General features: G+C 45.4%; 1 protein-coding gene across 2 annotated transcripts; it reads left to right on the top strand.

Moving 5' to 3' along the window:
* Positions 1 to 21,071: 21,071 nt before the first annotated feature.
* On the top strand, positions 21,072 to 46,029 carry fign (fidgetin). 2 transcript variants are annotated; one of them, XM_076040185.1, is made up of 2 exons: positions 21,072 to 21,326; positions 43,330 to 46,029. In XM_076040185.1, exons 1-2 carry the CDS (start codon positions 21,095 to 21,097, stop codon positions 45,564 to 45,566), a joined length of 2,469 nt encoding a protein of 822 aa, XP_075896300.1. In that variant the 5' UTR covers positions 21,072 to 21,094; the 3' UTR covers positions 45,567 to 46,029. The 2 variants fall into 2 exon arrangements, with proteins under 2 accessions (XP_075896300.1, XP_075896301.1); XM_076040186.1 differs by lacking the exon at positions 21,072 to 21,326 and adding an exon at positions 22,284 to 22,574.
* Positions 46,030 to 72,089: the final 26,060 nt, after the last annotated feature.

Raw genomic sequence — 72,089 nt, 5'->3', positions numbered from 1 at the left:
CGGCAAATGAACCTCGCGAGGATGCCGCGTTTGATACCTAATAATAATAGGTTCACGCACATCTGTCTCATTTCCGTGTGAAAGAATTTCCGGCAGACCGAAGAACAACAAACAAAGCAAAAAAAGTTGTTTTTTTTTCCAGCGGCCAACACAAGTTGCCGTGAATAAACATAAGCGGGCTGTTTATTAAAAGGCAGAGGTTCATTGAATCAAATGTGTTCTCGCGTGTAGAAACCCTGCGCTGAGATCGGCCTGTAATCGTGCATGTCAGAGGTGATTTCACTGCGAGCCAATCACATCGCAGCTCCGCTGCAAAGAAGCTTCTTTCTTCTTTAATTTGCTTATCAAATGCAAGTGTGTGTGTATATATATACATATATATATATATATATATATATATATATATATATATATATATATGGAGAGAGAGAGAGAGACAGAGAGTGTGTGTGTGTAGAGAGTGTGTGTGCGCGAGTGCATGTGTGTAGAGAGAGAGAGAGGGAGAGAAAGTGGGGGGGGGCGTCATATTAGCAGAGCTATGACGTGGAAGAACAAGCAAGGTTAATGAGCAAGAGTAGACAGAGCAGTGCTGACACTGGTGAAAGAAGAAGGCGGAAGGGAAGTTAAAAGGAAAAGCGCCGGTTTCAGATGGTCGAGGGTGGAGGGAAAAGCAGCATGGAAAAAAAAAGGAAAGAAATGAGAAGCAGCCCAGCAACCCCAGGTCATGAGTGTAAGTTCAATGCTGCAACGCGCCGTTGACGAATGCTAAAAATCAGTTTGAGGAATTTGTAATGTGCCTCTGAGATGCGCTCCTCCAAATGGGATTATACAACTGGCGCGAGTGTGGCCGCCGAGTGTCAAACCACATCTTAACCACGACTGGCTAAAAGAAAATAAAAAAAAAAAAAAAAAAAAAAGGGGGTGGAGGGAGGTGCGGGGGGTTGGAGAAGGAAGGGAAAAAAAAAACTGAGTGGAGCTCATCTCCGCTGAGGCAGAACTAAAATCTGGAAATAATCAGCTAGTGGGGGAACAGGAGAAATTCTCCAGAAAACACTTTAACGCCACTGGAGCTCACTGCTCCTCAAGATTGGATTCAGGTACCTAATCCCAGGCGGCAGCTGCCTCCCCCTCCTCACCCCTCCTCCCCCCGCCTTTCTTTCATATGGTGGAGCGAGGCGGCCACAGGGTGTCAGAGAGGGCAGGGAGACTGCTGTGGCTGACACCTGCTGGGCGCTATATATATATATTTTTTTATACACACACATATATATATATATATATATATATATATATATATATATATATGTATCTATCTATCTATCTATCTATATATACATATATATATATATATATATATATATATATATATATCTCTATATATATATATAGATATATATATATATATGTACATATATATACATATGTATGTATGTATGTATGTACACATTAAAAAAAACGGGCTGCCATTGTTAGTTTGTGGTGTAGTTCTCTGTCGGCTGCCCTCTGTCGTGGGCTGATGCCTGCTTTAATGCGGCCTGAAGGCTTCTGCCATGGCTGCACCATTAGATAGGCAAGGCATCCAAATGATGTAACTAATTCCAACCAACAGCAGACTTCGCTCAGGAAGGAAAAGACAGAAAAAAAAAAAAAAAAGCACACACACCACTGCTGCCAGGCCTGGGATTGAGAACCACGTGACCAGTCAGGAGGAGGTCAACATCTCAGCTTTGAATGGAGGTTACCCTGATTGGGTGGGGGAGGGAATTGGATGAAATGATTCAAATGGTTTTATGAGCTCACATACAAAGTACTTTTATCAGTTTATTTCACATTTCCATTTTGGATATATCACATAAAAAAAGAGAAAAGGAAGGAAAAAACTAGGCAGCTGGGAGCTGATTGGACAAACCTTTGGATGGGTGTCGGTTTGGTTACTGAAAGTACGGATTGGTTACGAATCTAAGGCAAACTAAAATGCTCTAGAGTGGAGTTTAGCAAGACGGATCTGCAAGACTTTAAACTTGAACAGTTAGCAGTCGAGCCAAAATGTTAATTTTCCAATTTGGTTTCCATTTGATCAGATAAAAAAAAATGCAGCCAGCAGCTGAGATTATCTGAACCACAAACAATCTTCACATTGGATCCGTTAATTCTAAAAAGAGCAGAGACGCCGCTTGCAGCTCTGTGATGGAATAAACTCATAACCAGGTTGGGTTTTTTTGTCCGAAGACGCCGATGCGATCCTTCTGGAGGAAAGTATTACTTTAATACATGTAGTCAATGGTTGCCTCTGACCGGGTCACATTCCTCCAGGTAATGCAATTTGCTCCACATGTTCTCCTACAGAAAGAAAGAAAGAAAGAAAGAAAAAAAAAAAACGCACAAAAAAAAAATTCACATCCATGCAAGATGTCAAAAAGTGATGGAGGAGTTTTTCCTTGAGAAGTGAGCCGCGCATTCCTGACACACAGCTGAATGGCGGGCCTCATGCCGTTCAGCTCGATGTACCCCTCTAACTCCCCCGTAACTCCCACCCCCCCTCTACCCCCATGTCTTTCAGCAATGCCTCATGGGAAAACAGAGACTCTTTCCCTGTAAAGTTACTGATTGTTTCCTGCCAGAGTGACTGAATCGTTTGCGTTTAGCACAAAGCTGTTCGGTTTCTGGACTTTTCTCTTCGTCTTTGCCCCCCCCCCACCCCGCCCCCCCGACTCAGCTGTATCCTCCTCCTCCTCCTCCTCCTACACCTCCCCCACCTCCTCGGCCTGATGGACGTGATCTTTACAAATGATGTCCTCTGGATTTCCAATTTGCGGTGCTGCGAGTGCTGCGGGCAGCAGCGGCGGCGGTTCAGTCGGGGCCGTCAGAGCTCAGCGGCTCCCCCTGCACAGCGCCGAGCGAGCGGTGACGCCTCCTCTCCACGCTCCCGTCAGTCTCAGGGAGAAGAAGAAGAAGAAGAAGGAAAAAAGAAGAGAGAAAGTGGACAAGCGTCAGCTCGAGTGTAGCTTTGAACATAAAAGTTGTTTGTGTCGAAAAGATAGTTGTGAACAGAGGGGAAGTCGGGGTGGGATCGAGATGTTTGTCGTTTGATTCCAGCTGGTGGGGTCAGTCAGAGTCGGTGGTCGACAACTGAAAACACTGTGCAGCCGTTCGTCCAAACTGGAGCAGCTCGTTTACACAGAGAGGCCTAATTACATGGTAGCAGCATCAGACAGCTAATATCTCTGTTGTTTTAGTCTCTCTCTCTCTCTCTCTCCTCCTCTCTCCCTCTCTCTCTCTGCGTGTGTGTCCTTTTGGACCCTCCCCCTTGGCCTCCCCTCCCCTTCATTTTCCACCAACACCATGCTGAGAGAAGAGAAAGGGCAGCGAGAGGCACAAAAGCATGCTCCCGTCTGGTTCAGGCAACGTCTCAACTAGTCGGCAACATTTCTGAGACAGACCAAAGAAATTTTTTTCCAGAAAGAAGAAAAGGAAAGAAGACCATATTCTTTCCTGTCTTTAAGTAAATGCAGCTTTAACACTTTGTGGGGCTTTTAATCCATACGTTCTGGATTGATGGTTTTGGCGACATTCCTTTCAAATTCATTGAAGATGTTCAGGGGTCACAGTCGAGTTCTTATCAGCAATTATTGTTGCAGATTTTAAGAGGAAGAAAAAACATCTAATGTACTTGTGATTACAGTGGATTACAGTGGATTACAATCGCACTGCAATTAAAAAGGAAAACCTGCAGAGAATAGTACCGGCAGTGGAGATGATGTTTGAAGGGACATTATAGGCTGAAATATGATTAACATGCAGGATACTTGTGAAGTCGACCAGTAGTTAGAAACAAATGTCAAACCACATGACTTTTTACCCTTTCATAATGATGGACTTGTGGCTTTAAAAATAAAATGATCCATCACAATGAATACGCCACACAACATGTCACCAATTGTGTGACCACTGTTGCCGTTGCATTTGTATGAATATATCAAGTTGAATGGCTGCACGAGCCCTGTGAGAAAAGCAGCGGGCCTGGTTTCTTGTTTCAGCTCAAAGGCTGAGGTGCGAACAAATGAATCACTCAGTCGCACTCGGCAGCCAGGCCCCACTCACTAAAAAAAAAAAACCCAAACGAATCACTCACTTGAGAAAGAGAGAGAAATAAACGGGTCCGCTGTGAGAACTGTTGATCTTTCACTCTTATTTTCACAATGACATGGATCATTTTCCCGTTTCAAGCCAGCGCTTTTTAGCTCGGATTTACTGACTCAGTGACTCAGAGGCCCAATTCTCTTTGATGAGTGACTCTTATAAATGTCAGTCGGTAAAAATCAGGCTGTAAAAGATTTAAAAAAAAAAAAAAGACACAGACAAACTAATTAAAAGCATTTAATGGTAAATACAGGTTCACAGGTTCACGATCGTCGCTAACAATTTCTCTTGAAATGCGACGATACCTCCGGTTCTCCCCATTCCAACGAAATAGTGATTTCACATTTGAATCTCGGGAGACTTTGAGAGGATCAAAAGTGGAAATGACTCATATCGGACAGCAGGGGAGGTGAAATGCACCAATAAATATGTATTAGACTGTGCTGCCTCCCCACCAGGTCACATGTAAGATCCTACTCAGTTCCTGGATGAAAACCCTCGCCGGCTAAACGGCCGGTGACTAACAATCTGTATTCATCGGAATTTAAAGAGGCATTTATTAAAAACTGCTGCCAGCAGCATCTGATTTAAGATGATTTCTACCCTCGGACATAAACAACACCCTGCCCCCCGAAACCTCTCCCCATTTTTTTTTTTTTTTTTTTTTTTGGAGTTCTGCCACAATTGCGAGACTGTAAATGGGTGGCTCAACCAGGCACTGCCGTGACCTGTTTGCACCGACACCGGGGTCCCGGAACACACCCACCGTGGCGTGCCTGACCATTAGGGACACATGGGCTGGCTGCAATTATTCCCTTCAGCCTCTTTTTTTCCCCCTGAAATGAGTAAACACCATTAAAAAGCTTCATGCTACAGCCTGAATTTCCAGCTTAAAAAAAAAAAAAATTGCCATTCAAAGCGGACGCCAACCCTCCGTATAACGACCGGCGGGCCGCCGCTGTATGAAACCATTAAAAAGTGGTCCGGTTTAAAGTTGTGACAGTTCAAGGGAAGCAGGGGGAGGGGCTATAACGCATTCAGGTAACGGGCGTGGGCCAAGGTCAGTGTTTTAGTGCCTCCCCACGTCTACGGAGGGGATGCGGCACATTTCATTTGGCGGGACCGCCGGCGAAGACAATGTGGAGCCATGACTTGTCTAGACGCCGGGTGAACGTCCTTAAGCGGCAGCGGCGGCGGCGGCGGAGGCTCCCTAACATGGAAAATAAATCCCTCCCCGCGCGTTTGCATCAATGCACTTCATCTTCCCTTTGTAATGCGCGCGGCTCTACAAGGCGATGTGTAAACGCCGGCCGCCGGCTCGCCTGATTGACCCGCATTCCGGAGTCGGGGCCCCACTCTCCTCCCCCTACCCGCCGCTTGCCACACCTGGGGCCCCCCCGCCGCCGCCACCCCTCCCGCCTGCTGGCGCCTGCCCGCCCGCCCGCGCGCGCGTGGCTGTCAGCGGCCGTCGCCGCGACCACGCGATTGATGACAGCTATTCACAGATGAAGCTGTATTCATCATTCCTGTCCAGGGCTGCACTGACCAGATGGACCCTGACCATCCATCCACTGTCAGGGACACATCTGTTCCCGTTGTTGCTTAGAGTACTAACAAGTCACCTGCTCCCTGAAAGGCTGCTGTCAGCCACAAAGGGATGGATGCTGCTGCAATGCTGCCTGTTAAAAAACAAGATCCTCCCCAAATCCCTCACAGACCCCCTCACCTTCCACCCCTCCCAAAAAAAAGAGAGAAAAAAAAAACTAGCGAGCCTTTGTTTCCCGCGTCCCGCCTTGTTTTAGTTTTATTCAGCCAAGGTCAAATGGTTGCGTTTTACTTTGTTGGAGCTGCAATGAATCTTTTTTTTGTTTGTTTTGGTGGAAATTCCTACTCCGCGCATCTCGGAAACGAAACCTGGGACACGGAGGGAACGCTTCCTAAGGTCTTTGGATGTTTCTGGTGCATCCATATGGAGAAGAGTGCGCATGAAGCGTTTGAAAAGCAGGGAGAATCTGAGAAGGCCGTCAGACAAACCGTGGCTGGACCACGTTCAGGGAGGCCGATCAAATTTCCTGCTGCTCGTTTAGCCAGGAAGTCGCGGCTCAAGGCTTCCGACTCAATAAAATGGTTGGAGAGGCTTTTTTTTTTTTTTTTTTTTTTTAACCTACTCAGCATGGCAAAAATCCTGCAAAAGCCTGTCGCAAAACAATGTTGTCGACCAAGAAAAGTCGATACTGGTGAAACTGCTGCTCCCTCAGATGTCGACACTAACCTCTTTAGCACGGACAGATCTGCACTTGCTTCAACATCCGCCCAGAAAAGTTGCTGTCTGGTTTCGTCTTAGCAAAAAGAATGCTCATTGATTCATGAAATTCAATTGCGTGCAATTTGTTTTGTTATTAATATGTAGTTATACGTTTTTGTTAGAAAACGCCCTTATGAACGACGTTGGAGTTTGGCAAGTGAACCAGCTGGACGACAGCATTATCTGCAACGTGCACAAACAGAATAAATAATAATTTACCAGGTGTCTCTTTGGAGTTGTGTTTATAAGAAGACACATATATTTATCTGATTGACAAGAACCATCCGTTTGACTTTTCAGTGACCCTTGACAGTCTCAATAAATGGATTTAAAGACAGAAACACACATATAAAGACACCATATGCAGTTGTATTTATTAATAAATGCTGTTTTCTATGCATTTTGTTAGCAGAGATGAGAGTTTTGCAGCTTCTAACCCATGTGGGAGTTATTTTATTTATTTCTTTTGCTGCCTGTTGTGCTCACTGCAGTCATGACCAGCGGTGCCAGTCTCACTCACAGGCTCTGTGTTCAAGTACTGCGGGGCCTATTTAGCTGGTTGGACTTCATTAGACTCCCTGTGAGGAAGGGATGAGAGCGCCCGAGGAAGCCCCTCCAAGTTCTTCATTGTCTTAAGACTCAATTGTAATCACCTTAGTCAGTGTGAGTGACATGAGAGCTCTCCGGCCTGATTGAAAGTATTGATCTTTTGGCAGCTCGGCCTCTGCAGACGAATCCGGCACGCAGAATCACAGTTATCGCTTAAAACAAAAGGCAAAAAAAAGAAAGACATCTGCTCATGTGTCTTAATCATTTGATCAATAATCAATTAGAATGGGGACAGCGGGAGCTCGGGCCACGGGCTTCCTGCTGTCTCCTCTGGGTTTCCCACCAGGGGGAGGAGTCTGCTGGGTGATTCTGATCCGGTGGCCAGAGGTCGCAGTGGTAACCCCAAACTGCAGCGACTTTCAGATTCACAAGCTCCGCCCCCTCGACACACACCCCGCCCCCCTCCACAGTCGTGCAAGATCGGCAAGATCCCCGTCACCTTCAGGGATGGCCAACGGCCAAGTGCTCCTGGAACCAAATCTCGCTTTTGCAGCGTCCTGTCGGCAGCAGCGTGAACTTGTTAATCTTCCGATAATTGCGGCTTTTAAAGGAACAGCGCAGCAGCTCGGGTGGCGGCGGGAGCGGCGGGAGCGGCGGGAGCGGTAGGAGCGCTCCATCGCAGCCGGCCCGCGTTTCATCAACATCTTTCACCGTTTAATTGCTGCGACGGCGGCCTCGGCGTGAAAACAATTGATTGTTTTTTGTGCCAGTTGAGAGGCGGCGTTGTGTTTTGTTTCTGAGGGGAGGAGCCTGACAAACAAGCTATCGAGCAGCGCAGCAATCTGGTGGAGTTATTGTGACTCAGTCGATGCCTTGCCAGGCCACGCGGTCCCACGTTTAAAATGCATCTGTGACACATTCTCTCCATAGTGTCGCGCCTCCCTCAAAAGTGGAACGGAGCCAGTTCTTGTTGCGAACTTCACAGCGAAGCCTTCGACATCAAGACGTTTGGGCAGCATCAAATCACATTTGAGATACTTGAACTGTCATATTTATAGTCCGTTGACAAAAATACAAACTTGGGTTGAGCTCAGAAGTTTTTGTTCTGTCTTTTAAAAAAAAAAAAAAAAAAAAGACTTCTGATTAATCAGACTGGCCTGCTAGGAGTCCTGATGAATAAAGAAAAGGAAAGGAAAATCAGACGAAAAGGATGTTCTGATGTTCAGTTTTGTGTTAAATTTCCAAACATATTTCTGTCACACAGTATTCACTTTGACGTGGCATTTGTAAAGGATATATGAATTCTAGGGCTGTCAAACGATTTATTTTTTAAACATCATTAAGATCTGAATTTCCATAGTTAACTGCAACTAATCACATTTTCATTTGCATGTTTAAAATTGAGTTCTTTTTCCTTTTTATGTCCACATTTATGTAAAGCAATCTTTACCAGAGTGTCTTAATTGGGAACCAAATGAACACAAAGAAAAGATTTCCCTTTTGATCTTTTGCATCACTCTAGCAGGATTCTACGACCACGACTTGAGGAGCTGCCTACAGGTGAAAGGCTTGTGATGTTGACACCAATGATTAGTTCCTCATATTCTTTGTATTGTTTTTTTATCTGACGGCCACAAAAAGCATAATCAACAACGATTACAACAGTACTTCATTACGTATGCTAAAAATCCAAAGCAAGCAATCTAAAGCTGAATTATTAAATGTCCTATATGAGAATTCTAATACTGACAGATTAGCCCATCTTGTCAACAAAGATAGATAAGAGGACCGTATCAGCTATTACTTTGGTGCAAAACACAACACTGAAGTAACGGTGAGGAAAAGCAGACGTGCCACGGCCAATAGTTACGCTGACACACTTTCTGATTCTTTGTAAACGCCGCTTGTCATCCGTTCCTCCCCGTCATCAAATGTAACCATTAGATCATTGTTTTGTAATTAATGATATTTAGCAAGCGAAGGGTCCTTGAATGCCGCGCTGTTCCCTCTGCTGAGTCGCCCACTTGTGTTTGTGTTGATTGCGGCCCGGGTGATACTGACCCCGCGGCGCCGTGCTGCTCATCAGCTAATTGCAGTGGGTCCCCTGAAAGGTCGCCGAACAATTAAGAGAAATTGAACCTGCGGTGGACTGTGACCGCACGCCGGCTCCTTTAAAAAAAAGAAAAGCGCAAGACAAAGATCCGAGTGCGCCGCGTGAGCGAAACCACGGGCGCGAGGACACCGGTGATGAGAGGTTGGACGGATGTCAACGATCAATGAAACGTCTGTTCGACATGAATATAAGCCCACCTTGTGATTCCTGCGGAATTTTGAAGGATCAGAAAATTGCAGAAGTTATCGTAGAATGGAGCTCGTGCCCCTCTGAGAGCTGTGACCACACCTCTATAGGTGTGGAGGACGGGGGAAAAAAGGGCGCCATTCATGGGATTAAACAGCTCAGAAATCTTTTTATTTATCAGTATCTCACAAAGCTCGTACTTTTGTGGTGCGTATCCGAGCGGCGAATCACCTTCCCACAGGGCTGTTCGCCACCTCATTGTCCGCACGGCGATAAAGCCGTAGATGATAAGAAAGAATGCAAAAGAACATAAACGAATAAGGGATTTTTTTTTTTTTTTTTTCCATTGGTTTCGCATTCGCGATTACTTGTTTTCATTTCTGCATTGAACTCCATTATAACCAGCTTCATGAAATAATCTACTGGAATGCTCAGCGGACATTACCAGTGTCTGAAAAACAGTCAGGATGTGCTGGACACATGTGATGGCTGTGACTGCTGTTACCTTGAATGTCCAATTAAATGGAAAGAAGAGAACAATAAATGTACAGCATGCAGCCATCACTGCAAAAGTTGAATGCTTTAAAATAGCTAAATAATAATAAAAAAAAAAAAGATGTTAATGTCTAAAACAAAACGTTGTGTTTGTATTATAATCACACTAATCAAAGCAGCATGGTTTATATTTCAGGCTCTTTCAAAAAAAAAAGCCTGTGTTCAAACAGGATTTTGTGCACTTGAAATCACTTGATGTAAGACACTGGAAATGGCTTTCATTCATCACAAACATTTTCCGATACATCTGTCGTGATTTTCTTGTACGCGTGATGATCGCAGAGCATTCAAGATCATTATTTCGTAAAACTGGTTATAATGGAGGTAAATGCAGCAATGAAAACCTTTAAACGGTAGTGTATGTGTTAGATTTAAATCCTAAAAACACAATATAATATATGGCTACATGTTTTGTTTTGCAGAAAATCCTCAGCAATGCATGCATGCAGTATGACTTTGTTTCCCCTTTGCCTGTCAGGACTTCTAAGACTTTTTACAGGCGGCAAACAATAAGCAAGGGAACCAATTAGCAAATTTTCATATCAAGGAATAACAGCGTTATAAAAACAAAAAAAACAAACGCCTCCTTTATCCGTGTTGTGATTTTCCAGCAGGAAGCATTTACTCACTTATCTCTTTGTCTGTGTAATTGTAAAGCTACCGGTGCATTTTTCCTCCCCTGGGCCCCTTGTTGGAAACCTGCCAGCAGTGTTCCACTTGTTGAGTCCTACTGTGCTGCTGTAGCTTCAATGCAAACACCAGCACACAGATGGACTCGCACCAGAGCACACGTCGCTGCCCGGGAGCCCCAGAGGGATGCGTCGGTCTAATCGGCTGTTCCGGGGAACACGTGACGACTGCCGAGCGGATCTCAGCGAGACACCTTTTAACATCTGCACGTTAGTGGAATGAGGAGAAAAATACCGTCTGCTGGGTTGATTCTGTAATCCAGTTAGTGATTATTAAAGCTCTATTAAAAAAAACAAAAACAGCAAGGCTTCCATTTGTCCTTCCTTTATACAAATGGAATATGACAAATGGACACATTTTTAAATAAACATTGTTTGCAATATGTTTCTGACACATAAATACGATAACATTATTACACACTGGTCATCTGAAGAGTTATTATGGTATTATTGTATTCTTATATGTCTTCTTTTGACATGTCTTTGTTTCTTAATGTCTTTTGTTCTGGGTAGTTTAATTCGTTTTTATTTTCTTTCTTTGAAAAACCTCCTTTTGGTCACTTGATAATCTTTTGCTCCGTCCATGACTCGGACGGTTTTGTGGCCAAGCAGATTCTTAAATCTCACTGCGTGTGTGTGGTCTGTCTGGCAAATCGTGGCTTCATTCGTGGAAAAGAATTTTCAGTTCAAGGTTCATCATTCCTCCCCCAAACTCTTCAAGGATTTTTCAGACGTTGGATTTAACTGAACTTGTTGGAGGGACTGGCGGACATCGTCTACATCTACATGCTGTGTATTATTATCTTTTCAAAACTGCTGCATTGACTTCTAAAAAAGGGCAGTTCCCACTATTTTTGATTTTTCATAATCCATTTTTACGAACAATTGGAGATTTTTCTTAATCTTTCTGCCCTTTCAGGACATACTGCATGAATTTAGAGGGAAGGGTGGGGGAGGGGAGGCTGAAAGAGGGCTGCCATCAGTGCCCATATATGTACGTTCATGTGTGATACTGTGCATGAGCTTGAATACATCCGAGTCTCTCTTTCCCTGTCTGCGTGTGCGTGTGTGGTTGTGTGTGTGTGTTACTTAATGCCTACTCTGTGCTCCCCTGCTCATGCACAGGCACTCCAGAGGTGTCTGCACTAATGGAGGCTGGGGCTGTCGTGCTCGTATTGATTGCTCGGACCAGCAGATTATTGTTGTGAAGAGTGACCAACAACGGCAAGACACTCAGGTTAAAAAAAAAAGAAAAAAAAAGAAAAAAAAAAAACTTCTCTAACCAACGGGATTCAGGCTCCTCCATCCTGAGGAGCAACATGTTTAATTGTTTGTGCTGTTCGGCGGCCCCCACTGCTCGGGGCCCTGGGGGAGACGGGCGAGTCAGGGCCTGACCTTTCCCTGCCGCGGCCGCTCTCGTTCCTACTATAGACTGTGAAATGTATCACCGCTCCTCGCTGCAACAGCGCTCCAATTACCGGGCACAAACAAAATTGGACGGCTTATCAGTTAGAATTAGAGAGGCGCATCCTTTCTATCGGCCGCGAGGAAACGTGCGCGTGGATCGCAGTGGGTGAAGCGTTTAGGTCCATTAAAAACAGCCGTTTGGTGTCCTCATTAAGACGGTCTTACAGGAACGCATGCGCACATCCCGCGCGCCCAAAACTGTTGGCCGTCCTGACAGCATTAAATGCAACATGGTCCGCTGCTTCCTGAGTTGGACCCTGGAAACACGAATAAATGCTGGCTTTCTGCTGTCACTGGAAAATACACATCGGAGTTACAATGAGAAGAAATAATAGACACAAGATAAACTGAATCGTGTGTTCCATTTAAAGGAGGCGGAATTCAGAATGGGAACTAATAGGAATCGGAAAAAAAGAAGTGTAACAATAAGCATAAGAACAGTATTAACCAAAAACCAGAGGCCCAAACAATTCTAATTGTAATAAAGGACGTAACCAAATTTCCTCCTGTCCTCCAATTCTAATTTCAAGGGGTTGTTCCTGGCGAGGAATTCCGCTCTGGAAAATCCGACTTCCAAGGGCATCTTTACACTGACGGATGGTTCTGAACAGTGGTGGCCGTTCATCTGGGGTCGTTGTCCTGCTCCATTGGAAACAATGTCGAAAGGATGTTTTCACACTTTGCTGTGCGAAAACTCCTCAGTACGACGCCGTTCATCTTACCAGAGTCAAACAAAACTCCTCCTCAGTTGGAACTGGAGACGTTCAGTCTTTGGAGAGCACGACAACAGAACCGCAGGGAACAGATGTCGAGTCGCACAGAAACGAGGCGTTGAGGTCCATGAAAAAAAAAAAAAGCTAGCACATTCCTCTTATTATGGCTATTGTATATTAATGTGAACATCCCACGAAGGTTTCAAGAGCGGAGGGGATAAGTGGAACCGCCGACAAAAAGTCAAATTCCATGACAGAAAAAAAATTGACGTTGTTCTTCCTCTAAAGAGTTAAAAGGCATGTTAGAAACCCACGATCGCACACACACATTCACATACGCGTGCACACACACACACACACACACACACACACACACACACACACACACACACACACACGTGCAAACAAGCCTGTCTGGATTCCAAAACACATCAGCATCAGCATGCAGCTCGGCGGCCTGCAATTATAATGGATATTAATGACTGTTTTCTCAAACATAATATTCTCATAATGGCTCCACAAAGTAAACGCAGCCCCCTTTAAATAACCATTCATCATAACTACGCGGCAGAGGCTGTAATGCTGTCAGCCGCTGAAGAGACAAAGGCCCTCAGCCAAGTCCTTTAAGCGGCTGACGGCATGGACGGCTAATGTTTCGGAGAAGACGTTATCTCACTTGTGCTAAAGCCCTGCGAGTGTCCACACCGGCGCCTTTGCCAGCTATTAGCCTGACAGGTTGTGGGAATTTCTTTGGCTTCCAGTCCACGTGGCTGCTCTCGTGTGCAATCACTCACACGCCATTATTGGCATTTGTCACTGTCCGGCAAGTAAAACATAATGAAATTCGCTGCTTTGTACGTGCTTAAGAGGGCTTCTTTATTCTCCCCCCCCGTCAAGCCGCCTTCTCCCCGGGGCCATTAAAACAGCGGAGGAGCCTGGCTCAATCCTCACAGACATTACCTGCGAGCGACTGAGCCCACTGCCCCCCCACCGCCTTTTTTTTTTTTCGGGAATTGCTCAAAGCGTGTGGAGAAATGGGCTCGGGATGGAACACCCGGGCAAATTCCATTTCACATCTGAAGTGGTCCTACTTGTGAAAGATCATTTGGTTTGGAGTGAGTAAACAGAGGGGACTCCCTCGCTCGCGCTGACTTACGTGTGAAAGCTGGGGGGATTACAGCTGATCGGGAAGTCTTAGAGCTGTTTGGAAAAGCGGCGCTTTGTGCAGAAGTGAATCCGAGCGAGGCGGCGGCGGCCGCGTTTTCTCCCGTCGCCGCCTCTCGCGCATTTGTCAGGGGGGTTACGAGGCGGCTGTGGCTGGGATCCAACCAACAGGCGCGTGTTGCCGTGTTTCCCACACTGGTGTTTGCCTTTGTGTTTGTTTTCAAGGTGTTACTTTGTGTCTGCATTGAAAGGAAAATGACATAAGATGAGATGCATTGGAGAAATAACCACATAAATGTAAAATAAAATTAAAAAATAGTAGCAACTGTAACAACTGCCTTCTAAATAGGTGTTGCCAGATGTTTCCATGAAGAGTGGGGAAACGTTAGCATGAAGAGATCTGCCCCCTGTTGGATGAGGAGGCCGAGATGTTCCTCTGCCTTGTTTGGGATGTAATTGTCACCGTTGACAGTGTTTCTCTGAAACCCTCTCTCCATTTTTTTTGCTGCTTTTTGTTGCTACTTCCTGCTTCGTCCACATAGCCTCACAGCATCAACGTCCTATCACGAAACACCTCATTCATTTGCATGTAATTATTATCGTTCTTTTTTTTTTTAAAGTTGTTTTAAATAAAATTTGCTCCACATTTTATGGGAAACGGAGGTCACATTTGAGTCTATGAGACCTATGGGATCACGTGTGTTGTGGGTCTGTCTGTGTTTCGATTGTAGCTCCGGTGGCTTCCCTTGCCTTTTGTAACCGGCGCTGCTAAGACGCCATTAGCCGGCGAGCGACGACCTGAAGGGAGGCGTCGGCCGCGGTGACAGATCCATCAAATCTGCAGAGGCTGTCTGTCCTCGCCTGGACTCCAGCATGGACCCGGCCTGCCGCTGAGAGCGGAGCACGTTGCTCGCCTGGCGCCCGTCCAAACCGACCCCGCTACTGTTGTCCTTCACCCCGCCCCCGAGATCTAGAAAACCCGCTATTCAATTACGGGCACGCTAACTTTGCGACGCGCAACGCCTGGGGAGCGAGAGAGAGCAAGCGAGACGCTTGAACGCAGCCTCGGTGAGGGCGGGCTCGCCTTCAAATGAATGAGTGAGTCACTGCGGAGGCTGTTAAAAGTTGAGCGCGGCGGCGGTGGCGAGACAACAATGGACAGCTTTGATGGCGCCGTGCCCGTCATGCCACCATATGACGACGTGCTGTACAGTAGAGGCCCTCGGAGCAGACTTCCAAACAGTCCCCGGCATCATCTGGTGCATCTTGTCGCGTCCACAATTACATTATTGCTGTTTCACTCGCGCGAGCCACCGTGTCAGAGCTCTCGAAAAAACCCAAACAGATGGAGCCGGGCTGGCAACAGAAGGCATGCAAATCACGGATCATTCGATAGGAGATCTTATTTAATTATTCAACCAAGTGGCCGTCCTGGAAGGGACTCGGCTGCTCGTGCTGCCTACTGTACAATATGTGTGAGCAACTGTTACGATATTGAGCTAAGAGTCGCGAGCGAGGCTCGCTGTTTTTCAGAGGTTCGTCACGGGGTCAATGTAAAGTAGGAGCAGTCTCTGAGCTGATAAAGCAGACGGAGGAACCCATACAAAGTGTTGTTCTTCAAGTCAATTTGAGGAATAAGAATTTGAAGAAAAAGAAGCAATAATATGAATAACAATAATAATGTCTATATATATGTGTGTATATATATATATTTATATATGTATATATATATATATATATATACATGTGCAAAAAACTAATCTTCATGGCCAAAATGTTCATAATATTTGCATTTGATTGAACTGGATGACAAACAACACAGGACATCTGAACCAGAAGCATATCTACTTGGATATCATGAGTTAGCTAACATGTTAAGTGTATAACAGCGAGTAATTACTGACCTCAACAGTTCCATGGTTGCCAGGTTTTGACTTATGTGGAGAAATGAGTGAGAAAAGGTTGAGTAAGGGTGCAGGAATGGGGGGGGGGGGGGGGGGGTCATCGCTGGTCCAACATTTCCATGGTCGTCTCTCACTGAAAAACACTTTTGTTTTGTTTTGTTTACTTATGTTTATACGAATTAAGCTTATTAGCCTTTAATATCATTCAAATGCAGGATATTTACTATAATTTATAAGCAACGATTACATCCACATCATATCTGAGACATTTGCAGGAATACACATTAAAGGTCCAAAGTGGAACTTGTAGCATGAATGCAATGTTTTTTGTTCGACAAACTCAATAAGCTGATGTGAGTTTCCTGATTTTACCCTGGACATCAGAGCTGGCGTTAGAGAGATGCGATATCAGATTAATATTAACATTGTGTGCAATATGCGTCCTTACCATTAGATGACACTAAATACTTCACCCGGGGGCCTTTGAGGTCGGCTGTTATAATGAAGCAAAATTACAATCATTTAAATGCAGAGACCGAGATTTTGCTGCTGGTGAAGTGAATTAAATTAAGAATTGTTGCCGGCTGAAATAGTTTGCAGGAAAACAAAACGAGCCGTATTCAACACTCAGCCACAACGCTGAAAAGTGACAATTATTATCTCCATGGAGATCAATAATGGCTGCGGGATTATTGTGTAGAGTGTCTGCAGGTTTAATGCAGATAGGATGTCATTATTATTTTCTTTCTCCTAATGACCATCATTATGCACGGACACTGATTGAATTCCATTTGTTACCTACGTTTGAGCCTGAGTGGAATAATTACCATTTAAGTATCTTCATTAAAATTCATGCGCGGATGTTCATACTCAGACCTTCTTTAAAAAATAACTAAAATATTCTTTGAATGCGAAATGCATCAGATGTAACCCAGCCCGGCTTTAATACTTCAAGTCTAATTACACGTGAGTGGCATTAAAGCGTGCCTTCTTTTTAAGTTGGAGTATTTCTTTTATAACCATGGCAAAAGGGACAGGAGGGCTGAAAAAAAAAAAAAAACTGTTGCCGCTATGTTGCCGTCAATGCAGTGCACTCTCTTAATATTTAATTAAAATGGATCTGCTGGTAAGTGTGATCAATATCCAGCCGCCTGTCTAAATTGCTTTTCAACCTCATGTCTCACATACAAAAAAAAAAAAAAAAAATATATATATATATATATATATATATATATATATATATATATATATATATATTTTTTTTTTTATCCAGAAACAAGTGTGTCTGTTATTCACAAGATAGTGCTGAAGATATTATGACGGTTTTTATATGTCCTTTGTTGACTGTTATAAGCAAGGACAGCTGCTTAAAGGACTCCTATTAAAACCAGTTTTATACCATCATTTTAAACTAAAGTGCAGCGGAATTGCATTATTAGCCACAAAAACAAATTATATATATATATATATATATATATATATATATATGTATATATATATATATATATATATGTAACATTTGTATTTGTATATAACATCCCTGTATATGCTCAAACTGACACAAAGGGATGATTTTCAAAATTCCATTTTTCAAGGCGGTCCTTGCTGAAAAACCGCTCGGGCAAAATAAAGAAAGAAATAAGCGCTGTTGATGCAAAGGTCATTTTTACAGATGACTGTCAGAAGACATTTGTCAAGTGGATCTCGCGCCAAAGAACTTTGTGACACCACAAAGGGCTCGTTTTAGCGCACACTCTCTGGCAACGTGACACAAGCAAAAAAAGAGGTAAGAGACGGACGTTTTTGACTGTTTGACCGGCAACAATTGTCAGAGTGGCTAAAGCTGTGGCTTCTTCACTCGCCTGCCGGATTGTCCTGTTAATCTGCCGAGCGTCGCCACCTCCTGCTCCTGGCTTTACGGTCAACCTTCACGCGTGTCCTCACCCGAGCAAAAGTATGTACATGTTGCGGGTAACACAGCCATCGTCCTGTAAATACACAGCTGTAGCAGAACAACAGTGAGACGCAGGAGGGGGTGTGGGGGGTGGGGGGGATCGGGCCAAGCCTAATCAATCACTGACAGATTACTGCTAAAGCCACTTCCACACACATTAAAGAGGGACAAATGCAGAATTGCGGCCGAACAAGTTCTAGCTTTAAGCCAACAGCGGGACTTCCTGGTGATTTATCAAAGTCACCACTGGCGAGCGGCGCGCCCGCGCGATTGTAGTTCACAGCGGACACAGAGCGGAGCGGCGCAGCATTGAAAGGGGTGTTTATGCCCTCAGCTGTGGCGCTGTCAGCCTCGTGGAATTTACTGTAAATCACATTGCTTTTATTGCAAGATTTAGTAGCTTATCCTCTGTGGGCTCCATTCACTTCCAGCTCATCCCTATTAGGATTTCAGCCGCGGTCTACAACAGGGACCTGGATACACATCTTGAGATAATGTGGGAAATCAAGCATGTCGGGGATTCTTTTCTTCTCCCCCCCTCACATCTTTTTTTTCTTTTGTAATAGCTGCCGCTGTTTTGTAGGGAGAAAAAAAAAGGGGTGTGTGAGTGTGTGTGGAGGGGGGCAGTCAGGAGTGCGACCAGGCTGTCTTGCTGCCTCAGTGTGTGTATTACTGTGCAAAGATCTTTCTTCCTGATGGGATCCACTGCCTCTGATAGCCCAGAGATACAAAGCATCGTCCCGACAGATGATGCCGTTTGCTACATTATTGCATATAAAAAAAAAAAAAGACCACATTTGGATTTGGTCCTGTTTTGCAACAATGATAAAAACATCACCACGATCGTATTTTTCAGTGGCAGCGGAATGAATCAATAATAGGGCGATTAAAAACGGACAATTATTATATTTTCGCTCAGGGTCAGGAAATGCGTTTCGTAAGAGCCGAGATGCGTGTTTGTTGTTGTAGAGGGGTTCCGTGCGGCTGCCTCCTCCAAAGTCAGTGTTTCATGGCAGAGGCAATAAATGCCCAGCGACAATGCTGAAGTGATCGCACGTGACACAAGAGCCAGTGGGCACGGCGTTAAAAAACAACCAGTCACGTGCCGCCAAAAGCCCCTCAGTCCCGGAGAAGAAGCGGAACAATGCTGCCGAGTGGGGGAACAAGGATGCAAGGAGCGGAAAAGGGCGTCGTCATTCCTATTAATGTATATTAGCAAATTGTTTAACACGTAAGCAGAAAGTACACACAGTTTGTAGAGCTACTTCCACATTCCTGGCAAAGTGCAACAGAGATCGCGGGGACGCACAGACGACCAGACAGACGGCAGATTATTTCTATACCATTCCTTTTCGGCCCCGGTTTGAAAACGTGTCAAGGAGGATTGGAGAGTGCGACGGACGTGAACTGTGATCCCCCCGCTGCTGCGTGCGCGGGTGTCCGCGTGGCGCGCGTATTGACGTGCTGTAGCAATAGTTCAGGGAGGCAGCTGAGCAAAATAATTTAGAGTGGCCTGCCTGCTGACACAAGGACAAAAGGCGCGCGCCGAACATGCCCGTACGAGGGAAGGAGACAATGGACGCGGCTACACCTGGAAATGCAAGCGCCGTTGTTGTTGTTGTTGTTGTTGTTGTTGTTGATGTTGGTGGTGGTGGTGGTGGGTTTTTTTTTCCACTCGCTCTGACCTCCAAAGAGGGTTTTCACTGGCTGCTCCTATGCCAGTCTGGCCACTCCACTCCTAAAGCTTCGTTCTTCAAGCAAATAAAAGCAGATACATGCAACAAAAGGTAGAAGGATTATTCTTTTCTATTCTATTCTTTTTTTTCTTTTTTTTTTTACAGGAAGAGAGGCAGCGCTGGAGTGCAACGACCTAAAGAGTCATTGTCCACAGCAGCTCGGTGTCCTTCCTTTTGGGCAGGTTTTCTCTAAAGACCCCCACGCGGTTGGAATTAGCGTGCCGCAGTCAAGGGAGCAGCGAAGGCTGAATCAATGCATCACTCTCAGGGCCTTGGGTATGGATATGAGTGGGCATAATGGGACCTTTCGGTGCCGATCCTCATATCGTGCCGGACCCAGGGTCTTTGTAGCGGCGCCGTCCCGACGGAGGAGAGAGAGAGAGGGAGAGAGAGAGAGAGAGAGAGAGAGAGAGAGAGAGAGAGGGAGAGAGACCCTGCCTCCCTCCTCTTTCAAGGCCCAGATAGCGGAGAGGAGCTGGAGGACAGTCTGGCCATGTTTGTGTCGGCTGGCGAGGCAACAACAGTCTTTAGGTTTAATGATCTTGTTTAATGACCAGGGCGATGTCGAAAGGGCCGTATAAAATACCTCCTTCAACGTTTGCTCCGTGTATTAGGAGAAACCTGTGCAAAAAAAATTAGAAATAAAAAATTTTGTAAAGACGGACCATCTTCTCTTGCAGCTGTCCTTGTCCGTTAGGGTTCTCTGTTTAGTTCCAATGCATTAATAGCAGTTTAAAAAGTGCCATTTAAGTTTAATTTGAGCCTGTTTCCTCCCTGAGTTTCACGAAGGGAAGTTGAGTTGAACCTTTTCAGCTGTTCTGTCTCCAACGTGAACTCTTTAGAAATGAGAAAAGTCAGAGATTTGACCTCTTGGTTGTACTAATTGTGAAAAAAAAAAAAGTTTGCTGAAAAAAATCTGTGAAACAACCGCTTTGTGATGTCACAAGGGGCATATGTGCCTCTCCCATATTAGTAATGAGATGTGTTGAGTTTATTAGACAGTCGATGGTTCAGTGCTGCTCCACTGGAGTCCAGGATGAGGAGGAGTCTTCACACCGTGTCTGATTCAATTGACGTCACCAAAAACACTTTAAAAAACAAACAAAAAAAAAACCACTTTGGTTTTAACAAAGCTAACATGAAAAAAAAACGTGGCCCTGACTTTCTGATTGTATCTTTCATAAAAAAGTGGGTTAAACTGTGCAAAGCTATGAGGTTATGTTGCTGCTCTACCACTTCCTTAATGAATGCATGAATTTGTTTCATCTGGGCAATTGGGACACACAATGTAATCATTTGCACCTGGTCACAAGTGCTCCACTGATGCGTTTAAGTAGCAGGTGATTGTGTCTGAAAACCCCAATTTTCAATTTTCTGAGCCATCCCCCCCACCCCCCATTGTCATACGCAATCTTTAATAATGTCGTGTAGCAACAATGTAGCCTCTGACACACCGCCTATGCAGCAGTCTCCACATCTGGGGCAGAGGAAAAAAAAAAACCCCTCAAAAGAACACAACAAGAAGAACCCACCATGACTTCACAGGCGCCCTGCACAACCTCTGGCCGCCTGCTTCAGGTCGCAGCTTCCCTTTGAATTTGGCTCCGGCTGCAGAGAACATGCGCAGTGCGCAGCGTGCTGCCTCCAGTCAGCGGAGCAGCTGTCCAGGCTGTGGAATTCCAACATGGCAGAGGCTGTGGTCAGTCTTCCCCTCGCAAACTTGGAATGGTTTCAAATCGCGTGCAGCAGCCACGCTTGAACCCGGCGCGAGCCGTTCCTTCACGCGCGCTGCCCGGGCGGATCGATGCTGCCGTGAACCGTCCAGACGCAGCTGCCCTGTCACCCTCACAGGTAAGTGTGTGTGTGTGTGTGTGTGTGTGTGTGTGTGTGTGTGTGTGTGTGTGTGTGTGTGTGTGTGTGTGTTCGCGCCGTGTGCCGTGCGGCGATGTTGATAACTGTAAAGAGACGCGAGGCAGCGAACGTAGTGCGCGATGATGAAAAAAAAGAAAGGGAAAAGGAAGAGAAAGGGGCAAAACCAACGCGCTCGCGCGCGTCTGATCGTCTTTGCGTGTTTGTGTCGTGCATCGCGGGCGTCTGCAGCGCAGTGCGCGCGGGCGGCTGAATTCTGCCCTGTCCACGCAAATAATAATATAAAAAATAAAAAATAAAAAATAAAAAACACCATCCTGATTTAGTAGCCAAAATTTTAAGGATGATTTATGTAAAATCAAAAAAAATAAATCCAAAACAAAATGGATGTGGACGCTGCAACCAGCTCCCCCGGATAACTTTTTTTTTTCAACGTGAAGTTTCAACATGCTAGGCAGCATCAAAGTTAATCACCGCAGCCTGGCTGGCTGGCTGGCTGGCTGGAGACGCTTCGTGCACGGCTTGTCATTGCGCACATGGTGGTGGTGGTTGTGGTGGTGGCGGTGGGGAACAACTGCCGGCAAGTCATCTGGGGTGGGGGTGGGGGGTGGGGGGGTGCAGGGAGGGGGGCGAGAGGCATCACGCTTTAGCCTCTTCCTCTAATAGGCGGCGTGGAGAATGTGTGTTTTCTGTCATCTCTTCCCCGCAACACACGCGTCCGATTCTCCGGCTGCTGCTGCTGCTGCTGCTGCAACCCGCGCAAAGAAGTGACAGGACCGGGGGAGCCTCACGCGCAGCCTCTCGCGTGTCCTCGGCATCAGTCAGTCGCGCGTGTTCCTTTATTTTATTTTATTTTAAATTGCGATTTATTGTCATTATTAGACCCGTCGTCGGATTTATTGGCCGATCCGGAGTCTCTCTCTCTCTCTCTCTCTCTCTCTCTCTCTCTTAGTCTCTCTCTCTCTTTCTAAATGAAACGAGGCGAGCAGGGAAGCGGGGCAGCGTGCGCGTTCTAAGTTGTGAAACCCGATAGCTGCAGGAGAAGGAGAGCAGAGGAAAAGGAAAAGAGGAAGAAGAAGAAGAAGAAGAAGAAGAAGGGAGAGAGAAGTGGCTGTAATGAGAAGCAACCTTTGGAATTCCTGCTCGTGAAAATTCCGATTCTGCTGTTTTCTTCCCCCTCTCCTCTTGTTTTTAGGCTTGACGATATGATCACTAGCACCAGTATCTATGGTACGTCCATTTCGCAATTTCTTCCTCTTCCATGTCTGTCATTTTATTTGGATTACCAAAACTGAGACTTATTGCTGCTGTTATTATCGTTCATATTTTTGTGCATGTTCTGTCCATCATCTAAAATTCCCTACCTCATTATTTAAGGCTTAATGACAGAGATAACTTCACCTTGTCTGACTGATTTGTGGGATTATTAATTAGGTTGTGGTGGAAGTTAATTGATTTGGCCCCATTTTCATTTCCTTTGGTTTATGTCTCCCTAAATGTGCCCATGTGCAGTTTGCAACGGCTGTGCGTTCATATTTTTTGCACGTCTTTATTCACATTCTGGACATTTTTGGCATCCCAGACAGACAGTGGTGGTGAAATAAATGCACAAAGTGATGCGAGCTGTTATTAAAATGGAGCATTTCAATTCTGCCTATTGCCACAATAATTCAACCTTGCTGAGACCTGAGCTCAAGGCATTGTTAAATTCATTTGTTTAGTTTGTGAAACTTTTTGGATAAAAATATTCATACCTTTGATTTTTTTTTTAATACAACGATTCCCGTCCATGTTCAATTGATGCACACAAGTTAAAAGAGTGTACTGTAATTACGCTTGCGATATTTTAACTGTGTTTTACTGCATTCAGTAAATTTCAAGCCATTAGCGTTCATGGCGAAATGCACAAACTGGGAATTTTGTGTTAATTTGTGACAAGCAAAATACAAACTTGACAATAGTTAATAAAGCAATATTGATTGTAAAATAAAACAATTCACTTGACAGAAATGTTATCTCATGTCAAGAATATTAAGTGTACTATGCACAATATGACAATATTGTCAGTGCTGCATGATGATGCTCTGCATACAGGCTAATAAGTCACACCTTTCAATGTTAAATTCCAAAAATTCCCATAGTTTACCACATTTGTTGAATTAATTAATACATTTATTTACTTTTGTCAGTACAGCACTAGAACACACTTACCAGAAAGCAGCAGCAGCAGTTTTCAGAGCCAGTGGTCGGGCACTGCTGCATGCTTGGTCCTGCAAAGGTTTCCCACCAGGCTCCAAGTGCATCCGGCCACAGTCGCTCAGTGGGGGGAAGCAGCAAGTTGTGTTGCGCCGTCTCCCTTCGGGCAAAACACTTTGTCGCCCCCCGAGCGCAGCCTCCTCTCCCACCTCCGTCCCACAATTTAACTTAATTGCGTTTGCACATTTTCATTTGCATGTTTTTTAGCTTCGAGAGGAAATTAACATTGTCGGCCGCGTGCTGAAGTATGTTTTCAGTCCTCTTCAAAAAAAAAAGAGGGGAAAAAAAAAAGCTGCAGCGTGGCTGCGGCCGTCCCCCCCTCCCACAGTCAGCCGAGACCAAAAAAAAACACAACAAAACACATGTACATTACCAGCGTGTTTGTTGTGTTGGAGTGTTTGCTTGTGGTGATGTGATTTTTTTTTTTTAATTTGTAAAGTGGGCATTAAAATTTGTCTGGATTGTTTTGTGTTTCATGCTCCGACACCCTCCACCACCCCCCCCCCACCCCCCCCCCCGCATTCTGCATGCTCAGTCGCCTGGTTATTTTTATTGCCCCCCCCCCCCCCAGAACTTTGATTGGAGCTGTTTTAAACCGCTTCAAATATCGGTGCTGAAGTGGATTTGTGAATATATATATATATAAATATATGTCTTTTTTTTTTTGGAGTTGTATTTAAAGGGCGGCGTCCTCTGATGGAGCCCGGTTTCATCTCGCACCAAGAACGGTGCAAGGTGGGAAAAAAATGTTTGACAACTTCACAACATCGGCGCTATAAGGTGCTGCCATCTGTTCGCGAGAGAGCCGCGTATTTTGGTTTTTTGAAGACGGAGGGAAAACACAAACAGGCCTATTTTTGTCGCTGGCCGTTTTTGATGGTAGTTGTTGTCGTCGTCGCCGAGCGCCGCGCGACAATTAGCGACTTGTTCGTTAGTCCGATATTTGTGCGGTTCGGCCCCCTCCAGGGCTGCTGCGGCTGATCTCCCGCAGCGCCGGGTGTTTCCAGCAGGTCCTCACTTAACCCCCAGACTCCTCCGGTGTGCACGGGAAGCAGCTGACAGCCCCTGTTTACCTCTCACTGGACGGCGAGGAGGAGAAAGCTAAGCTGTCGCTCCACGCCGATGGCGGCGACCCCCCACCCCTCCCTATCGAGTCTGATCGGCCTGTTTTCGCGGCGCCTGTGGGCCGCATGTCGCAAGCATTTGCGCCTTTTTCTTCCATTTTTTTTTGTTGTTGCTGTGGCAGCGCCGCCGTAAAATACCCAGCCGCGAGTTGTGTGTCGAGCAAAACTACACCTGGCTGCGCCCACCTGTTTGTTTACCTAATTAGGATATCATTCTTTGGGTTTATTGCATAGATACATCCTCATGTATTTACTGGAGATGGATTGGAGAATTGGCTCACAGCTGATTTGAGGCGTTTGGGGAAAAAAAAGAATTGAGGCGTGTTATCGTAGCAGGAGTAGCAGGAGTAGCAGGAGTAGCGTTTTCCTTCCACTTCCCGGCTGCAACCTTTTGACCAGCTGCTGCTCGAAGCCTCGCTGTGAAGGTGGATGTGAGCGTCGAAGGCGCGAGTGAACGCGTGCCGAGGCCGAGCCGCTTGGCGACGCTCGGGCCGCCGCGTCTGCGTGACGCGCGGAGGGATGAAAAACGCCGGCCGTCTCCAGACGCAGCCAATCGGGGGCCTTTGTTGTCTGAGGACAGTCTCGTCTCTGAAGCCAATATGTTAAGTGGTGCCTTTACAGCTTCTCACATACGGGAGTCCCCATACGGAGCTGAGGGACACACACGCACACACACACACACACACACACACACACACACACATACACACATACACGCGTATATAGCCAACAGAGGACGATGCTCTTTCACTCACAAAGTGTGGACTTAAAGATATGGTTATTTTGGAGATGCAAAAAATTCATAAAAACGTTCATTTAGGGGCCTTAAGTCACATAATTACTTTGAATGTGATTTTTTTGTTCTTAATTTTTTACGAAAAATTGGCCAAGAGGGGACTTGAGCAAGGTCTGCATGTCTAGCCAGGACACACACACACACACACACACACCAAACAGGAAGTCCAATCTGACTCCTGAGTAGTCTTCCTCCCTGTCTCCCGCTCTTCTCCGCCTGCAAGTCTCCCCCCCGCCCACCCCACCCCCTCCCTCACCTTCCCCTCCCTTGTATCCACATCGCTTTTTCCTCTCCCCCATGGCAGCTCGCTGTGTTATCTTTGTGTGTTTCGGCGGCGCGCTGACAATCCTCGCACTGATCTAAGTTGGACTGCATTAGAAAGTGGAGGCAGCTGTCTGTTGCTATACTGAGGGACGTGTTTGCTCTGCCGCAAAAGATGAAGGACCGCGAATCCTTGACACCCCCCCCCCCACCACCACCGCCGCCGCCGCTGCCCTCCTCCTCCTCTCTCCTCCTCCCCCCACCCCCCCCTCCCTCCCTCCCTCAGCACCACCATCTCATTTAGACACAGCCACTGTCTGCCCAGACTTTCCCTCTCTCTCTCTGTCTCTCTCTGTGAGTGACAGTATATGCTATACATATATATATATATGTGTGTGTGTGTGTGTGTGTGTGTGTGTGTGTGTGTACATATATATATATATATATATATATAGACATATAGACATATCTATAGGCTGCTTGTGGGTGGCCTTTAAAGTATTTGCTTGCAATTTTAAAATGTATTTATTTGATTTTTTTTTTTTTTTTTTGCTCAATTTCCTTCAGTTCTGTGTTGCAGAGCATATTTGGGCTTATTTTTGAAGGCTCCAGATTATATTATTTCGGAGTGCAATATTACCTTTTAGGCATATTTTCAAGGATTCTGTGCCTCTGTGTGTTTGCTTCCTCCCGTCCTTCCGCCACCTTATTTTTTTTAATTTCCCTCGTTAACCAGCTTGAGGGAAGATTCGGTGCCTTGCGTGTTCTTCCTCCTCTTCCTCTGTGTTTTCCGGCGGCCCCTCCTTCAACGCCGAGCCCGCGACGCCGCCACCTCCGACGCCTCGCCAGCACGCCCCCCCACCTCCCCATTAGCGACGCCGCTCCTTCCAGGCAATCGCGCGGCCTTTATTTTTATTTAGCCCTAATATTTGTTGCCACAGTAAACTCCTCGTTCCTCCGCGTCTTGAACGGAGGCTTTGTTTTCGTCCCCGCCGCCACCCCCTCCTGCACTCGCCGGGAGACGAGGCAGCTCTAAGCCTGCTGGGGATTGGCTAGAAATGACAATCCCCAGGTGTGCTAAACTAGGTTTAGCGCTAAGGCTTTTAATCTGGACTTGTAGGAGATTCATGTGCATTCATAGATTCGCCTCTGTAATTATCATACCCCCAGTGGCAGCCGGAGAGACGTTTGCTTAAATCACTGATGTCCTCATTACGCTGTTTACATTTTAATTAGACATGCTAAATTCTTTCTCTTGCGGGGGGGGGGGGTTGTGAAGGAAAAAAAAATCTCCCCGTCTGTAGTTTTGCAAACACACACATGCTACAAATAGGGTGTGTGTGTGTGTGTGTGTGTGTGTGTGTGTGTGGCTCGCGCTTCCTGAAAAGATAATTTTCTGTCTGTATTATTTTTTTTTGTCTTGACTTTTTGACGTGGCGGTGCACAGCATCATTTCGGTCGTTTTCTGCGCGTCCTAATTTGGCATCCACGTCTGATTAAAAAAAAGAAAATGAAAAAAAAAAAAAAAAATCATCCAACCTGCAGCTTCCAGTGGCTCAATCCTCTTCCATCTGTAAATGATGTCTTGTGCTGCCGCTGCTTCGAGTGCCACTGGACACATACAGCAGCACTGAAGGACACTGATTAACAAAATCTACAATTACACGGCTTTTGAAAGTAGCCGGCACTTTGAGGCGTCATTGTGTGCCTGAGCACTGTTGCTTATCATTGAATAACCTTGGTGAGGAGAGGTGTTTTTTTTTTCTCCCCTGTCCTTGTTCCAAGGTGTGTTTTTTTCTTTTTTCTTTTTTAACAACGTTCTTTCTCACTGAGCTGCTGATGGCAGCCGCCATATCGAGACTGAAAACCTTTGGCAATAGGAAGAAGTCATCATTGCCTTTCACTCGGACACACACACACACACGCACACGCACAAATCGGCTTTATTACATGTAAATTGGGAGAGAAAAAAATTCCTCCGTTTTATTTTAACACCACGTCCTCTTGATGCTGACCTGTCTTCATCAGCATAACCCCTCAATTAAGATAACACTTGCAGACTGTGATCCCGCCGCTTAAGGTCTGCAAAACTGTGGCTACTCCTAAATTCAATTCAAGAAATTCAAGAATAAAATTTGAATAAATGGAATTAAATGATTGCAACTCTCATCATAGCCAGATTTTTCTTACGAGCAGCCTTCTCACATTTTTCTTTTTTTGTAACCATTCATCCATCAAAAGGCTTAGATCAAGGTGATTCAAGGTGAATTTTTCAGACTTCTTTTCCACGCTCCGATACACCGAACTAGACGCTAATTGTCGCAAACTGATATCTGAGACAATTAGCAGGATCTCGGCTCGGGTCGTTGGCTTTCTCGCTAAGTTTTTATTCTCCTCGGTGGAGCTGGGTGGCCGGGGAGTCCGCTTCCGTGCCAGGTGCTGGCAGTGGGAGTGAGAGACGGGGAGGGAGGCGCTGGGTGAAGGTCTCCCTGGCAGCGGTGAGCAAGCGGGGGAGGGGGAGAAGAGAGGAGTGGGGTGGGGTGGGGTGGGGCTGCCGTACAGTAACGCTGTCGCCGCCGTTGAGTGTCAGGCTGCTGACCGTCTGCTGGCGGCGCTGCGACGCGGCCGCAGCGGTGATGCGGCGGGAGACGTCTGGATGTCAGCAGTTTGCTTGTTAGGCGAGCAGACTGCGCAGGACCGCGACTCCGCCGCTGTTGTTTTCCTCTGTGCCGCTGGAGGTGAACGCGTGAGTCTCAGCAGCTGCTGCACGTTGAGCAATTAGACATAAGAGCAAGGGGGGTGCAAGGACGTCACATTGAGCTTCATCGTTACAACAATAAATTATGAAGTATCTGATTTTTTTCCCCCCCACACAATTAAAATAGGACGCTTACCGGCCACTTTGTTAGCTACACCTTGCTAGCGCCAGGAAGCTGTTTGAGTTCAACTCTGCAGTCTTTGGTTGTAACCGTGTGGTTATTTGATTTGCCGTTGCCTTTCTGCCGTCTCCAACCAGTCCGGCCACTCTGACCTCTGACCCCCGACATCAAAGAGCCATTTTCCTCCACACAGCTGCCACTCACTGCACATTTTTTCGTTTTGGGCTCAATCTCTGTGTGAACCCTGTGTGACGTTTGTGATGCTGTGAAAATCCCAGTAGATCGGCTGCAGGTTGTGAGTGAGACACTCAGACCAGCATGTTCAGAGTCACTTCAGTCGCCTTTCTCCTCCCCCAGTCTGATGCTCACTTTGAACTCCAGCAAGTTGTCATTTGATTGGCTGCTTAGCTTTTTGTGTTAACAAACAGCTAAACAACATACCTATTAAAGTGGCTGGTGAGCATATCTTAATAAAAGAACAAAAAGTTTAAATTTTGTGATTGATAATATGGTTATAACCCTATTAAGGCAACAAAGAAATGCCTGGCCTCTTGATGGAAGGTAGCAGGAAAGATTTTCAGTGCCTTAAATAATTTATTTTGTTTCTTCCGCATTGTCTCTGTTGTTTGGCGTATGTTAAATGTCAATCCCAGCCTCATTGCGTGGTGTGTGGCCTATTTGACAGAACCTGGCAGTGTCGAGGCAGAGTTGGATTCATTTTAAATGAGTGGGAAAAAAAAAAGACCAGACTGTAGCGCTCAGGAGTTCAGCATCATTGCCGAGCTTTATGAGGGCTGACACTCCTTTTGTGTTCATTATCAGGAAACCACCTTAGGGAGTCATGTTGACTTTGCATGGACTAAAATAGCTGCTGCCGTGGACTGCCCCGCGCTCGCTCACTTCCACTTTCAGCTATCTGGGGAGGTGAGGCGGAATTACCAAACTAGGTTTTGCTGAGAAAACCTAAACACGCTCCACCGAATAGCAGCAAGTCCAGTTTGTCTGCCCGGGAAGTCGGATCCTCCCTGATCCCTGCGCATAAGCAGTATCGTTAAAGTGTGAGATTCCACCATGAGGTCAAGTGGCGTCCACTGAAATGTCTTGAGTTTTTAACCCTACCCCCTTGATCGATAGACGCTCTTTCCTAGATGTGGAGTTTGTTTAAGTTATGGCATGAAAGAAAACAGGCTGCAGGAGGGATACAGGCGTCCTTTGAGCCTCCAGTGGCATTGAAAGTGGAAAGCTCTTGGAAAATGAGGGCGACTCGGTGCACAACAATGGAACGGCATAAAAACACTCCAGGTTCAAGTCACTGGAGGTGGGGGGGGGGGGGGGGTTACACATGTGAATAATGGCCTACGATCTACTGGGATAAATACATTTTTTTAAAAATCCCTAAAACCTATTAGTGATGTGCAATACCGCTGATTGTAAAACATTTTTTTCATTTTAATAATTTAGTGTGAACTTTAAAAATTGGGTGTTTCAAATTATAGCTACACGGTGACGCTGTAATACAAGTTAACTTTCTTATTTTTTAAGGCGCGTGGAGCTGAGAAAGCAGGTCCATTTTTTCAATACTTTATTGTGATTGTCAATACTTTACTATCAATCTGCAGGGTGGCCAGGGGAGAGCATGCAGTATTACGTTTTGGCCTCCTGGCGAACTAGATAACTTGGATACAAAATATAAACAAATAAATCCGAACCTGTAGCCATCATTAAAGAAGATTTGAGCAGGTACACATGGATTTTTGTCAAAGGTCTTTTATTTGAAGACAGCATTTCTACCCACTCTGAGTGCCCTGAACCTGAGATTTTATTTAAACTTCAAAAATTTAACCAAAAGTCCTTTTTTTTTCTGGGAATTTTTAAGAATAACCTAAATCTTCACTTTGCACCAGTTTTCAAAAGCTACCATTATTAATTATTTATTTACTTTTAAAAAAGCGCTAATACCATGAATTTGTTTACAACAACACGCCCCGCAGACAGATTCCAGTATGACTTCTATACGGCAGCCAACAATAGCACATTTTCATTTACTGGCAGCGCGATGTTTCCGCAGTCCGAGCCCCGACTGCATCGCCTCTTCTCCCAACATCTTTAAATGGATCCCATGAGTCCTCAGCTCTGTTGTTTCCATTATTCATTTCGAAACTTCCATGTAGCATGTCGAGGCTAGAGGGGTGAAAAATAATTTTTGTGTCTGGGAAAAGGAGAAAAAAAAAACAAAACAAAAAAAAAGAAAAGAAAAGATTCTGACGGAGAGTTAAAGTCACTGCTTTATGCAAAGTGGGCCATGCCTTGGGAGCATGTGAGCCGGCGTGCTGGTGGAGGAGTGAGTTCTTGGGCAGAAGGACTGTATATGTGTGTGTGTGTGTGTGTGTGTGTGTGTGTGTGTTCCTGTCAGTTTGTCAGCTAGGGCCTAATGCGGCTCCCTAGAGGTACCTGGGGGAGACCCATCTCGCACCCAGTCAGCCTCTGCTGGCGGCCAAGTGGTGACAACGGGTTCCCACAGAGAGAGGAAGTGTCATAGAATGTATGTAAACCAGTGACAGATGACTGGAGACATGTGGCCTGTAGACACCGGGCCCTGAAACTAAAGCAGTTTTTTTTTTTTTTGCCTCCTCGGCTGTTTTTTTTTTTCCACTTGAGACTTCAGAGGGTGAGCGTCGGTCTCGGCAACGGAATACATTGAGTCAAAGACGCGAATGAGAGGATGCAAATCATTTGGCATGAAAAGACACGGCAAAGTTTTTTTGTTTTTTCATTTCATCCGTGAGTGTTTGTTTTTTTTCCCTTTTTCCGAAAGGTTGCGGCAAAAGGAGTGAGGAGTTTTGTCTTTGTGTGTGTGTGTGTGTCTGTGTGTGTGTGTGTGTGTGTGTGTGTGTGTGTGCGCGCCACGAGGGCTCCAGGCAGCTTTTATAGGCCACAGGTCATGTGGGTCAGTGTTACACTCCCCGCAGCCTCACTTCAACCCTGGGTCTGGAAATAGAACATGCAACGTCACCCGGCCAGGAGGGAGGTAGATTCCAGACCTCGGCGGCCGCGGGGCTGCAACATGTGGAATATGCTCGCGCAGTTGACCCCAAACGTTTGAAACCCAGAACGCTCCCAGTAGGGCTCTCTGTTATTTCATGCATACCCAAATGAGCTGAGCGCCGGCTGTTTTCGCCCATCGCACAAAGTGGGCCCGCTCACTTAAGACTCCTCACTCGCGGCTGCGATTTTTCTTTTTTTTTTTGCACGCGATTCATCAGGAGAACTCGCGGCCGCAGGCGGGTTTTTCAAACGCAACCTGTGCGAGAGGAGAGACACAACAAAAAAAAAACACGCTGCGTCGGAGACGTTCCTCGTTGCATATTTTTCAGCATTAAGCTTATCTTTTTTTATATATATGTATATATTTTTTTTTAATTTGGTGTTGCAGGTCTGCCAGTATGAGGTGGCGTAAGAACAATAGACATTGCAGTGAAGAATTAGTCATTATTTGTGAAAAAAAACAACAACAACCTTTCTAGCTAGATAATTAAATGCTATGAACTAACCAAGGTTTATTCATGTTTGTCATAAAAATCACACACGACCTCAACAGGTTACCTAAAACATCAGTGCATAATCAACTATTGTGTAATAAAGAGTGAATCATACTTTAATGTTGAATATTTGTAATATTTACCTTTTCATCCACACACACACATTTGCCAAACGGTTTTGAATAATCCCGACATTTTTAAAATATAGTTTGATAATAACAATGAAACTACTACCACAAAAAGCCCAGCAGAGCACTAAATGATTAGAGGTAAAAGTAAATTCAGGGCTTATTCTGGGATTGATTTCTGACTGCAAATATTCATTTAAAAATTTGGATTTATTAATTAGGACTTTTAGAAACACAACTCTAAAATCTTGGGAATATCACTTAAAGCCAGAGCTGAACACAATATTCAATATTTACACCCTACTGAACGTGAAGCATTTGGTCAGCTGTGTGTTATCAGCAACTGATGAGCTTGAGCAGCCGAGCAGCCAAACACTGTTTCCTGCCGCTCTCTCTCTCTCTCACTCTTCCTCTCGCCTCTCTCTCTCTCTTTTTTTTCTCTCTCTCTCTCTTCCTCTCGCCTCTCTCTCTCTTTTTCTCTCCCTCTCTCTCTCTCACTGCTCCACGCGGCCGCGAGAGAGCCAATTCGCGCCGGAGCGGCGGCTGACCCCACAGGTTGTGCGTATTGATGGCTGGGATTTGTAGCGTAATAGAATTGTGTCTAATTAATTAGCTTTTAATTGGCGGAACGTCCGCGCATGCGGACGCACAACTGTACACACTGTCGAGGCGGGAATGAAGGGAAGGTGTGTGTTGCTGTTTCATTTGTTCTCCCTGAGAAGGAGCACTGGAAGTTTAGAAAAGGAAAAAAGGAATTCTATATTTTTAAAAATATTTCTTTTTATACTTTTCAATTGTTGTCATTTTATTTCTTCAGAAGAAATTTCCGTTTTTCCTTTTTACTTGTTCCTTGGTGATGGTGATGATGACGACGATGATGATGATGTGAGCGACGGCTCAGAGACTCAGTCGGCCGCTTCCCGCTCTTTCTTGCCTCGTCTCTATCAAAGCGCCGCACTCTGTGAAGGCTGCCACTCTCCCCCCTCCCCTCCCCTGCCCTCCCCTCCCCCGCCGCCGCTCGGCACCACAGATGTCTTAACTCCTCCATTTACACGCGGCTGAAGCAATTACCGTGCTGCCCCCGCAGCAGCTAGCAGCACGCGGACGCGTTCAACAGTTTCACCCTGAGATGTATTTTTTTGTAAATAATTAATATTTTGTTGGGGGGGAACATTTAATCTGCTAATGGTGCAGTCAGGAGAGATGGTTGGTGGGGTCGGGGAGGGAGGAATGAAAGAGAATGTTTGAATTTAAAGTGAGGATAAATTGATTAAGGTTGGCAAAAGAGACAGGAAGTAGATCGCGGCAGGAAGCGTTTTTTTTTTGTTGGGTTTTTTTGGGAGCCCTGCAGGATGTGTGGGGGAACTTGCGATGGAGGTGGCGGGAAAGGGGGCGGATCTTGGGGCCGGCGTGACAGCTGAGTGACAGCGTGGAGAGGCAGCGCTCTCGGCGCCTGACAGCCTACAAGTGATTCGCTAAAGGAGAGCGTGGCAGGTTGCGATTGGAGGAGGGACGAGGGAAGAGTCGGCGGAGCTCACAGGTACTGCGGTGCCGCTCCGTGTTTACCTCTAATGTGGGATGATAGTGTCCGGGCCCGTTGAGCCTCTGCTGCCTTTAAAGGACGTATGAGAAAGTGGGGGGGGGGGGGGGGGGGGGAGGTGAATTGTATTTGATTCCCAAAGCTGGAAATCCCTAATAAAACCCTGGTATGTTTTGTTAGATTTTTTTTTGTTGGTCAGTTTCCCCCTCTGACAGACAGTTTTTGTGTGATGTTATGTGCTGCTGCTGCTGCTGCTGCTGCTGCTGCGTGGCTGCTTCTGTCACACTGTTCTAACAACACGGTTCTATCTGAACAGCAGGCACCAGGTTTACCGGCTAGTGTCTCCGCTGGTCAGTCATCCAGCTGTTCGCTGTCCGCCTATAATCTCCTGTCGGCGCTCGCAGTACGGCTCTCTCGCTGGAACGCAACATTTTTTCCCCAATACGTTTGTGCCCAGTGAGTTCTCAACACGGGATGCGTTTCATGCCTTTTGCTCTGTTAGAATATTGACCGACCTCCCAGAGAACTTCAGCTAAACATGCACACGTGGTGCAAATCCTCGTGTGCGACATCCTAAATTACAATTTAAATTTTTTGCCGTGGATTTCCAGAACTACACACTGTTCTCGTAGCATCTATTTTTGACATAGCTTTTTTTTTTTAAAAAAAAAACAAAAAAAACAACCCTCGATCCATTCTTCAAGTCAACCAGAAATTCCATGATACAATCCATATTTTGTTCATTTGAAAAAAATGAAATTGAAAGACTCAAAAGCAGACATGCACAAATGAATAAACATTTTCCTTTGCGAAAGCATAATACAGCACTGGCGGCGCTGCCACGGAAGCCAGTGGGCGAACCAATCTTCTAGACGGCTCTTTTCTTGTAAAAGTTCCCCCTTTATGGCTCCACTACTTCACTTCAGTAACTTTATTACAGTACAGCGGAGAGATTTCTATTTCATATTGACCTAAGATTGCTTCAGCTGTCTCATTTCACCTTTTGTCTGGCCTGTGTTGGAGAAGTGACCTTCTTTGAGACTCACAGTCGATACCGCAGAATGCTTCAGAGGCCTTCGACAAAAAGCTGGCAGCGGCTACAAGCAAACATCCTTTTCTTCCTCGTCGCCTCCATTTAAACTTTTAATCGGTTTAACACATAGGAACCATAAATGTGACCGCGGACACACTTTCTTTGTGTTTGAAATCCAGCTCTGGAGGGTCATGTGAACAGCTGCATTCAATTCAATTCAGCCGCGGTAAATTATTTCAGACAAATGTTAACAAATAATTATTTTTTTTTCCCCCTCCGTCATCTGGCTGTATGTCATCATCCAGCCTGTTAGCGGCAACATCCTCTGCATCATACATAAAGAAATGGGCTGAAAGTAGATGATGTAGCAAGCTAGCAACTAGCTAGCCGTAGCGTGCTGTTTTTCTGCCATAGGACCTTCGTGACGTCCTACCCAGGTTACAACAGCTGTACTGATGTAATGGCTGCGAATGTGGAGCAGAAACAATTTTAAGAATCCAACCGCTGAACAAAGTCAATTTCTAAGCGGGGCTACACATGCTAGCATGAGACGACCAGACAGTCCCGCCATCCAAAAACGCCGCCTCTTCAAGCAAATTCAAGAACGTGAGGATAATTTGGACAATCCTCCCAGATTGTTCTTGGTTGCAGTCTTCTCCGGGACTAATGGGACTTTGGCAAATTGAAGATGTTGGGGAGAAGCTCCTGGTCAATGAGCCTCCGTGTAGCGAGGTCACAATCTGCCTCTCCTCCATTTGAAGTGCGTAAGTGATCCCTTGAGAGGCGCAAGAGTTGTGCTGGGCCCACGGGGGTTGTGGGGGGGAGTCACCGTCTCCGCCCCCCCCCGCACATGTGGAACAAGTTTGGCCAAGTGCTCCAACTCAACAACCGTGTTCTTTTACCTAACAAGCCATTTGAGTATTCATCAGTCTCACGCGCTGCAGAACAGCGCCGAGCTTGCCTCTGCCCCCGTAATTGTCTTATTTTATTCAGTGTACGAGTTCTACTTGTGTGTGGAGAGCTGTTAGTTTTGCATGCGCGCGGATTTTTGCCGTACTTAGGCTAGTAATGGAAGATGCAGCCTCGAGGGGCCTCTTGGCCTGGAGAGTCGTGGTTTAATTAGTATCAGTGAGACAGAGAAATGACAGCTCAGAGAATCTCTCAACCTCACCACTTTCGCCATATTACAGCAGGAGGGAGGAGAGAAATGCCTAGAAAAAAAAAAGAAAAGAATAAAAAATACACGTTCCCCTCAAGCAAATAGACCTTATCATCAGCTCAGCTCCAAATCCCAATGGGAGAGGAGAAAATCCAGCCTATGTAACGGAAATGCATTATGCGATCAAATTGAAGTTTTCCCGTATCTGCGTAAATTCAAAGGTAACGTCCGCCGCTTATTCACGATAAGGGGGAGACTTGGGCTCTGGTTTGTGATTATACAGTCATCGAGCATTTTCCATTTTTTTTTTTTTTTTATATTCAAACAAAAGAAATTCATTCAACGTATTTCATCCAGAGGCCGAACAAGCATGTCCGCATCTGCCGTCATCAAACACTGAATGTTTTTTATACAGACTCCATAAAATAGCATCACATCAGCAAAGAAGCAGTGTTTCCGTGTGTGTGTGTGTGTGTGTGTGTGTGTGTGTGTGTGTGTGTGTGTTTGCACTCTTCTCCATGGCCCAGTAAAATCTAAGCAAAACTATTAATTTTTCAAATAATTTGTGAGTTGGAAGATTGACTTTTTTGAACATTAAGGTGAATTATTAGATTATTATTATAGTAGTTTTTAGTATTATAGTATAGGTGACTGCTGCTTTTCGTCTGAGTGACTTTAAGTGAGGCAGGTTGTTTAAATTGTCATCTAGCGAGGACCTGCAGTTTTCTGCGGGTTTTCCGTCAAGCTGCAGTGGCAAGGGGGCCGTTTTCACAGCTGTAGCCTCGAGATGCAGAGGACGGTTCCGTTCAGACATGCAAATGAGAAAAGCTTTTTTCTTTCATTTTGACACGTCCACGTGTGTAATAATGCAAAATTTAAAAAAAAAAAAAAAAAAGGCAAATTTCACCGCAACCTGTGTGACATTTGTAATTAAACGTATTACTGAAAGGTTTTTAAGAAATTAATGAATTTAGTGTGCCGCTGTAATACCGGCGTCCTAATTATCACAAGGACGAGTTGTGACACTTTTTAAGCCTCTTGATGAGCAGGTGACTTTCCCTGCGTCTGCTCTGTCGTGTGTTTATTTTATGGACGTTGTCTCTTTTCCACGTCAGCTTTCCATCGTCACTTGGATTTGAACTCAGTCAAAATTGTCAAGCAGAGACAAAATTCGGCGGGCGTTTAATTTTTTTTCTCAAATGGGCTTAAAACAAAAGCAAAAAAAAAAAACATCCCTGCACACATTTTTATTTGAGTGCATGCGCGTTGTTGTGTGTTGAGACGAGGAAAACAAAATATTAATGCCATATTGAATGGCCACAAGTTAACCGAGCACAGCAAACAGCTGTCACTAAAATGGACATAAAACATTAATGCACAAAAACAAAAATGGCCAGATGAGGTTCTAAAAATAATTTTGTGATAACTCTAGTAATGCATGTGTGCGTGAGTGTGTTTGTTTGTATGTTTGTGTGGGTGGGTGGGCGGTTTGTGTACGTGCGCAAGTGCAGAAGAGTGAGAGGAAGGTTAGATACACATCTTGGAAAAATAATTAAATAAGCGAGAGCCAGATGAACACAAAGGATTTCATGTCCACCGGTCCTGAAGTAGTGTAAAACTCTGAATGCATAAAAAATGTGCATTTTACTAAGGTTTCATACTTTACTTGAAAAAAAAAAACCCAATATATATATATATCTATATGTATATAGATATGCATATAGATATATGCACAGACACTCACACACACAACTGATTGAATTATTAAAAAGTCAAGGCAAACAAAATAAAACATCAGTTCCAAATATTTAGTCATTCATTTCAAATCCTAGTATTGGGGAATTTTGTTGCAACCACAGTACGGAATGTTTAATACCAGATAATTCTGGTAAAATTGTTTTTTATCATTGAACTGAAAAAAATTGGATTCTGGAATAATATCAATACAATTAATTAAACTAGTATTTTTTTTTAGTTATTTATTGTGATATAGATCTATCTGATATTGATGACGTGCAGCTCATTGTTGAAGATCATAACCATTCAAAATGGCTGTTTTTGCTTTCGCTCCTCTGGCAAACACTTGTGACATTTCATTGAATTCGCAATTCATCGCGCTAATTCACAAACGCATCCATCCCATAATCCATCCCGCCCATCCGAGGACAAGTACGGCAGGATATTAAGGGACAGCGTCAGCGGAATGAATTCACTCATTCACAGCTTTTTCGACGTTGAGGAAATGTGCTATATATAACTAATCTGTGTCAACCTAATTGAGGTGATAGCTGATCCATCACTGTGGGGACTCGCCGGGCCGGCTCAAGAGTATTATTATAAGACGAAGAAGAAGAGAAAGGAGGAGAGGGAGCCGTCCAATCACGGCGAGCCGCGGGGTCTGACAGGCAGACCCGGCGACAATAAACTTAGTGCGAGTGCGTGGCGCAAGTCATTTTCCACCTTTAGTGTTGGGATTAGTATAGAAACCTCTAGGATCAGTGGACTTTAATAGTGTGGAGAATTTGCTGCCACGGCTGGTCACACAGAAATATATGTGGGGGGGAGGGGGGGAGGGGGCAGGGCGGGGAGGGGGTCGAGGAGGGGGTGAGGGAGGGGTGAGGTCCCTGGAAGAGGCATTGACTGAGTCAGACATATCTTTTCTAAATGAGGGGTTAAATGGCACCCCGCCGTCTAAAGATTGGAATTACTGCCACACGGAGCTCCAAATTGAGTTTAAATAGTCTTAACTTGATATGCGAGATGAATGGGAGCGCGTGGCCGCGCCGATTACCGCCTCACACTGCCGGCTCCCAGCGTTTGGCCCCGCCCCCCCCGCCTGCTCGGGAGTATCGCCGCCGAATTTGAATACGAACGTGTTTTTATTTATGAACCTAATTACGGTCTGTCTGCAATATTTGCACGCCTGTCAAGTGGAGTGGGTAGGGGAACCGGGGGGGGGGGAGTGCGCGTGTGCATGTGCATATATGTGTGTGTGTGTGTGTGTGTTGGAATAAAAAAAAGCAAAAGGTCCAATAATTATGTTTACTTCCGCCGATGGAAAATCCCGGGGTTGTAATGATCAGTAATTATAAAATACTTTTCAGAGGCGTCTGCGGCCTCAGCCGGGGCCATTGTGCGTCGCGCCAAGTGCAGTTTGTGCGGCTTTAATTATGACATTGTGCGCGACAGAACGTACCAGGAACCCGGCAAAAAAAAAAAAAAAAAGAAAGAAAGAACGAATGAAAACACTTCCAACGCATAATCATGCTCAAGACTGACTTTAAAGAGCTCATTACAGTTAGTTTCTCCAAAGAACAGCTTATTAAACACAGTTACCTAATAAGCATCTTTGGTGCCGCAAATTGGTAAAAATGGTAATGAGTCTGATTAGGCCACGTTTCAATTAAGACAGCTTTCAGTTTCCCCCCACAACCCTCCCACTGTCCCCTCCCCCAAACCGAAAAAGAAGGAGAAGTAGAAGGGTGAGGAGGAGGAGGAGGAGGAGGAGGAGGGTTGGGGGGGAGGAACGTCCAGCTCTTTATGCTTGGGAATCCTCTCCTGGAAGGCATTTTTCCCTCTCGTCGTTCACTGTGTACTACACACACACACACACACACACACACACACACGCACACAGACGCACATAGACACACACACACACACTGGGGGTTAAAAAAAAAAAAAAAATAAAAAAAAAAGCCCGCTCTGCCACCTCTGTGTTTCCTTTCAGCAGCAGAGTAATGAATAGAGAATTGTGCCGAGCGGCGGTCCAATTTGCGCACGGGGGAAATTGGATGGACAGAGTGGAGGCCCAAGTCTTGTTTGCTTAAAAACAGCCAAGGCTACCAGATTAATGGTAGCCTAAAAAGGTCAGCATCTCTGCTTCATAGATGCCAATCACTCACGCTTGGTGTGAAAGAGCGGCCAGCGTAGCAGCGGCACTTCAGATGTATTGAGGCGCCACCTTCAGTGCAGTAGTACAGCTGTGGCGATTCTTTTTTTATTTTTTTTATTTTTTATTTTTTTTAAATGCTACCCTAAAATTCACCCCCGACGGTTGCGCGTGATTCGTGAATCGACAAAAGCGCCTTTGCAGAAACACAGTGCGTCTGTGTTTGTTGGTGGCTGACGAGTGGAATCCGAGCCGGAGCCCCCGGGCCATCTGAAAACATTCCGCTAATGGAGCTCTCTGTAATTACACCGCTTTAAAGAAAGACAAAGGAGCCTGTGGGTGTTGTTTTTGATTTTTCCGGGCAGGTGGAACAGAGTGCGTCGCTTAAACTGTGATACCGAAAGTGCAAGATCATTATGCTAATGCGATGAGAGTGTGTGTCTGCACGGCCGCGTGTCTGTGGGATGCGTTCACCTTTGTGGAAACCACAGTTTTGTTTTTTTTGTTTTTTGTTGTTGTTGTTGGATTTCTTTTTTCATTTGATCAAGAAAATACATTTAATTTTCATATCTTGCGTGAGAACAAGTGTGTAGCCTGAATTATTTAAGATTCTTAACAACATTGGGATTTAATCTGTCGTAAGAATCCATCCGTACTCCCCCCCCCCCCGTCAGCTCCTCATCGACTGAAAGGATGTCACCGTTTGTAATGCGTCGCGAAATGAGTTTAAATTGTCTCAGTTAATATTTAGCACAGACAGCAGAGTGCTCCTTTTTTTTCAGTCGGGCTGTGACTTTATATAATCAGAACAGACAATAAAAAGCTAACTCTTCGATTTGTGCGGTGCACTTGTTGAGTAGCACCTTTTAAATTGTCCAAAGTGGCGCATTGTTGAGAGAGAATTAACAGTAATGGAGGAATCTCACTCAATACGCCGTTATTGACAAAATGTGCCTTGAGTGTTAATGAAGTGAACGATTTCACAGAAACCATTATCCTGATACCTGCGCCGCCGTGTCGGTATCTCCTGTAAACGGCCTCAGAGATTCCTGGCAAGCGGCTCACTTCTAGTGAGTGAGTGGCTATCTCAACGCTGTTGTAGTTTGTATTGAAAAGGGGAGATTTTCTGTCGTTTTTATTACAACTCACAGTTGTAATGAAAAGGAGGAATTTGTCACCCCAGCGGAGGATCAACCAACGGTGGCTCCGATAAAATAAGCAAATTACCAGTGCACCTGAGGCTGACGCAAGACAATAAATGCACTTGGCCTGCTGACACGAGCAACGATGGCCACTGACAGTGCGCCTCCGGTCAGTGGAGCACGGCTGTCCATTTTCTGCATGTCCATGTGTTTGAAATGATCTTAGGCGGGGGTCAGCCGTACTTCATGACCTTCCAGTTGCCTTTTACGCCACCAAATAATTAATTTAACGTGACCTAACCTGAGTGGTCAGAAAACAGAAACATTTGAGACAATCTTTGGGCAAAATTAGCATTATTAATAATCTTTAGCTGTGTTCCGAATTGTACAGTTCCATTGGGAGAGATTTTGTTTTCTTTTTGTTCAACTGCTTTTGATTCTCCTCCTACTACTTGTTTTTAAGAGCAAGCTGCAAACAGAGGGTGAAGACAGTTCACTTGCAGTGGTAATTTATCCCATTTAGTCAGAACAACAACAACAATTCTGATTAAAATGTGATGCCATGGATACAATGGCAATAATGCTGTATAACCTTGCAACTTTTGGTCCATCTTACGATGCAGATACAGCTGATTCATTATCTTTGGTTTCATTCTATCAGTATTTTTTTTTTTATTTATCTATTTAGTTGGTGAATGGCGATACTCAGTATGACGTACAGCTACTGTTCATGTCGCTGTTGCCTTCCTTTTTTTTTTCTAAAAGCAATATGACTTTGAGTTAAAAAAATATATATATTGAACATCACATATATAACAAAAAGGCTTTTGTTTATATGAAAGACGTTTAACTGTTCATGTCGTTCTAATTATTCCCGCTGCGCTCCTGCCATGGACATTTGTGTGTTTTTCTCTTGGTCCTCGTTGATAATCCCCTCCGTTCCAGCCTTCCATATTTGTGTGCCTGGACTCTTTTTTCCGCTGGCCCTTTTTTTTTTTTTTTTTTTTTTTCTTTCCCCTAATCATTAGCTTGGATGGTTGACAACCATGTGAGCCATAGCATGGATCCCTTTGACTAAAAACCCTGTAAATTAACACAATTAGCACAGCATCATCCTGCTAATTAGCTCCTGGTGTCTAGTGCAGCGGGTGGGCAAATGGCTGTGAGGGAGTCAGGAGGGAATCTCCCGACAAACGCTGCATTCCTAATCTTCCTCTGGCCAGTGACAGCGTGTTGTCCAAATTCAGTGAAATGGACCAGCAGACCCACTGAAGTATAAAGCATAAGCCTCTGCATGCTTGCTTAGGAAGGGCACGTAGCACAGTAGTGGAGAAATTTTAGTCCAATGCATCTACTCTCATATCTCCTGTTGTAGTTGTTGGTCAGATTAGTGTTGATGTGAGGCGTCCGAGGCTCAGCGCACTATCTCTGATTGTTTCTGAGCCGCAACCCTCTTAATAGTCCATATTCTTCGGGGGTATAGTACATCCTCTGATAATAGCTAGCAGGGTGAACGATGACGCCGAGCGGGGGGAAAAAAAAAGCAACCAACTTTTAGTTGCAGATTGACTTTAGGATTTAACCTGATTATTTATGTCATTCAAACCCTTAGGGCGATACAGAGAAGCAGAGAAAAAGACAAGTGAAGCAGCATGCCCCCTCCTCTTTACACACACACTCACACTTACTCTCACACACACATACACACACACTCTCCATGGATGAGGAAGCAGTAGGCAGACTGGATGTGGATGTAATTCATGCTGGGCTGAGGGGTTTGTGTGATGAAAGCAACAGAGCGCTGCCAAGGAAGATTGCTTTGCTGCTCTCCTCCAAGCAGATTTGAGACTGTCTGCGAATGCCTCAGATGAGAGTTGGATTATAGACTGACCCACAATGTCCGTGTCACTCCGCTCTGTGTCGGCTGGATTATACCACCCAACACAGAGCCGAGCGGGTCTCGACATCTTCATTCTGAGTGTAACATGTGTTTAGTTAGCATTGTCTGTTTGTCAAGCGGGAGGAAATTGGACACATTTTATCCCTTCCACTTCGGCACTATCACATGGGAAACTCTCCATCATTTGTCAATTTCTCCTCCCTATCTTATCCTAGCTGTCAAACGGCAAAAAGAACTGTATTATTATCTTCTCTGATAGATATTATTAAAATGATAATCCATTATAATGTGATGCTCACTTTGATATATATCTCTCCCCTTGTATGAAATATCTAGGTCTAAAGATGCAGTGGACCCCAGAGCACACTCAATGGGCAGAGCAACACTTTGACATCTCATCCACAACCCGCTCGCCGGCTCACAAAGTAGAGGCCTACCGGGGTCACTTACAGCGAACGTACCAGTACGCCTGGGCGAACGATGACATCTCGGCCTTGACTGCCTCCAATCTGCTCAAGAAGTATGCAGAGAAATACTCCGGGATCATAGACGGTCCAAATGAAAGAGCCCTGCTGTGTTCCTACTCTGATAGCACCACCGGACTCATGAATGGGCGCAAGTCAGAGAATGAGTCCTGGCAGGAGGGGATTTACCCAATGAACTGTGCTCCAGATGTTATATCTGTGAGCAAAGCCGGAATGACAGCTGCCCTACCCCCTACAGATGTGTCGGCTAGCATAGGCAGCTCCCCGGGAGTGGCCAGCAGCTTGTCCGAGCCCAGCTATTCCAGCAGTAACTGCGGGAGCCACACGGCCACCACTCTTCACTCGGGCCTCCCCTCTCAGGAATATACCGCCAGCTACAACGGCTCCTACCTGCATTCTAGCTACAGCGGCCAGACCACCCCGGCCCTCCCCTCCCCTCACCCATCCCCACTGCACAGCTCCGGGCTCTTGCAACCTCCGCCCCCACCTCCTCCCCCCGCCCTGGTGCCCAGCTACAACGCCGGGTCTCCAAACCTCCCCAACTACAATTATCCTCCGACAGGGTATCCTTCTCAGACTGCTGTCGGCCCCAGTTATAGCCCTGGGGGAGCGCCCCCTCCTTCTGCTTATCTGCCGTCCGGTATTGCGGCCCCGACTCCAATACCTCCCTCCACACTGCCTGGATATACATACCAATCCCACAGTCATACCCCGATTGCACCAACACCTCTGAACGGCAGCACGTCCAGCTCATTAAAACGAAAAGCTTTCTACATGAGTGGACATGGAGATATGGACTCAAACTTTAGCAGTTTTAACTATAACCAACAGCGCTCCTCCCAGAGCCCAATGTACAGAATAGGCGACAGCAGCATCTCAGACTCAAACAGGAGCAACGGCTTTGAGCGAAGTTCCGAGGCGCCGTCGTTAGCGTTTAAGACAACCAAGCAGCCGATGTCTTCTGATCAGCAGAGAAAATTTATCGTGCCCTCCGGCAGAGCGCTGACCCCTCCGTCCTATGCCTCAACCAAAGGCTCCGTCGACGACCTTAGAACTGGTGAGCCCTACACCAAATTCGGATCCCCCATCATGAACGAGCAAACTGAAGAGCACAGACAGCACCTCTCTCACCCCCTCACAGGGCCCGACATTGGCACGGCTACCTCGTCCGTACATGCTGCGGAGGAACAGCTAAAGAACAGCGACTCCAGCCTGGTGGAGCTGGTAACCACAGAAATCCTCCAGCAGGGCCCTCCGGTGGACTGGAGTGACATCGCAGGCCTGGATATGGCCAAAGCAGCCATTAAAGAGGAGATACTCTGGCCCCTTTTAAGGCCAGACATGTTCAGCGGAGTCGCCACATTACCTCGGAGCCTCCTTTTATTTGGACCTCAGGGAACTGGTAGAACGCTGCTGGCTCACTGCATGGCCAGCCAACTGGGAGCTGCGTTCTTGCTCCTCAACTGCTCAGCTTTGGTGACAAAGTGGCTTGGGGACGGCGACAAGATCATTCAGGCTTCGTTCCTGGTGGCCCGGTGTCGCCAGCCAGCCGTGGTGTTCATCAAAGAGGTGGACCTGCTGCTGTCAGCTCAGCTCAGCGAGGAGAGCCCCGTGAATCGCCTAAAGGCTGAGCTCCTCATGCAGCTCGACAGCGTTCTGACCTCCGCCGAGGACCACGTCCTTGTGGTCTGCTCCACCAGTAAGCCTGAAGAGATCTCCGAGTCCCTGCGGAGGTACTTTACCAAGCGACTGCTCATTCCCTCGCCCGATGGGACGGCACGACACCAGATAATCACCCAACTGCTCTCACAGCACAACTACTGTCTCAGTGACAAAGAAATGTCACTGCTGGTTCAGAGGACAGAGGGCTTTTCGGGACTGAACGTTGCCCAGCTATGTCAGGAGGCCGCGGTAGGTCCTCTACACGGTATTCCCGGTTCCGATCTCTCAAGTCTCCATCCCGCGCAGATGAGGCCGGTTTCGTACCAAGACTTTGACAATGTGTTTTGCAAATTCCAACCCAGCATATCACAAAAAGAACTCGACATGTACACAGAGTGGAATAAAATGTTTGGTTGTAGTCAATAAAAGAACCCTGACATGTTTGAACCCAGTTATTTGTTTCTCATAAGTGGACAAGAGGTTTGGCAAACGGTGGCATCGTGAACTCAAACAGCAGAAGGATTGTTTTTGAAGGCCCAAGGTGGCGGGACATCACACATTAGTATAAATTAATGAAATGCTTTATCTGGCTGATGCCATGTTCTCACAAACCCAACAACTCAAAGAAGATGCCCCTTGTTGTTGTTTTTTTGTATATACACAATATATAAGTATATATACATACTATTCTGCTGATATTGACATTTAGTTGCTATTAAGTGCCTGAGGTGGTGCTGTTTAATTTTTTTTCACAACTTTATTTGGTGACATGTGCTAATATATAAAAAAAAGCTTTAAAACATGACAAAAAAACTCTTTTTCATTTGAACAGTGTTCTACAGCTTTGTCCGTTTCGTGCTCTCTGTGAAAAATTGTGGTTACTTTTCAGCTAATTACCGTTTGGGCATAACGACATTGGGCTTTTTATTTTACCTTACACACTTCTGGAGTGTAAGTGTAAATCCGTTTAACAACAAGACATACATTATTGTTCTTGGTTTTGTTTTGTTTTCTCCTAAAACATTGTGACATGTTTTCTAGCAAACATGAGTTGGATTTGGGTGCTGTACTAGCCTTTTCACAATAAAGGAAATCACAACAACTATTATTTTACGATGTAACTTCAATCAAAACAATAAATAAGTATGTAATTGCTGTTAAAATATTGTTACGGTAGTAATTTCCAGTGTTTCACATACAGTAATATTTGTATTTTGTTTGATGTTCTCTATTTGAAAACTCAGGAAAGTGAAAACAACGTGTATAGTACCTCATTCGCTTATGTCAAAGCACTATACACTGCAAGAGCATTTGGGCGTGCAACTTAAATTACGTTATCAAACCACGTAAGGCAGTATAATACCTCGAAAAGTTAAACATAACGAGAGGGTTTTCTATATGAATGTATAACAGTATTCCCGCTTGATTTCCAGACGACGTGTCACCATTTTGGGGGTTTTGCTGTCCTTTTCTTCAGCTTGTTGTGGTGTGGAGCTTAGTGAAATTCAAAACATGCAAACAAACATCTTGATGCTGAGCGAGACGACCGCCCTCAGCTCCTTCAATCTGTCCTGCTGCCGTTTTTATCGCAAATGAAACCTAAGGATTATATATAGCCTGAGTTCCTTTCTACCTCTGACAGATATCTTCTGCTGGAGACAGCAAACATGTCAGTATCCATTCTCCCAGCTGCAGGAGGAAACTTAGAAAGGACACCAAACAGTAATTTGTTGTGTTAAAAAGTCTTTCAGCCTTACATTTTGATGAAGCCCAAGAGTTGTCAACCTCGTTATCCGCTTAAAGGGGAATACCACTAATTATCAGATTTTGAGGTTCGCTCTGAATTTTGCCAAGAGACAATCTGGGCTGAACTGACCTCGCACATTTACCAGCTGATCTTAATGCCAGAACTCTTTTGGGTCTCAGATGCTGTGTCGTTACTAATAAAAATCCAAATTTGATAGTCCTTGTTCCTCATCTAGTCTTAAAATCAGTCCCAGTGTTGCTTGGCGAAGCTTAACATAGATGGATTAGTCCATAGAAGACCTTCGGTATAACATTAAAAAAAAAAAAAAAAGAGTGGCATTCCTTTTTAAGAACACAAAGAAAGATGGTTGGGCAGTACAAAGATATTTTATTTAAACTCATCCTTGTCTCTCTTTTTTATTTTATTTTTACACCCAAAATTTTTATTTTTTATTTTTTCTAATATCACGTCAACAGGCACATACATTTGAAAGGTGCACCCTCATACAAAGTCAGCAGCTGAATTGGCAATTTCAAATGTGACCGAATGTATGACTTCAATTCCTTTGACAAGCACTCCGACATTCAAACGTGCCACTGCCATCCACAGCACTGTCGGCGTTCAGGTGCACAAGGACCTTGTATGTCTTTTTATTCCAAGGAAGTCTTTCATTAGTTGATTATTGCGCACATTTATATTTTTCTCCTTTTTTGGTCTCTTTCTGAATAGTGTATATTTAAACGCCGATTGCAGAACCCCTCCTGATTCACTCAATGTGTTCAAGATTTATTACATTACCCAAAACCAAAGTGCAGTGAGTCTTTTTAAAAAGATGATTTGCTTGTGGAGGTTGTCTTTTTTTTTCATCAGCTTTGGATATTGAAAATGGGCAGTTTTAAAAGCACTCTTGCTGGCTAAGTCAGTGTGTTACACTCTGTTAGACGAATTTTAAAAAGACCAGTGTGTCCAGTCAGACTCTATGAACGGCAACTCCCCTCTGCCAGGATTGCAACTGGAAACACAACTTCTTCAGAAATAAAAGAAACCACGCTACACCACTGAGGCACACAATCCATCCCGGGATTGCTGATTAATTTTTGCCGATTACAAGATTCTTGACAAGAGGTGTTAAGAAGACCAAAGTGCCATTTAGTGGCAAGTGTCTATTTCTAGATTTAAAAAGGTCAGCTGTTCACGAGCAAGCGCAAAGATTTCAAGCGAGGGGGAGAAAAAAAAAAGTTCCACTCCAATGAAGCAGTCCTTGTAATCAATGCGACCTAAACAGAACTCGTTCCATATCAGTACAACAGGGCACATTGTCACCAACAGCATGAGGGCAGGAAGTAGAGGTTTTTTGTTGTTGTTGTTGTTGCTGTTATATTTGTTATTGTTTGCACAAGTATGCAGTGAAAAAGTCTGACAGCTATTTCTGCTATAGAAAAACAATTTCACAGCGTGTATATATTATTTTCATGACATGGATGCTTCTGTTTTTTTTTGTTTTTGCTATTTTATTAATTAAAATAGTTATTCAGTATTGAAGGTGATGTGAAGATTTAGGGCCAATAGATGACGACACTTGAGCAGAATAAAACAAGCACATAAGGTAATACAGTGATTTGAACACTGGTCATATCTTTTTTAATGTTTCTTTGCCAAGTTTTGTTTGAAAACTTGCCAGTGTGTTGTGATTTAGATTTTTCTTTTTTTTTTTTTTAAATGAGTTTGATTCCATCTTCGTCAAGGTCTAAAGCCTGGCTTTTTCTTTTATAACCATTTCTACCTCATTGCTACATATTGTACATGTAGTACTTTATGTCCTGTCATTTTTGAATGTCATGCATTGTGAATAAAAACTTAAAAGAAGAACTAAAAAAAAAAGGAGAGGGAAAAAAAATTGGGTTTTTAAAAAGCTTGCCCTTGAATCTGAGCGGTCTACCTCAGAAAGACTCTCGTAACACTGTTGAGTACAAGGCACAGAAACAGGATGAAGCGAAGCTGCACAGACCGACACGCAGTTATTTACAAGACAATGTTTTTTTTTTTATGGAACCGTCGAGGGGTTGTGTATGTCTTCTACAAGGTTGCCAATGCAAATCAATTTTTCCAAAAAAAACAACGAAATAAAAAATTTTTAAAAAGAGAAAGAAAAGAAAACAACGCACGACTTCAATGCTTTAATCCTGTGGGTGGGAAACAGAGTTGCAACAGCGCTGGTTATGTCTGTGCACACTTGCAGGCCAGGCAGGTTTGGACGGAGGGACGCTCTACAGAATTTCAGTTTTTACTTTTTAGAGAATAAACTTGCACATAGCTGTACGTATTGTACATTTGCTAATAATACACAGCGTACGTACAAAAAAAATGCACCATGTACAAGTTTATATGTGTGTATGTATTGCCATATTTGCAGTAAAGTCCGTCTAAATGTATTTTGATTTCATGGTACATAAAAAAAAAAAAATTACTGAAAACCTGAATAAAGATGTTTTCTTTTTTTCTTTCTTGAAAACTTTCATTCAATTTGCACCTGTGTAATTGATTTCCACATATGGTGTACACATGTATACATGCATACATATCACCATTTCAAACGTTTCAAGTTGAGTCCATTTGTTTAGGAGCAGATTTGAAATTGGAGTTTCAGTTTGTCAAAGTTATGACCCCCCCCCCCCCCCCCTCGCTTTTTTTGTTTGTTTAATGTGCTCCTCACGGCAACACACCTTAAATTCTCGTGCATAAACTGATTGCAGTTGTTTCACTCAAACGAGCTGCCACACTTTGTTTGATCCATTATGGAATATCTAAGTAGCTTCGTGTGTGGGAAGTTTCTGTGTAATTGGTATCATGAGAAAGAACACAGTGTGAGGTCAATGTGGGTAAATCTCTCTCCCTCTCTCTCCCTCTCTGTTTTTCTTTTCACTAGTACATCAGTAAGAGCAGCGAGTTTTCACTCACTCTCTTCACTTGCCTTCAGTTTCTTAAAACGCAGCAAAGGTTGAAAGAAAGTCAAACTCATTTGCCGTATGTGTCTGTCTGTTTACGGCAAATCTTACTTTGCATTTAGATGTGAAAATAAGTAATGTTTCTCTTTTCTGCCGTCGGTGCTTGGAACAAATACACCGGCACTTGATAAACTCTTCCATAGGGAGCTCCTCCAGATGGTTGGGGCAGATCTCATTCACTATTGTGATCAGTGATACATGCTTTATGTTTTTGCTATACTAAAACACGGCAAATCCTTTGTTCAGATTCAAACATATTTTTCTTCGAGTTCCAGCTGGACTAGAAAGAAATTGCTTGCCAGGGGGCCGGAGACAGTAACTCATCAGATTGGTCCACCTGTCCACCTGATCAGCTGCCTGACCACCAGTCAGCAAACTCCCCCTTTCCAAACACTCTCTATGGGCTCCTTGCCGTATGGTTTTCGAAAGTCTACCTGGTTGCCATATATGGTCTTGTGGTTGAATCATATTGTTTTATGGCTGCTGTGCCATACCGGTGTTGTTCTTGAAAAACAAAATCGGTCAGGTAAGTCTTGTATTGGCGCAACAAACTCATTCGCAGGCCGCACGCAGCTCTTTGTTTTCTTCCGCAGGATTTTAGACAACATCCATTAGAACAGAGGTGAGGAGGAGGGGGAAAAAAGAACAGGGAGGATAAGTGCTTTAAAAAAAAATAAATAAAATGGAATAAAATAAAATAATACATTTGAATCCAGCAAATTACACTCAAGTTATTAGTGGCTATTTTGTAAATATCAAAGATCCACTTGTCCCAGTGTTTCTGTGCTTCATTTGCATTCTGATGAAACTGGAGTGGCTGCGCGTGAACTCGGGGGTTATCGGCGGAGCTGCAGCGGCGGGCGGACGAATCAGGCAGCCTCGCAACCACATGGCTCAAGAGGATGAGCCGCGGACCTCTCTCCAATCGCTTCCTTCGTAACAATTAAAATATGCAAAGTGATAATTTTCCTTAAGTAGCCTTAAATGTGCAATCTGTTTAAATGCGAGGGGAAATTGCCTACAGCTCGCTTGCAGTGTGCATGTGTGTGTGCGCGTGAGTGTGTGTGTGTTGGTGGTTGGGGGGTGGACATGAATTATGCAAATAACAGTCAGAACTCTTGAAAGCCTAATTTTTCCGTAATAAGCATACTGTTTCATTTATCCCCCCCCCTCCTTTTTTTCGGCTCTTATTAAAAGTGACAGTTCTTTTGCCGCCGTCTGATGGCTATATCTGACACGGGCCGGCGAGAAGTGGCCGGCGGGGGCCCCAGAATGGCGGGCGAGCGCCTTTCTCGGCGGCGCTCAGATGACGGTTACATTCACAAAGTAATTATGCACTGGAGAGAGCAGAAATAAGGTTTAATTACACAGTAATCGCCTCTGATGGACACTAGGAAGTGCGAACGCTGCCAGACTGCAATCCATCAATGACAAAACCTCTGGCCAGTTTTAATTCCTCCTCATTTGCATCATAACCTCGGCACCGAGTTGCACAAACGCTGTTAAATGTTAATGGGACCTGTCTCTCCCCCTCTCTCTCTCTTCCTCTCTCCCTCTCTCTCTCTCACTCCACACTCAAAATGGACGCTTAAGCCATTTCAATTCTGCCTCTCTATCTCCCGCTTTCACTCCCCCCACCACCCTGGCCCTCCACCCCACACACACACACTATCTCACCCGGTCCGTATCTCCTCCTCTTCTCCTCTCTCGCCTCAATTCTCACATTCTCGTGAGTCTTCACATAAATAGGCCCCTCTTCAGACGGGCAGCTGAGCACAGGAGACAGTGCACGGTCACTGCTGTGCTAATTGGGAGCAACATGTAAAGTTTTATCTCGCGAGTGCTAACAAACCATACAGACAAGTATAATTCCTTTCTGTGTGCGTGCGTGCGCCTGTGTGTGTGTGTGTGTGTGTGTGTGTGTGTGTGTGTGTGTGTGTCTCACTCCCTCACACACACACACACACACACAGACATGCACACGCGCCATTAACACAGCAGCCAAGAGAGGTAAGACCCCTCGAGTTAATCTCAAGACTGGACAGAGCTGCTGTTTTTTTCCCCCTCTCTCTGCGCACCTCTATTAATTGAAAATTGTTATTGGCGCCTCGGACGCATTTCTGCTCCTCTTCAAAACTTGAACCAGGTTGATTAAATTTATACATAAGTTCAAACGTATGCACGCTCTCATTATACGGAGGACGTTTTAGTCGCCGCCGCAGCTCCCCCCTAATGCACATAACAACTTGCGAGAGGTGAACGCCGGACCCGCTGGGCCACTTGTGCGAGTCGACTGTGTTTATTTCCTGCAGCGGCGCATTAAGACAAAAAACACAGGCACATTTTGTGCTTTACTAATCCCTCTGCTCCATCAGTCGCACCATATACGCTTGGATACTTATGATATCACCTATTAAGTCCCCGGAGGCCCAAAGCAATTTTTATCTTGATTTGAAAAAATAATGAGATGTATGGAAACAAAAGCAAAATATATTCACAAGTCAAACGCTGACCCATGAATATAATTAGAGCGCGCGAGTGTTTGCAGGGCTGTTATTCCAGCTAAAAGTTGTGACCGACGAAATGTTTTATCGTCTGGCCGCCTGCAATTTACTTTCACTAAGCATTAATAATCAGGGGGGGGAAAGGTCTCCTTTTGAGGTTTCCGGTAATTCATACATTTTTTCATTTATTTTTTTTTAATCCAAACTATGTACCTGAACAGAAGGGAGCAGAATGCAGGATTTTGTGGTGTCGAGGTGAAAAGCAAAATGCAATAGAAAATTTAAAGTTTGGTCTGGGTTATTGGTTTTCACACCAAATGTCACAGGTTATACCAACTGTGATGTCTGGGAGAAATGACAGAACATGAAGCAGACCCACAGTCTGGGCTCCTTCAGGACTATGATGGGCTCGGTTGTGCAGTAAATTTGAACACTTATTCTTTCTTTGTTCATTTCTTATTTATTTATTTCATGCCCTTTAAATAGATCCATTTAAATATATCAACAATCTTTTTTGAATTATACCAATACAAGAAATATCTTTGGTTAATGTAAGAAAAAAAATATATATTTCCAAATTAAAAGTAGTTGTATCTTCTCTATTAATTTGGCTCCATTCTGGCAGAATTTTAGTTGTGTTTAGCATTTGTGTTAGATAACGTGCTCATTAGCCTTGGATGTTTCCCACCTGTCTGATTGTTCACACCTGTTCTCTGCTACCTGGCGTGTCCATATAGTCTGAGCTTGTCCTTGTTCTTTACGTCAGTGAGTCAGTACAGCTCCACGCTCTGTCATCCTGTTCAGTCTACTTATCTCATCTCTCAACTCATCTTTTATATTTACTTTAATACTTTGTACAATTTTAGAAGAAGTTCAATTTAGTTTTCCTCTAAAGAGTGATTTTCGTCTGTAGCTTTTTGGAGAAAAAAAAAATCCTTTTTTTTTTTCCAAATACATTTTTTTGTTTTTCTTAAAAACTCGAATTTTAACATTTTCAGGGTTGTGCTTTTAGATTTAAATCAAAGTTTGGTCGAGAAAAGTTAAACCTGAACTCCAATTGTGAAGTACCAAGATTCTGATGGGTAAAAACACAAAAAGCATTATTTTTAGGGGATGGGGGATAAAAATAAGTTAATAAAATTTTGGTTGCAGACCTTACCAAGTTTAAGGCATGGCAACATGTGATACAATAAATAAAAACATCTGAAAATCTTTGGAGAGATCAAACTGCTCATCTGGACGACTGTGTTTTTGAAATTCAACAGCCTGAAAGTGGCAAAGCAGGAGGAACCATGCAGGAATCACCTACAGTTCAGTTCATGGCCGCATATATATTTATGTTGCGGCAGCAGGAGCTCTCTCTCTCTCTCTCTCTCTCTCTCCCTCTCTCTCTCTCTCTCTCACCACTTAAATGTCCTCAGGTCACTTCTGTCAACCAGCCACTTTGGATGTTTATAACAAATTCGAGGTTGCGCATCTTAATGTGACTTTACAAATGCAGTGCGCTCTCCTGTGTGATCTCCGCAACTCGGGTGATGTCTTGTCACATTTTCACAAAGTGGCTAAAGTGGCGTGCGGTTACCATTGCTGTGAGGTCTTCTTTGAAATGTATGATAATGGGATGGCACAATGGCGGTAACAGCGGGCTAGTGCTGCAGTAAACAGTCATTGGGCTAACTGTGAGAACAGAGGGGTTTTTTCCCCCTGTCTTTTAACCATCAGTGCTGAAGAATCATACTGGTTTGTTTTTTTTCAGTCCTTTTAATTATTTACTTTACTTAGCTCTTTGGATGAAAACATTACATTTGGACTGAAAGACTTCTTGCTTTATAGCATCTAAAAGAGTGTTTCAGATGGTATATTTCTGTATTAAGCATCTAATATTTCAAGTGAGAAGTGTGGGGAAAAAATTAATTAGAAAAAATAAATTCTCAACTTTCAAATTGGCAGTCTGGGTGCTAGCTAACGCTAGTAACCACTAACTTGCTAACATATTGGTCTTCTCTGCACATTTTTCAGTTGATTCATTGTTGGCTCTTTGTGTGATAAATTGTCGTCCCCTGTTCTGTAAAACGTTCCTTAGAAGTCTCATAAGACAAGCTGTGAATATTCACAAAAGCTAGTAGCAGCTTGTGTTCAAGTGTTAACTCCAGCAAGTTAGAAATAGTCTGTGTTTAGTCATTTCTGAGTCCAAAACCGCCTTGTGCAATTTGAGACTCTGCCAACATGAGTTTACGATGTTGTTGTTTTTGCCATTGTTATTTGGAACTCACCTCTGGAGAAGCACAACTTCCTTCACCTGACACTGCAGAAGGAAAATGAATCCCAGCCCAGGGGAAGCTTGGACTGTTCAAGCTGCTGGATCTCTTTAGTCTGTCTTAACCTCTGTCTGGGAACAAGTGGAGCTAATGGGGAGCAAAGACAGAGGAGTGCATGTCCAATGGCCACACATCCTCCAGTCGGGGCAATCATGGGAAACACAGAACATCACTCTTTCAATTTCATCCCTTCCACTGTGCCAGCCACCCGCTATAACGTCATTATCTCCAGCCGATCGCTGGGCTCCTCTGACAGGGCCGTGTTATCCCGGCACTGGGGGGAAATGCAAATTGATTTTATATCAGCTGTGGCATTTTTAGGCCCTCCACTTGTTACACACAGGCTGCCATTTCAGGCAAAGATATGAAAATCAGCGGGAAATGTCAAACCGCAGAGGGACCGTATCAAACGCCGTGTGTTGTTTACCGCCATCGCTGGCTCGCGGAGCGAGATACTTCTTAATGCCACGTTGTCTGCGTCGCCTTTGTGAGAGCTCTCTATTATGCTTTTGACCTGCGCTGCGGTTTTCTCGCATTGGAATCACGCAGCTGACAAGAATTCCCGTCCAAAGGCGGCTGACGCCTGATTCATGCGGGGATGTTATTTAAGGCGGTAGCGTGTAATGATGATGAACTAGCACACTGCAATTACCTGAGAAGAGAAAGAAGAACACACTCTTTTTTCTTCTGAATAGTGTGAAGCCTGTTGACAGGTAACACAACTGGTGAAGTTAGGTGTTATAACTGGTCAGTCCTGACCTGTCCTGTCATGCAAGACAACACACACTTTGGACCTCCAGAGGTGATTGTGTGTAATTGTGGCTTCGAGCCTCCAGAGACGTTGTCGTCTCCTGCTTTCGCCCTCTATGATCACATCTACTACATCTACTACATCTACTACTGCTGCTGCTAACCAGCCTTTTAACCACTAACAGTTCCCTGGAACAATTAGTACCCTTAAAGCAGTCATTATTAATGGACCTATTGTGTGGTATAGCATTAGAACATCAATCATTGAGTTCCTTGTGATATAGATGAGAATGAACTAAAAGGAAAGGGAACCATACTGTGTTTTTTTTTTTAAGCCAAATAAGGGAAAAAAGAATAAGCTAGCTAGATAGATAGATGGATAGATAGATGGATAGATAGATAGATGGATAGATAGATGGATAGATGGCTCAAGATGACCGCAATTTATTGAAAAGTTGAAATCTGATGACGCAGGCAATCTGCGAGCCGATATTGCAGCCGTGCACAGGCTACAGAGAGCCATATTGAAAGTGTTTGGGAAAAAATAAATAAATAAACAAAAATAAAACAGCAGCTGCCAGCACACTGCCAGGAATGATTGCCCCAAGTGTTTTTTTTTTTTTTTTCCTCTGCTTGCTCTGCCTCTCTCTGCCTGTCAACCCCAACCTTCGCACACATGGCTGCCTGCCAGATGTGCAGAGAGACATGTTTGGATTTTAATGATATTACAAATGCCTTTCTTTATGCTCCATAATAACTCAGTTGTGATTGATATGGGCGAGTGTCTGCGCCGCATCCCGGTGCAAGCGGGGCTGTCTGTCACCCGGCATTGAGTCATCAATTTCTGACGCTGATGGGGCTCGTTTGCCACACCTAATCATCTGTCTCATTGGGAAGCCTCCGGGGCTGATCGGATAGCTCCGGCGAACGCTCGTGGGAGGAAACCACAACACTGCGCGCACAACGCTGGCTACTTTCAGGGGGTGGAGGGGAGAAAGCATTGAGCGGGTCCCATTATTGCTCTTGCACTCCCAGCAATGTCTGAGGTCTCTTTGTGCGCGGCTCGAAAAAACCAGGAATAAATCACGCGCTACACCCACATTTCTATTGATTAAAGCCATTCCCATGCCTGTATCTGGCGAAATTGTACACGGAATAAAGAGCAGCTTTATATTTAGTCCTGTCAAAATGTTAGGTCGTTCTATCAAGGCCAGCCACTTCCACACAAAAGCACAGAAAGTCCTCTGTTCAAAAAATACCAAGGGGAGGAGAAGGAGTGCTTGAATTTTCTGGCAAGAGGAACCTGGCAGAAAAAAATTGTCCTTGTTCATTCGGCTGACTAACATAAGTAGGGTATTTAACTGTGCTTATGTTAGCAACAACTGTACAAGTGTATTTTACTCAGACTGTTAGGTCTTTTGGATTTTACTCCATGTTTTCATACTGTTATCACCAGTGAGCCACTCGATAGTCCCAAACCAAGGCAAGGACGAAGGAACACTGGTGTTTTGTTTTTTGCTTTTGTTTTTTGGCAGTAACAGACTGACATAGCGTCCCTCTTTATTAATTTGCTTGACTAATCAGGCGCAACATTTGAAATTTGAATTTCCAATGATTTATTGTTTGGATGGGCAGGCAGAGAGTCAGTTACAGGGATGTAACTGTGACTTTAAAAAGAGGAGGTTTGTGGACGTGTTGAAAGAGGGCCTGGACTCAGCTGGTGGGAGAGAAGGAGGCGGGTTGGACGGAGGCAAGTGATTGGCGGTGGTGGTGACCCACTGAACGGAACAAGAGAAGAAGAGGAAGAAGTGTAACCGTGGAGTGCTACGTGCTGTAACTGTGCAAACGTTATTAACAACTCTGTGATTGCGCCATCAAAGCACTCACACACATGCAGACATGACCTTTTTTTTTTTTTTTTTATGTTTTTATCATATATTTCTGTTACAATTAAATGCATTTTCATCAGACTAATGCACTCCCTTAACCACGCCGCCCTGCATTTGACTACATCCTATACAATTATCCTGATGAGCACTTGAAAGGCCTCTGTTAATGTGGGAGTGTGAGAAGGCCTGTAGCCTATAGACCCTGCTTTCATTCATCTCACCAACATCAGGGAGCTCAAGCCTGGCGTCACTCAAAGCTTTTTCCCTTTGAAATTCCCCAGGCAGACCCACAAATTAAGCTCACTTCTGTTTGACCAAAGATGAGACCGGGCCCGGAGTAAGGCGGCTTTCCCCCTGCGTTTTCTCACAAGAGTTTGCAATCTATCCCTCAGAACTCCACAGACCCATAAATCTCCTCAGAATCTCTCTATTCATTGTCAGCCAGCTACAAAGCGCAGGGAAAAGACTTTTGGTACAAATTTCAGTGTGGATCTGGCAGCAGAGGACAAACACGCTCTGATTGGGAATATCAAGGGTGCATACAGCAGAGAGTCTTGCTGTGTTTCAAAGCGTTTTTTTTTTTTTTTTTTGGTCGTAGTTTGCTTTTGGAGGTATTGAATGTTATCCTTCAAATCTGATTGTGGACAAGACTGAAGAATGACAGCACGCTTTAAATAATCCGACTCCTGAAGATATAATCATGTAGATCTACTTGCTTGTGTACAATATTGGAAATAGCTGTGGCATAAATCCATAAATGTAAACATGTCTGCACCCTCATTTGTAATGATAATAAATTGTTTGGATGATGGTTGGGTATGTGGGAAAAAATCATGTCTTAACATAGACTGGTGGGCAGAATTTATTGATTGACGATTCGCGAAGCTCGCATATGAATATTAATCTCAAAGAGTGATATCGAAATCGAAACGTTGCTGGGAATTGTTTTTTTCACAGCTTCGTCACCGCTGCAGCACATTTTAAAAATCTCTGATTATCTAAACTTTACCTTTACAGGGATATGTGGCGGTGATGTGCAAGTCCTGATCGAATGAATGACTTGTGAGTGATAATTGCTCGTTCACTGACCCGGCCCCGCCAGCAGTTGACAAAGACGGAATGAAGGGACCAGATATAGGTGGAGCTGGTGTATGAATATGGATCTTCATAGACTTGGATGACTGACTCAGTGACTCGAATGGCTCAAGAACTCCATTCTGCTTGAGTCAGTCAAACGAATTGAGCTTCCCGTCAACGTAAGACGTCTTGCTGTGATGTGAAATGTAAACGGTCCAGACCTGGCTCCCAGTCCGGGGTCGTCTCGAGTTTCAAAGCCCAGAAAAACTCGGAGGACGTCCCGTGACAAGCAGTCGCCCCTAATAGGACTCCTCTCCTCTCCTCCAGAAAAAGACTCGCGAGGAAAAGATTATCCGAATCTATTCCGAGCACATTCAAAGGCAAGGGGACCGCGCACTCCACCCCTTGCGGGTTCATTATCATTCTCAGGTTATCCCGGCGCTCTGCCGAATCTGGAACGCAAATGAATTAGTGAGAATTAAGAAGTCTCGCTGGTGTGAAACCTCTCCAAATCTCCTCCGAGATGAAAGGTGCACAGCCGAGCCCCCAACGGTAGCAGTCCTATATCTGCAGTCCTACCCCAGGACAACCCCCCCGCCCCCCCACCCAACTACTCACTCACACACACACAACCATTAATGTCGCCCGACGTCTCCCGACCGCGAGGTTTTGTCGATTAATTACAGCGTGGCGGCGCCGGCACTTGGACATGGCTGATCCCTCTGCAGGCGGCGCTCCCTCTCATCTCAGGCCTCTCTGCAGCCTTCAAAGGGCTCTTCACTCCTCCGCCCGCAAGACTGAACCAAGGCCAGGTGAGAGAGGGAGAGAGACGGAGACGCTGCTGCTCCATTGTGACTGTGCTCCACGGATTTCAATGGGACTCCAGTTGCGGGCCGCGGAGGCTGTCGCACCTCCATTGTGCGGCAGGAGCAAAACTAGTCAGAGAGGATGATTGTGGTAATTTCGACAGTGTGATTTGTATTTAAAAGCAACATCCTCTACGTCCCCTCCTCCTCCGACACCCGCGTGAGAGGCCGTAGCCGCTTCCTGTGAGACGACATGGGTGAAATGTATGGGCCCGTTTACGCAAAGACGGGTTTAAACCGCGCATCTTTGAAAACGATCTCCGAGGTGGGAAAGTTTGAAAACGCTGCCCCGTCCTACTTTGTGCAAATGGCCTTTTTCGGGAAAATGGTAATGTCATGGCCTCGCACCCACCTTGCAACATGTCGTGATGCGCAGATGACCACTCACAACAACAGCAACAATGTCGGGCAATGGATTTGTGTTACTGCCACTAAAGATGATCAGCCTGAAACCTTCTCCTTCCCCTCCAATACAACAAGCTGCAAATGACTGTGGACAATAACACACCGTGGTCTTGGATCAAACGTGGATTGTGTGCTAAGTGAAAATAAACGCCACAAAAAAGATTTGCAAACCTTTCTTTTTCTGGGTCGACTGACTGGGATATTGGGCCAAAAAAACAGAATGACCAAAATGTCAATGAACTTTTACTGGCACAACTCCCAGTCAACCTCTTCGTGCCTCCAGGGAGTAAATTCACAGCGCCACACAAGGCCTGGCATGAGTACTGCAGTGTTTTCAGTTGTTTTCCGGGTTTTTGTCTAAAAGTGCTTTTTTTCCCAAAAGAAATTTTCTGAAAATGATTGTTTTCAAAAAATCTTGTCTTCGTGGCAAGTGAGTCCTCGCTGGCCACTAACCCCCCGCCCTACACCCCCCCCCACCTCCTCCTCCTCTTCTGCCCGCCGCCGCCGCCCCGTCACTTCAGGCCTTTGTAACAGAGTGCCGAGGCTGCCGCTCTCCCTCAGCTCATTCAGCATCACACCCCACTCTTGTTGCTGGACATCAAATGACCAGCTCTCCCTCCCTGAGGAGATCTCAAGTTTCTTCATTTCAGCAGCCGCCTGTGCCTCTCCCCTGGTCAGCAGCCGGCCACGCAGGGCGAGGAGACATCTGCCTGTCTGAGGATAAGGGGATAGGCTGCCTCACTTTCCGTCTGTCGCCCCCCCCCCCTCGGACCACCGGACCCCGCGGCTCCCTCCTCCGTTATTCTGAGGGCCGCGATCTGATATGTGGCATTGTTTCATGCCAGGCTGGTGGGGACAATCGGTGGGGGGGGGGGGGGGGGGTGCGTCTGGCACGTGCTGCTTCGCACGACGGAAACCCTTTGCGAGCGCTTTATGACAGGGGCAAAACAAACAAGACAGAGTCTTAAGAGTTTAAACCCACACCAAAGTCTGCGGATGCAAGAGACAAGGAAACCAGAGTTATCTTCACTGGCCCACATCATGCTTGGTTTACATAGTTATTATCTTTTTTTAATGCCAGACCCCTAGACAACAGTAGTTAGCCATTTGTTTGCATCTTCTGCCCTTTTTGGAACGAAAGGTTTGGGAGCTTTAAACTCGGTGGACCCAAGAATAGAACCAAACACTGAAATTATAGCCATTTCCAGGCCTTTGTTCTTATTGATGAGCTGCAGCAGAGCAGCCACGCCGCGTGTACCTTGCAGATTTTAGCCCTCTGTTTCAAGCCTGCTGCAAAAACGTTCTACGATTCATCGCATTTTCACAAAAAGCCAATACAACTTTTAGAAGTTAACTTTAACAATGGAAAGCTAAAAAGGTCGCCTGCCTCCCTGTTGTCCAGTTTAGTGCTGTCTTGGACTACACAGGTGACTAGCCCTCTTGAAGAAGCAACTCTCAGGAAACAAAACTAGCAGAAAAAGACTGTTTAGTTTAGCACACACTTTCTGAACTTATTGGCAGTCTAGAGACGCAGATTATTGACAGAAAATGTTCAGAATTTTGCATCATAAAGCCTTTAAAGTAATTCTTCCCGGGCCGGTTTTGGTGTGAGCTTCTTTATATTCCTTGCTGATGTAAACACGTTCCATTAATGATTATTCCGTAATGATTATCTCTATCTAATTACATGTGGGCTGTTTTTTTTTCTCTCTCGCTCTCCATCCACTTCCATCAAAGAAAGGCAACAACGATCGATAGAGACACATTTGCATAAACATCTATTCCAGCGTAACGGACGGATCAGGAGCTGAGCTCCGCGGATAAAGACGGCCTTGGCCTTCCTCGCTCGTCCAGCCTGCGAGAGAAATCTGTTTCCTTCCCAAGTCCTAATATTTGTTTTCTCCCTCTGCTGACTTATAAACGAGGTTAGAGTGCAATAATATGTAGCTGAAGGATGTTAAGAGTTTCACCAATGTCATGTTACAAATGTTAATTACCACTCAGGCTCGCAACCTGCTGCTCGGGTTTTCCTTTTAATTGGATTACAGAGGAGTTGGGTGGAGGGGAGGGGCGACTTTTTTTTCTCTCGCCTGGGCGTCTAAAAAAAAAAAAAAAGTTGCGAATCTCGTCGGCGACAAATCGCTGCTACCGTGGCCCGTAGGTTTCCGTTGGTTGGCCAGAGCCCAAACACCACAGTGGTGCTGATCTGCGATGCAACACCACACAGCAGCAGCAGCCGCAGCAGCAGCCGCAGCAGCAGCAGCAGCAGCAGCAACGCACGCGCCTCCTCAAAACCGCGTGCTCTGCAGCTGCATGCGGCTGAACTGCTGGCCAGCCGCCACATCCATACGAGCAGAGGAGGCGAACGCTCGCGGCAAGCCTGCGCCTCCTGGACCGAGGCGGAGGTGAAGGAGAGAGTATCACTCTCTCCTTGTCAGCTGCAAGGGTAATTACTGCTGGCTGAAATTACTCAACATTTGTTTATTAGCTCCCCAGAGCACACTGTAAATAGATTGTCTGTTATAGTCCGATCACATTAAAACCCCGGCGCCGCTCTAACACCCCCCCCCCAACCCTCCCACCCCTGTTTACTACAAGCCAGCCCTGCTGCTCACTTATTGAGCAGCTCGAACCAAGGAGCCATGTTAAATGTGATTGTTTTCCATTAGCTACATCCTGTCTAATGCCTCACTTGTGCGTCGCAATTACTGAATTCTGCCACGCAACATAACCTTCATTAGTTGACTGGAGAGTCCTGCAGGCCCCCCCCCTCCCCTCCCCTCCGCCGCTGCCGCCAACGCCCTCCGTCCCATTTTTTTTTAATTTTCCTTCTTTTTATTCATGAGCGGGGAGTGTTTTAATTCAATATCGATTCCTACCTGGACACTCCTGCGCTTTTGCGTACAACGTGGTTTAAGTGTATGTGGTGATCGAACAAAAGAAGAGGGTCGGGGAAGAAAAATAATAGTCATTTATAAAGAAGAAGGAGGAAATCAGCAGGCCGCGCCCGTTCTTGTGCACATCGTGCCGGTTGGTTCCTGTCAAAGATGACATTCTGAAACAGTTGACCTGCAAAAAATGAATTCCTCGGCCGGAGCCCGATGACAGAGGAGAGCAATTCATTCCCCTGAAAATGTAAGGAGGTAAAAAGCAGAGGCACGCAATAGTGCTGTCAAAAGAGGGGAGGAAAAAAGAAGCAAAAAGAGGTTCAAGAAATAGAGGTGTGGGGGGGTGGTCTGTGAATTCGGTGGGTTCTTAATGTGAATGAGAAATGTGAACGAGGTTTACCGTGTTGCCAGCTGCGCCGGGGTGAGATCTCACAGTCGGAGGCGTCGCGCCAGATAAAACATCTCCAGGTAACGGCGCAGCGCTTTGGTGATAATTGCCCAAATGTTGCTCGGCGGACAGAGGCATTTGTAACCGAGATATTTAGCCACAAAATGAAGCAGAGAGGCTGGTGGCGCTCCCTGCGCCGCTGACAGGTAGAGCACGGCTCCCTGGGAGCCCGGGAGTAATAAAGCCTTATCTTTCTGTGGCATCTTCCCTTTCCCCCTCTAATGTTATACTAATAAAAGCCACCGCTGAGGTGACTGTGCACAAATAAGGGCCTGAAGCGGCTGGACATCTATCCCAGCCCCCCTGGAGCCACATTACACACACCTAATGGCCACTCCAAGCTTCATTAGGTTATTAATTCTCCGCGTTTTTGAAGCCAATCCAGCCGTAATGTGACAGCATCCGGCCGCTAGGAAGATAAGTTGTTGTCATTGTCGTCCCACTTCCCCCGAATTGTACCCATTTTATCCCGCGCCCTCTTTCTTCTCTAAGTATATTGTTATTCTCAAAGCGCCACCGTCAGTTTTTCCTTCTCTTTCTTTCTTTCTTTTTTTTTCCCGGGGAAGAGAAATCTGATAATACCGGGTCTCCTTTGAGATGGTGGCCAGTGGAATAGCTGTGAGTGGTGCCAAAAAGCAAAGCTGTATCTGACCAGGGGAGCAGATGGCCGGGTCCGCCCCAGGTCTGGGAAACACAGAGCAGGGCTCGGCATTAGATGTCATTCTGAGCTTTATTATTTTTTATTTTTATTGGGAAAATAACGACTGCATTAAAAAAAAATAATAATAATAATACTAAAACACGTATCACCATCCTCCCACCTGCAGGATGTCAGAGTTCGACTGTCTGCAGCCAGCAGTCATGTGGAGCGAGTGCGGCAATAATAGATGAGCTTCGAAAGACACTTGGAAACGCATCAGACGGTGAAGGAGGGACAATGGAAGGAGTTCAAAATTAGAAACTTGATGATGATGATGATGATGACGATGATGATGATGATGATAGCTTGATTGTTTTTCATCAAATGTATGGCAGTTATTAGAACTGAAACAAGAGGACGTTCCATTACAGGGAAAGCCACCAAAAGAAAACATAAACCCGTCTTTCTTTTCACTGTCAGTCTAAAATTACACTGCAGGTAAGTGATTTCTTCCTTTGGTCCAATGCTTTCTATAAGACTCCTCCCCCGCTGGAAAAAAAACAAAACAAAAAAAAAAACATGCAAAACAAATTTGTTTAATTCCAGTGTTTCCTTAGATGTGAATATAAGTACAGTTAGATATACAGTACTGGTACACAAACAGGTGAGAGAGGTGTTTCCATCTTAGCAATGTGTTGTATAAATATACCACAAATATATTTTCTGTGTCAATCTCACTTTAAAATATGGTGAAGTTGTGTTTTCAGAGAAGATGTACAAAGACACAACAGGATGAAATATGTAAGTTACTGAACACTGAACTGAACTGTGATTTATTTCTGTTTCTTGTTCAGTTGTGTCTGTCAACATATTTTCATGACATTGACTCCCGTTCTTATTGTGTCAATGAGATCAAGTCTAACAGTGTAATTATGTAATTATCTCTCTGGCTCATGATGCACAGGGGTCACATCAATACGCAAAGTGCCATAGAAAAATCCAGCCTTCCGTCGTCAAACCAGTGAGAAAGTGCCGAACGAGAACTGTTCGGTCCGACCAAAAGTCTTCTTGCCACTTGTTTGTCTTTTTTAGCTTGACATACGGTGCAATGATGCCACATAAATAGTCCAATAATGAATTATAAGTCAGTGGTTCGGTAGCAGGGAGGCCAGGCTGACAAATTAATGGTGCGAATCGTGTCAGCAAATGAATTTGGTCAAATAAACAGACACTAATAGTCTCAGTCATATTCAGTGGCTCTGTGCTAATTAATGGCGTCGTTGTGTTACTGTTGTGAAGGGAAAGAGGAAGTTTGGGCCCTGCGCTCTCACTAAGTGTAAATATACAGTTTTGCAAAATTTGGTGTGCTTCGGATTTGTTTTGCTGGGGAAAAAAAAATGAATTATGTTTTGTGTTTTCTTCTTTGGTCTGTGACAGCAAACTTCAGCCAGGGACAATTCAATGGTAAAACTGTGTTCAGTGTAATCGTTTCATCCCGTCACTTCTTTCGGTACCAAATTAAACCTGAGAACTGAAACCTCATCACGCCGCACGCTATATCTTAAAATACGCAGCCACTTTTTTGGAGGATATCACAGGCGGGGATGCGGCGGCAGGAGGTGGGCGGCGGCGGGAGGTGGTGGGCGGCGGCGGCGGCAGCAGCGGACGCCAGGAATTAGGGAACATTTAAAATGCAAAGAAATTCATCTCTTGTTTAAAGGCGCTGCGGTATCAGAAAGTTCAGGGCTGGTCGGAGGGAGCCACTCATCTCTGTCGGCGGAGAGATTCCATTCATCCCTATAAGGCTCCTCGAGATAGAAGTGAAGTGTTGGATTCTGACACCTCTGAAGTGAAATGATAATTGCCTTTAAAGACCAAGGAGGAGGGAAAGCGACGGCAGATGAAAGATAAAAGGTTGAAACTAAAGAGGGGGAGCGGAGAGGCGAGGAGGGAGAACGCATGCCACGGAGAGCGGCTCGCATAAATAGTCATGAAATTAGAACTTTTTTTTTTCTCCCCTTTTGTGTTGAAGTTAAGAAAGACACAGCGAGCGAGGGGGCCAGCAGGCCAGACTAAATAATCCTTGACTGAGTTGCCCATTCTGAATCCCATATTAGCTGCCCAGATTTTAATGTAAATATGCCATTACGCTGTCATTACAGTGATCAGACTGCATGGCTTACAGGTCAGCGCAGCCACTGTTAATTTTGCAGGCGCAGGCCTTTTTCTCCCGCAGTCTTTTGAAATGTTAATAACTTTCTATTAGTTAATGTGGCGTGACTAAAATTCAAATTAGACATAATTTATTTTAATATCTGTGACTCGCTCGTCTGAGCGTTTAGCGACGCTCTCTTCCCCACGCCGCTGAACAGGGGCAAAAAAAAAAAAAAAATCGCGCTGAAGTTGTGGTTCATTTGCATTCAGACGTTTTTGCGGGTGCGACTGGTCCCGGCGTGGCTCGGCCGCGGCGGCGGTGGCGTCGGCGGCGGCGAGGGGAAGTTAAGGATGAGTCATTTCTGCTCCTCGAGCCTCGAGAGGATTCGAAATTAAACGCCACCGTCAGACACGCGTACAGCTCGCGCTTTTAGCCCCGGCCCGCTAATTCCAGAAGTTGAAAAACACTGGATGTTATCAAAGGGCCGAGAGAGACAATTTAGCGTGCGTGGTAAAATATTGATGCTCACACAGTTTGACCTGAGAGGGAGTTGGCAGCCCGACCGCCTGCTGTAATATGCGGCCCTGTAATTCCGTATATAGAAAACATAAGTGCGCCCTTGTCGGTGTGAAGCATGGGACAAAGGTTTGTTCGCTTACACAACGTCAATCGCGTGGTTTTTGTTTCGTTTTAGAGAGACAAGACCCCCAAAAGGGTTGCGAGGTGTTGCAGTTTTAAGACAAGACTTCCTGTAAGTGTGTAAAGACGCTTGGCTGTTTCCAAACACACACAATTTCTGACCACAACACTAAAAAAAAAAAAAAAAAAAAGAATAATGACACAGTGCATGTAGGGGGCATGGCCTCAATAGCCCTGCAGGAAGCTGTGTGTTGTTATTGAGGAATAATATGGATTTTCAAGTGCGCTTGCATTAGTTTTGGCCACATCCCTTCCCTCCCGAGGGAGAATATCCGTCTTATGCTTGTTCCCGGGTTTAATCCCAGTGGAATTTTCTTTTAAAATAACAAGTCATGGCTATGAATGGTATGCACGAAGACGTGGCAGAAAAATACAAAATATGTGGCACGCGCGGTGCTGTCAATGGCAGTAAAAGAGCTTTAAACTGAACCTACCGGCATCAATACATGTATAAGCACAGAGGAGTGTTTTGTCGATCCTCAACGACCCTTAGCAACGACTACAGCCAGTTCCAGTTTCTATATGTTTTGAATCCAGTCCAGCGGCCGACGGTGGTGCGGCGGGCTGGGTCGGGGATGCGGGAGAGGAGAAGCCCAGCTGATTGGAAACATCTGGGTGATTGTAGGGAGCACTACCACGTCACGCCGGCGCTGGCTGAGATTCGACGGTGCCCTCTGAAGTGACAGCTTTGACCTCGGCGTGCGTGCGTGTGTGCGCTGCAGCTGCCAGCGAGCGTTCTGGCTGGAAAAGAGGACAGAGCCAGGCGCTCGGGGCGCTGGATGGTGCCGCCGCTTTTGACGGGGAAGTCTGTTGACAGCCAACGGTTCATTCGCGGCTAAAACGCAACCAGCTTGTTGTGATGTGTTTGCCAAAAAAAAACCAAGAGGGGTGGAGGAGGAGGATGAGGGGGGGGAGGAGGACGACGACGACGACGAAGGAGGAGAGGTCGCGGCACCAGCTCTTCACAATATTTGGGGCACACGGCCCAGACGGATGCCATAACATGTTGTCTTTATGATTGGGCGCAGCACGTTGCAGGTGGGGGTGGAGAGAGAGAGAGAGAATAAATGCATGCGCTACTTTTAGCATTAGCACATGATGAATTATCTTCCCTCTTCCCAGCGACTGGGTTTTGTTTTTTCCGCGAAGACAAACAACGAACGAGAAAAGTGCCTCTTTAATCCAATGATTCCAGCAGATGCACGCTATTTTCCGGCAGATGTGCCTCAGACAAGGTGGACACGGAGAGCAGAGATTGTATCCGCCCGCAATTTAGTGACAGACTGCAAATTGTGAGCAAGTTAATTATAATCAGCGGAAACAGGTTTTCATTTGCAATTTCAAAAAAAAAAAAAGAAGGAGGAAAAAAGTTCCCCTTCAAATGTTGCCACAGCTGTTTAAAGAAAATAACATATAAAAGAATATTTTAGGTAAGCGTGTGGTTTTTAGCACCCCCCCCTTCCCGCCCTCCACTCTCCTTTTGGAAAACACCGGCACAATAAAACACAGTTTTAGATATTTCAGCTCGCCGTCGCCACATAATGGCATTAATATTAATGTTTATGGTAATGAACTTTTTTTTGAAGAGGGACACTTATTCATATTTGATTCATTAATGTAATGAATGCAAGAAACGATCAGATAATATGTTCTTGTGTCCTTGATATGCAATGAGGAGCATTAGACTGACTTGAATTCCAGATAGGTGCGCCTAAGCTGCATTAATCTACGGCCGAATATAGAGGCTCTAAACTCTGGGAGAAAAGGCAGCGGAAAACCTACAATGTTATAGATTAAACAAAACAGAGTGAAATGGAGTTCATTTGCATCACCCTCTCCTTTTCAGAGGAGCTAAACTGCTTACCATTATTCAAAGATATCTTTTAAATAAGGCCCAAATATGCGGGTGAAACCAATTTAACGAGTGGCCACCAAAGACGTTTGTCAAACGATCTATATTGAGATTTTGACTATGTAAGCCTCTTATCGTGGCCGCTGTAAAACACACATCATTCTGTTTCAGGACTGTATTTTAGAGATAGGAAAATACAATAAATGTGACATTTTTAAGCTTGGCTTACTTGTTAATTACGAAACCATTTCAAAATTGAACTCGGGGAACTTAATAAGTGCATATTTGTGTTGAGGAATGAGATTCCCTTTGAATAGCGACTGATTCGTCCCGGCAGAGATCAAGCAAAGGTCCGGTATTACAGGTCGTTTGATTAAACTGCTAATGAAGTTGTGTAGCAGGTACTTTCTTTAGTCAAAACTCTCCCGCAACCTTTTCGCTCTTAAAGTTTTAAGTCCGAAAAAAAAGGAGAAAATGAGGAAAAAAAGAAAAAAAATCACTAAAGCGTGCCGTGCGCACCCGCTGCAGTTTAAGGAAATGTGCTGGAGAGGCATCTTGGCGGACGCAACAAAGGACGGAAGCTAGACTTGCATGAGGCCGGGGACAATAAGGACAAGATCACTCGTGTGAGGGGCTTAATTACCTCAAAGGAGAGGGGGCGGGGGGAAGGAAAAGAAAGTGACGCGTCCCCTGTGATTGTCAGCTGGCGCGGGAAGAGCCCGCACCTTGTTCGACAGCGCAGTCTCGAGGTTCCCCCCCGGGTCCCTTCATTTCACACGTCTCTCTTCACCGCAAACCGTGAGAGAGCTAAATATACCAGCGAGCATCCACCGACGACAACAGCCACGACTCTGGCAACAGATGGAGCAGATGTCTTTCGAGCCTTAATTACAGATTTAACATCAGCAGTGTCAAGTGAAACTCTTATCTATCAACAGGCGCGCCGCGCCGGGCTAGTGTTACTGACTGGATATCGCCTAATGAGCTCCAACAACGCGGAAAATCTGATTTAATTCGAACAAAAGTGACAGCCAACGCCAGGGCGAAAATCTGTGTCGTTTTCAGAAGATATCGAAGCTAAATCAATTACGGGCGCGGTCCCGTCGTTTAGGTTGAGGCGCGGAACAAAAGACGTGTGACTGATTTTCCTACTTTTGATAATATCTTGAGTTTGGAAGTGAGCTCACGCCAACGAGTTGTTAACACCACTCACAACGGAGGGCGAAAACATACAGCAGCACCGGGCGCATGACGAGGTCCTTGTCCGGGCTCCGACTATCAACTGACATACTTGTCTTGTTCTACATAGCCTGTGGCAATGTACCATAAACAACCTATTGCCACCTGCTGGTGGGTGCAGTAATGAACTTGACTGTTTTAACACAGGGAAACGCTGTTTTAACACCAAATAATCACACTTTTTTTGCAAATGATGCAAAACATTAACCCCTTACAGGTGCCACAGAGTCGGGGGGTAAAGTTGAGAGATGCACAATTCACACTAACCGCAAACACAGTGTTGTGTAGAGATTACCCACCTGCACAGGGACTAACGATGAAAAGTCGCTAGTAAACTAAATCCGGGACAAAGCATCCCCTCTCACTTTTAGGACTAATGTTATTTTGTACGTCGTCCCTGATACAAATAAACTTATTAAACTAAAAAACTAGAGCAGGGGCACTTTGATGGTGCTAGCCTGCTAGCTGAGATTGGTAAATGCTAGCTAGCTGTAACACACACTTTTCACCTGACAAAATGTCAGCTTTACCGTCTGTTTTGAGTTTGGGCAACTGTTAACGAACAAAGAAATTTAAAGGAACTTCTCGTAAGCGACAACGCCGCCCCGTGTGTAAATTAGCGTGCCACGCGGTTAGCGTACGCCATGCACAGCCCTCCAACTGTGGCCCGTGATTAGGGACACCGCTACAGCGTCCATCTCCTTGCAACGCCAGAAACATTGCACCCCACCACCACCACGCTGGCTGCGCGGCTTATTACAACCTCTCCGTCTAGTCGGGCGAGCGCCACGTGCTCCCTGGCGGCCGAGACGGCTGAGGCAGCGGCGCTAAAGATGGATGAGCAACACTCCGCGGCTGCCGCGGCCACATTTATTTAGAAACAGCGGGGAGAGTTTTTGGAGGTGAGGAATAATTCCAGCCAGCGGTGGGTGCCCGGTTTGAGAGAGGGGAGGGCGGAGGACCACCGTGGGGCACCTGACAGTGATGAAGAGCGCGGGCACACGCTGGCAGATTCATCTCGAGCCGTGGTGAGAGAGAGGAGGAGGAGGAGGGAGGGAGGTGGGGGACGGAAGGGGAGGAGGAGGAGGAGGAGATGGAAGTCGGGAGGAAGGGCAGACAATGGGCACAACACGGGTTTAACAATAAAAACAGCGGCGGGTGTCGACTTCGAGGCTTGTTTTGGCGGCGGCCCCGCTCACCGCAAGTCTCTCCGAAGAGGCAGCGGGAGGGCTGGGGGGGTGGAAGGGGGTGGGCGGGGTAGTAGAGGGGGAGAGTGAAAGGGAGGGGGTGGAGGGAGAGGGGGTGGAGGGAGGAGGGAGAATGGGGGTGGAGGGAGAGAGACAGCAGCAGCAGCAGAGAAGCCCAAGCAGATTTTCACGTGGCTTACAAATTGACACAGGTCCTTTCAAAACATTACCTGCTACTTGGCCGCCGCTGGTCAATTACCTGTCACTGCACAATTCCTCCCATTCCCTCCCACTCCAACTGCCCTCCCCCGCCCCTCCCCTGCCGGTGCCCCCCACCCCCCAAACCCCGTGTGGTCCTGTGACGGGGCTCTATGCAGATCACAGTCCCACCCCGGCCGGGCGGCTGTCAGTCTCTGTGCGATGTAAACGAGCCTTTTGATGACTGATAGAAGGATGCTGTGCTTCCTTGGGTTCCCCCCCCCCCTCAAACCCCCCCTTTTTTCTTTTTCTTTTTTTTTTTGCATTTATGCATTCAAGCTGCCCTCTGCTGTTCGCGGTCCCAATGGCAGGGATGATGGAACAAAGGAAGTGGGGGTAGTGAGGGGAGGAGATATCAAAGTTTTCACCTCAGATGTGATGGTTTGATTTTTTTTTGTGTGTGTGTGTGGCTGATTCCCTCACATATGTATTTTCTTCTTCTTCTTCTTCTTCTTCTTCTTCTTCTTCTTCTTCTTCTTCTTCTTCTTCTTCTTCAAGGTGTTAAAGCCCCACCAGCGTGCGTGGCGCGACGCTCATGCAGGTATTTTTAGCGACAGCCGCCACAATAAAAGAACACGTGTGTCGCCGGCTGAGGATGAGGCTTCGCTGCTCGTGAAGCCGGCAGCACATGTTGCCTGGTGAAGGACCTGTGGATGGAGGCCCTCACTGCTCACATGCGACACCCTAAACCTACACCTAACCCTAACCCAGATATTTACATCCCAAAGCAACAGTTTATTCCATTCCTCTTCCCTATTTTTTTTTTTTTTTTGTGTGTGTGTTAAAGGCGGCTATTGGCATGCGGCCTGTGGAAACAGACCCTTCCTTTTTTTTTTTCTTGACCAAATTGTCCGCGACCTCGCTATGCGGAATGATGACATTTTTTTTCACAATTGACAATTAGATTGCCGTAATTTTCCAGTAACGCGACGCGCTGAATGGTAATAAGTTTCTGAAAGGAGCCCAAGTGCCCCCACCGACCCCCCCCACCCCCCACCCCTTTCCCCCTCCCTGCCCCCCAC

The sequence above is a fragment of the Nelusetta ayraudi genome, unplaced genomic scaffold (genome assembly GCF_046127955.1).
Source record: "Nelusetta ayraudi isolate G7.1 ecotype Tasmania unplaced genomic scaffold, CSIRO-AGI_Nayr_v1 ptg000060l, whole genome shotgun sequence".
NCBI classification, from domain to species: domain Eukaryota; kingdom Metazoa; phylum Chordata; class Actinopteri; order Tetraodontiformes; family Monacanthidae; genus Nelusetta; species Nelusetta ayraudi.
Note: the sequence above shows the minus strand (reverse complement) of the source record. Positions and strands in the feature narration are given on the sequence as shown.

Coding starts and splice junctions, on each gene's coding strand:
- fign (XM_076040185.1), top strand. CDS start 21,095: ATGCGCAGTGCGCAGCGTGCTGCCTCCAGTCAGCGGAGCAGCTGTCCA. Junction 21,327..43,329: donor CTGCCCTGTCACCCTCACAG/GTAAGTGTGTGT, acceptor TGAAATATCTAG/GTCTAAAGATGCAGTGGACC.